Consider the following 71,350-nt stretch of genomic DNA (forward strand, 5'->3'; position numbering starts at 1 on the left):
TTCATGTATTTTGTTGTTTTTACAAAAAAAAAATTTATTAACATATGGTTTATTGAGTAAAAATAAATATAATTAAAATAAATATTTAAAAAAATGCAGCAGATTTAAAATATGAAGGAAAATGTATTTCTTTAATCAAAATTCTCTCTCTTTTCATGTGTTTCTTTTTTTATGATAGAAATATATATTTTTTTATCAAAAGCATTATTTTAAAATAAAAAAATTATAATAATCTTAAAAGCAAGTTTCAATAGAAAGTCAAGAGTAAATAATTTTTATATGAATGTGTTGAAAAATATAAGAATAGTAAAATTAAGAAAAAAAAAATAAAATAAAAATAAATAACCCAGTAGATATTTTATTTGCAATTAGGGGCTAGATTGAAATAAATTATAAGAAAAAGGTTGAAGTTGGCCATAAATAAAAGAAATAAAAATTCAAGGACCACATTTGAAAAGGCATCAAACTTAAGGGGCCAGGTTAATGAAACAATGCGTTTGAAAACAAAAAAGAACGCCAACATGGGGGATAGTGCTTTCTTCCCCCTCACGCATGGCAGCCTTTTCTTTCTTTTTTTATTTATATGATTTTTAGCCGACTTTGGCCTTTGTTTTGTCTCCCACGGCACCTAAAAATACAAAACAACAAGTTATTCTTCTCTTCTGTATAGTTACTTCATGTTTAACCAAGAAATACATTCTCTGTCCCTCTAAAATCACTGAAAAATGCTTGGACAAAGTATACATGCTCTAACCCTAAAAAATAAATGAAGGATTATGTTTGACATAAGGAACCAACACTATTAAAAAAATATAGCAAATAGCAATGAAAAAATGATGAAAAAATCAGTAATTTTTAGCATAAATAATGATAGAAAATTTTCATCTGTAATTACTAATTGACGGAATGTTTTTTATCGGTAATTTTTTATGAAAATTTGACACATTATTATTTTTCCATTGAATAGTTTACTTTTATATAAAAAAAAAAATTACGTCGACTAATCTTTTTTTTTTAAAGATAAGCATCAAATTTTCCATGAATAACCTAGTTGACAAGTCTCATATCTTAAAGGATGGACATCAAGTTTTTTTCATTAATGGCTTAAGCAACTAGTCACCTATTTTTAGAAATGAATTTTGATTTTTTTTTTTTTCATGAATGGACTAGTAAAAAAAAAAGTCATATTTTTAGGGATGCACATCAATTGTTTGAATGAATGGCCTAGTCGATGAGTTTTCTATCTTTAAGGGCCGGTGTCAAATTTATTGAAAATAAAGCTTGAAAAATAATTAGGATAACCAATGGAATGAAAATAAATTTTGAAAAAAGCACATAGAAAATATAACATTTTGTTCAAAAAGATGTTGTGAGAGTGATGTTTATATTCTCTTTAAGTATAACTAATTCTTTAACCTAATCTCAAGAACTAATGCATAATTTAGGATTATTAGTTTTCTTTAATTATTAAGTGGTGACTTTTGTTGTTACCCACTTTTGACACCATAAAAAAACAGGAAAAAAATATCCAAAATACAAGAGGATATATATATAGAAAAAGCATAAAAGATTGTCCAAGTTGGTGGTGAAAGACTAAAATGACAAGTGAAAAAGAGAGGAATAAGATTGGAAAAATTGACAACTTAATTGTGATAAGCAAAAGACCTATTTTGTGAAAATATTTTTATTTAGAAAAAAAAAATTGAATAAGTAAAGACTCAATGAGAATTTTGAAGCTTTAATTAATTTTATTGAAGGCTTAAGTGCAAGAAAGATTGATTTTTGAAGTCAATTTAAGTTTTAATTAGAAGAAATTAGAGTCTAAAAGTCAATTTAAAATTTTAAAGAGTTAATTTGCTCAAATAAGGGGTTTAATTGTCTAAATGTTGAAGTTTAATAGGCAATTAAATATTTGATTGAAGAAATCCAAAACCAAGAACTAAACTGAAAAAAGTGTGATTATAGGGGCTTAAATTGACCAAATCAAGAGTCAAATTAAAAAAAAAAAGTTTGATAGTTAATTAAGGGTTCAAGTGCACAAATTAGAGAACAAGGACCAAGATGAAAATGGTGCTAAACGTTGGGGTTGATGATTGAGTTTGGTGGGGTTGAAATTGCATGAAATTAAAAGTTTAAGAGGCAATTACAAGTGAAATTAAAAGCAATTGAAAGAATAAAATCTAAAATAAAATATGTCAGATCTCAAATTAAAAACCCTAATTTCTAGGTTTTGACCTAGATAACGTGTGCTCAATCCTTATTTAGCTTTTTCTTCGATAGTTTTAGCTAAATGAATAGGCACTTTTCAAGCAAATAAATATGATATTTTCGATCATCTTTATAGTTGTAACCACTATTATTCAACTGAGAAACACTTCATCTACCAATATTATATATTCTCATCACATGTTTACATTTTATTTTTTTTTAACGAACTCAACAACATCTTGTCTTTAATTAGCCATGACTATATTTCCAGATTCTATATTAATCAGCTTGGCACTTTTATATGAATGAATGTGGAGTTATTGACAAAAGGTATGCACCCCATCAAAGAAAAACAGGTGGTCTTCAACGATGATGATGTCGGAGTTGCTCCAATGAAGTCTTGAAAGTGGTCAACTCAGTCATCGAAAGTTATGATACACATTTCACAAAATCACTAATCTTTTTCTAATGTTCCCATTTCAAGCCTTATTAGTGGGTTCTTATCAAAGGTTGGTCACATTTATCTCAAGATCAAAAAGTTAGAAATAAATTATTTGGTCTCCAAGTTTTGAAAACCACCAAAATCTCCAAAAACCAAGTTTATTGTAAAATCACCATTGAAAAACCAACATAGTTATAGAGTTCATAGCTATAAAATGTACTTCAAAACCATCTTATTTTGTTCAACATTTTATTTTAAAATCAACCAATTAAACATTTTGTTTTAAAATTGTTTAATTGGTTGATATGATAGATAATGAAACATGATTGATATTTTGAAGGAGCAGTGCTCAATTTGCCATGTTTTTCATGGTTGATTTTTAGATCAATTTAAAAATAAAATGTCAGTTAATATTTATTCATCTATCTTAAATAAATGAATATGAGAGACATTTTTTATACCAAAAAAATACATCCATATGTCATGTGATTAAGAAAAACAATTTTTTTAACCATCTAGGTGGTAGCCCAGTGGTAAGAGCTTGGGACCAAGAGGTTTGCTCTCTCTGTGGTCTCAGGTTTGAGCTCTAGGTTGCTCATATGATGGCCACTGGAGACTTACATGGTCGTTAACTTCAGGGCCCGTGGGATTAGTCGAGGTGCGCGCAAGCTGGCCCGGACACCTACGTTAAACTAAAAAAAAAAAAAACAATTTTTTTGTTGTTAGTTTTAAAGCAAACTAGCAAAGAAAACTAAAATTGATAATTAACCAAGTAACGAGCGATGAAATCGACCATCAACCAAAATATTAAAATTCATATTGGAGATTAATAATCAAGTCCTATGCTGGGGAAAAAACAGAGAGCATTTAATAGGTTAACTAGTGTTTATTATTGATTGACATGAACACATACATTGCCAAAGGAATGTGTGAATAAAAAGAGAATAAAATATATTAAGATTGAGATTATATAGTTTTTATATACCCTAACAGCTGGTATAGAATTAGACTTTTATGCTTACATGAGATTTTATCTTTATAACATTATATAAGCCATCTGATAGTTGAAGACAATGACTAATCTCATATCCGTTAGCTTTCTACTCTCTATTTCTTTCCTTTTCTTTATCTTATTGAAATCTTTTTATTTTCTTTACCGTTTTTTCTTATAATTTTATTTATATGCTAAACATTTTTTTTTTCTAGTTATGTTTTTTACATTAATTTTTGTTTATTCTGAACATATTTAAGTTAGGTTTAGAACTTTACATTCTTTTTTAATTTGCGAAATTGTTACTTATATTAACTAGAAATTAAGTTACTAGTTATAACTTCTTTTTATATAAAAGAAGAAGTGAAGAACATGTAGCTTATTGAATCAATGATCGGATTGATTATGGAAGATGATCACTTAACAAATTATCTTATCCACACCAGCTTACCGTTAATTAATGGCAACATGTTATAAAAAGTGAACATCCATCCAGGAGATGTTAGGTGACGTACTAACACTACTTTGGGACGTAAACTGGATGGAGAGATCACATTTTTCTTGAATAGATATCAAGCGTAGAGACTAGAGAGGTCACGTTAATAAAATATAAAAATTCGATCCACCAAGTCTATACATGATTGTTATTTTCTCTTATAAAATAGATTATTCCCGCAAGTTCTTCATATTTCCGAAGATATTCTGGACAGCTCATCCATCTACTACCCCGTCACTTTGTGTGTATGTCGTGTCCGAGTCAAAGTGATTCAGTCAATCAAGCATCCTCTCTGTTTTGGTTACAGAACCAAAAGATCATAAGATTGATAGAAAAGTATTTTGTTTGATTACATTAGATTAATGGGAAAGAAGATTACTTGTTGCTTTGTATCGTTTCTATTAGGTTCAAGTTTATCATGGGTACTTAAGGTGGCATTTGCAGGGAGCATAGCTCCTCTTTTGGAGGGATACGAGGAAGGGAGTTATGGGTATAGCAGATCATTCAATAACGTTTTTTCTACTTCAAATTATGGGATTTTCCAGCTCAATAATGGATTGGCTAGAACTCCTCAGATGGGGTCTCTCTCTAACGCCTTTTTCCTTCATTTTGTTTTTTAGTATTTTGGCAGTTGGATTTTATTGGATATCTAGTTTTCTGGGGATGTACAGGTCTTGGGTTTTGCTTATAATCGGGAGGGACTTTTTCTCTGTAATTTACTTCACTGATGCGAGCGGGAAAACTGTCATTTTGTGAAATTTTATTTTGTGTTTGATTTTGCATGGTTGTGTGATGTGGGTGTTTTTGCAGATGGAATAGCTGGAATTTCTTTGCCTGCAATATCAATGAAACCGTCATCAAGGAAACAGGTGCTTTTGTTTTCCCGTTATTATCCTTTTGTTTTCCATTTTGTCGATACTGATGCTTGCTCATAGACATTACTTGCATTTATGGTTCTTTCTTTGTTAAGATTATTAATGAGAATTGACTTGAATCAGAAGTTGGGACTAAAATTGCAGTTGAGTGCTGATAATTGCTAGCAAATTCCAAGGAAGTTGGAACATAGTATTTCCGTGTGCTGCATAACTGGTGAAAAATAGAAAACTGTTCCTCTGGCTGGGTTGGTGTGTTAAAAATTAGAAATCTGTGTTAATACTGTTACCCTGCATTTTATAAAATAGATTAGACCAATCATGCATTAAAACTCCTTTTGCTTTCTTGAATTAGCGAAAGTTTGCTTGTGTAAACTGATGCCTACATTTACAAAAGATATTTGAACGTGTTATCCATTACAGCTCCATGGGGTTTCAAAATCAGTTTTTTAAGGATCCCAAAGATTGTGCACATCTCTTTCTTCTTTGGTCGAAAACTACACTAAAAATACTGACGTTCACTTCCATGCTTAACAGCTGATGCACTTATTTCAACCGGCTTGGCTGAGTTGGGTTATGTGTATGTCAACATAGGTATTCATCCAGCAGATTCACTTATTTTCCTGAACTTATTTTATTCTGTTATATACTTATCTCAATTCATTCAATGCAGATGATTGCTGGTCTTCCACAAAACGAGATTCAAAGGTCAGTTGTTTTTTTCCTTTCTTTCTGTTTGCGATCTTGATTGGTCTAATTTGTCTATGAGCTATCTTATGGTCACGGGAACAAATCTCTATCTTCTTAGAAGATAAAACACATGCTGTGCAGAATAGACCCACAACAAAAGGAAAGCTATAGTTCTATCTGTGTAGCTTAATAAAGTAGATATAAAGAAATATCTCTGCGGCGATTAATGTGAAATCTTATGCAACTGCTACAAGATCAACAATTCCATGAGATCCCTATGAGCTATCTTATGTTTCATGGGAAGAAATGTATGTTTTCTTAGAAGATACATTCACTACTGTTTGCTAGTTTTATTGACCTTTTGCTTTTACCTTCATTTTTCTGTGAGATTTTGAATTTCTGCTTTCAATGGTACCAGAAATTAATAATTAAAAGAAGACCCTGGTCCCAGTCTAATATCAGTACTTTCTTCTTTCTAGGAATGTGTTTACTGTCAATATGATCCTCCTTTGTGCACCAGAAAGGAATGAACTGATGAAGTTTTGATGTTGCTAATAATGCCAAGTTTCTTATTATGACTTCTTTTCTTTCATAGGGTCAACTGATCCCTGATCCAAAAACCTTTCCATCAGGAATTAAAGCTCTTGCTGATTATGTTCATGAGAAGGGCCTCAAGCTTGGCATTTATTCTGATGCTGGGTAGGATGAACTCTCTTCAGCACTTGCTTGGAGGCCTTGAAATTAGATCATAATAAATGGGCACTTATTCTATAACCAAAAGTGTGTTACTGCTATTTCAGTCTCCATTCACTCCTAGACTCACCAAACTCATTTTTATAGGGCTTTTACATGTGAAGTTCGACCGGGATCGCTTTTCCATGAAAAAGATGATGCAGAACTTTTTGCTTCTTGGGTGAGTTTCTGTGTCCCTTGTGATCAAATACTTCTTAATTTTCTTGGGGGTGTTTGTTTGTGCATTGGAGTTGAACTGCTTTTTGCTATTGTATGTAAATGAGGAGTCAAACCATCATTAAAAATAATTATTTCAAGAATAATAAATGGTGGAATCGGCTAACATCTTGACTCATGAGTCATTGTTTAAAATGTTTAATTGATCTTCTACTTGCTCTAAAATTCATCAAGAATCATAGGAACAAATGGGCTTTAAAACTAGTTGGACATTAATTTCATTGCCCCTATCCTGCTGAAGTATACATATTCTGTGTCTAGTCACTTACGACATGTGAGGTTTTATTAGTTATTACATGGTTTTTCTTTTCTTTTTTTTGATAGGGGAATGTTATTTTAAGTTAATGATTTATTTTATGTCCTCAGGGTATAGATTATTTGAAGTATGACAACTGTTTCAATTTGGGCATCAATCCAAAAGAAAGGTTTTATCTCCTTCTCGGGGTCATCTATCTGCTAAATAATCATCATCATTTACCTATAGGTTGATCTTATGTGATCTGATCTTTTCCAGATATCCACCGATGCGTGATGCCCTAAACTCAACTGGACGCACAATGTTTTATTCACTTTGTGAATGGTAAACCTTGTACTTTCTTTACTTGTGTGATGGTCCTAGTTCGCTGTCACATTGAGTGATTTTAGCCCTCTTGTTTTGGTTTTGACAGGGGAGTGGATGACCCTGCATTATGGGCTGGTAAAGTTGGAAATAGTTGGCGTACAACAGATGACATCAATGATTCATGGGCAAGGTTAAACTTCTGACTCCAATGCTTGGTATATTATTCGTACAGCACATATCATGCTAAGCGTACTTCATATATATATAACTAAACTTTTTGGTTATTTAAGCTTTCTTAGCACAGGTCCCTTTGTCATTCCTAACTGAAAAAAGGAATGGTCCTTTCTTATTGAAATCTTAGAATTACTCTGGAAAAATGCTTGATTTCCACTAAATGAAGGGAAAAAAAATAAACCTAACTTTACAGTCACATGCTCATCTACCAGCAGCCCTGTCATTACAACGTGGAATAAAGCAAAATCATATTGCTAAAGGATGAATTGTAAAGGCTTACCAGGATCATCAGTTCTTTGGCACTAAATCATGTCAAATATACCCTTTTAAAAGAGTGAGCCCTGGTTTAGAAACTTGGTTGAGAATTCTTCAATAGTAAACCATTTCAGATCAGAAGATCTTTTGGGTAAAATATGACATTTAGTTATATTGTTCACTCCCATAGCTATAATATAAACCATTTAAGACCAGAAGATTTTTGGAGCAGGGTCTACTGCAGATGTTCAATGCTGAAATAAATACTTGAGGTTCCTGTAGCAATCTACTATTGCAAATTAAAAAAAGTTAAAAAAACATGGTTAGACATTGATATCATTTTCAATTTTGTATTGTCTTCAGTTACATGAATTCACAAAATGCATACCTTTAAAGGTTTCTTTTTTCTGTGGACTAATGCAGAGTTTAAATGCCTGCGCGCATCATATCCTGCTGTTACTAAATTCCCATGTCATCCTAAGATCTTGAACATATTTTGTTAATGACTGTCTAAGACTGTTTTAGAATAGAAGTGCTGGAAATATATGAATTTCTTATCTATATATTGTTTGTCAGACTGATTGAGTTATGTTCCTTGTTGTTAAGCATGACTACCACAGCCGATCTGAATGATAAATGGGCATCCTATGCTGGACCTGGTGGATGGAATGGTAAAAATGAGATCTTTGTGAATATGATTACATGAAAGCTTTGGCATAGTGCTTCAGTAGATTTGACATATTTGCCATCTTATTTTTTTCTGGTCAGATCCTGATATGTTGGAGGTTGGCAATGGCGGTATGACTTACCATGAGTATCGTGCTCATTTTAGCATCTGGGCCTTAATGAAGGTCTCTCCTCCAAATTATGTTTCTTTATCCTAATCTGGCTTCAAATATATGTTCCCCTTTGCAAGCCAGAAAGATAATGTCCACAATTATTAAGTTGTTTGATTTTCATCAAGTGTTACATGAAATTTATCATGATAGCACTTCATATGGAAAATATCATCAACAGAGCTCGCCAACTGGAAAAGTCATCTAATTCATCCCATGTTGTTCATGTTAATGTTTTTTTGAGTCGGATGTGAGTTGTGTGGTTATTTATAATATGCTTAACTTTCCTTTTGACCCTTGTGTCGTATTCCTTTGACCCTTGTTTACATGTTAATGTTTTTGTCATAAATGCATTTATCAGCTGTGCTGCTCTGGGAACTTCCTTCACATTCCATGTCAAGGAATTTTGCTTCATTTTGAGTTTGCATGAACATAGTGTCATATTTGTATGCTGGGTCTGACTTTGTGTCCTTTATAAACTTATTGTGAGCTTGGTTGTGCAGGCCCCCCTTTTGATTGGTTGTGATGTAAGAAATATGACTGCAGAAACTATTGAAATTCTAACCAACAAGGAGATCATTGCTGTAAATCAAGGTGAAGTCCATCCTCTCTCTGTTAGTTTGTTGGGGGCTAGGGGGTGTGTTCCAGTTTGTTGTTGGTGGTAATGGTATTATTTTCCTATCATTTCTCTTCAAATTATTCTGTCTGGAAAATTAAGCAAGGATTTCTTTTACAGATCCGCTAGGGATTCAGGGAAGGAAGGTTTATTCTACCGGAACTGATGGTTGCCTACAGGTCCTGCTCTCTCGCACCAATTTATAGTCTATTCAACCAATATTTTACATGAATTATGGACAAGTAATTGAACGTTTCTGGGTCAAATTTACATTTCATTCTGTATATTTTTTCCAATTGAAGAGGAATTGTATCCACTCTTGCTTGGGGCATCAATGGAAAAGAATCTTCACCCACTCATGCTATCTATAAAAGTACTAAAGATTGTTTGCTGCAAAAATAAGCAGAAACAACATCATAGTTTGTAACGTTTTTGGTTGACAAAAATTTATATGGTAAAATTTAATGTCATACTGAGTGAGTTTGTTGACAATATTTCTACTTAACAAGCCTGTTTTTAACCATAATTGTGATTGTGTTTTACAGGTCTGGGCAGGTCCTTTGTCCGGCCATCGCATAGTTGTTGCTCTCTGGAATCGATGTTCAAAAGCTGCAACTATCACTGCTGGATGGGATGCACTTGGGCTCGAATCCAGCACTAGTGTCAGTGTAAGAGACCTGTGGCAGGTGAGGAAATTGAATCTGGAACAGGTTTTCGATATTAGAAGACCTAAACAATAGCTTTAGTGATGTTTTAGAAACTAAAAAGTTTTCAATATTGCCTAATCAGGTAGCAACTGCCACTTTGCTGCATGATCACCCTCAATCATGTTTAGGAATCTGAGTTTATTTGCTTGACTTTAACCCATGCCAAGACTTTTGCAATTCTTCAAGGTTTTTAAGTTTTAACATTTCACATGGGACATTAATCTTTATTGGGTTTATTAGCTACTGTTTATTGAGTATTGACTTTTGGTGTTGTTCTGTTTTATAGTTAAACACCAACTGTCGCCTGTCGCTCTGGCTTCGTGTCCATTTTGTTCGTACATTTCCTGTAGTTTAACTTGGTGCGCTTTAGGCAATATGCATCAGTGTGACTGTGAATTCTAACATTTCCATATGAACATGTCCCGCTATAAGAATTGCTATAAAATAAATAATTAATTAATTAAAAAAAACCAGTTTCAGGCATTCGACAGTCCATTTTTCTCAGTTATTTGTTTCTGGGGTCTCAGATTGTTCTTATTGAGTTCTTAAGACTTGCCTGAGCTAGTATTCCTTCAAACTTCTAATTTTATGCTCACTTGGCATCCCTTTTCGCTTGCAGCGCAAAGATATCATGGGAGATGCAGTGGCGTCATTTGGCGCCCGAGTCGATGCTCATGATTGCCTAATATTTATCTTTACTCCTCAGTCAGTGTACCGCTCTGAGATTTAGTTTCTATATGGACAACAGTGGTTGAAGATCGTGGGGTGATTTTGCTCTCCCGTGCATGGCAAGGAATGTAAGTTGATCACATAGAAGAAAGTCCTTTTATACCCATATGTAAAGCATTTGTGGATTGTGAGTAATCAAGTGCGAGACCCTGTACAAGCTCGGGCTGCAACTTTGTAAAGATATTGTGTTGACAAAAATAAATAACTGCTGTCCTGCCCTACAGTATTGTTTCGATAACAATTCTGCTGGGAATATTTTTCATTTCACTGGTTCAAATAGGTTCATATTTGATTGAGAGCTCTGAAAGTTGAGCTTATTTGACCAATGGTTTGTTGTGTTCTGCTGTTTTGATCTTTTGATCTAAAATGACAAATTATTAAGGGAATCAGAGGTTGCAAGGTTTTTTTTTTAAAAAAATAATAATATAGGGATTTATTGTTATTCAATAGTAAAGAAATGGTAAGAATACATGTCTTTGCAAATAGAACATCATCATTAATGTTAATTCAAAAGAAAAAAAGAGAAATGATCACATTAATATTAGTTGAGCATAAATAAAAATATTACAGAACTTATTAGGATTTTAGTGACTAAATTCTTTTGTGCTGCTAAAAGGCAATTTTTGAGATTTATTTGTATTTAATTTGCGATAATCAAAATAAATGTTTTTAAGAATTCTAACTATTAGATAGAAAATAAACTGATACGTTTTAGTTGTTGGAACATGGTCGCACAAAATCTCTCTTTTCTTACCTTTTTTGTTTTGTAGGTTTAGGGACTGAAACATGAAGAAAATGAGTTTTCATAACTAAATCATAAAGTATGCAAACTATAGGGATCAAAGTGTAAAGAATTGATAAAAAACAGGCAGAAAAATATGAAGAAAATATTGTTAGATTATCCCTTTTTGTTATATATAAAAATTACATTTGCAAATGCAAATGATACACTGGGGCAAGTCATCGATTTTGGTTTTTTTGTCAATCCATAAATTCATAACGATATAAGCTTTAAAAACTCCTCGCCGAATGCTCACTAAACAGTAGAAAAAGCTTTAGCGAGGATGAGAGAGGATAGAAAAGTAACCATTTTTTCCTGACAAAAGTTCCTATAGAGTACCTTAGGTTTTTCAAAAGAGGTGGAAAGGATTAGAAACCCATCCAAGGACCCTCCTCAACAAAAATGCTTCCATTATTGGGGTTTGACAGAAGGAAAACAAAAACAAAAACAATATTGTATTTCAAGCCTTCCCAGGGCAGCGTTATTTCTGTGTAAGCAAGGATTCATGTCAGGTTAGGTATCAGCATTTCTGTTGAGCTGTGGTTCCACTCTTTTACATAAATCTCCGCATATGAGTGCCCTGGTGGTCAGAGAGGGGGGAAGTCTGTATCATTCTTCACTTGAAAATGTTGTCTGTGAACCCTGTAGTGCAATCAAGCAGTAAAAATGAAATGCAGAGAGAATTTATATCATCATCGAAACCTTAATGTGATAGAGAATACCATACATTTTCTCAGGACTCTCCACGAACCCTTGTTCCTTCTGCATTTTTTTTCTCTGGACAGCTGGCATTCTATCCATAGATGTTAAAACTCCTGAATCTGCTTGCTTCTTCGCCACTGATGAAGGCATTCCTGGCAGTAATGGTAAGGATCCAAACTGAATATTCCCTAAGGTGGCAGAACAATTCTCGGCCTGGCGAGCCTTTGTGGTGGTTTGATACGAATGATGGATTTCTGATGACATGGAATTCGCACTGCAAGGAAGAAGTGGGAATTGATCTAGTGAAAGATCAAGGCAGCTGCTATTCTCACTCTTCTCCGTCTCTGGTGAGATTTGATCTGGTGCAATATTAAGGCAGTTGCTATTCCTACTCTTCACTGTCGTTGGGGAATCTTCAGCATAGTCACTCTTTCTAGGTGATTTCAACAATGGTCTATGACTAGAATCTGGATTGCTCATTGACATCCATAATAGCAAATCTTTGTAACGATTATGGCACTGCAAAATTCAAGCATCTTCATTCAGTGACTGATCATTCATTTTGTTTTTATTGCAGCAAAACTAAGTCATTTGGTCATATTAGCAAGAAAAAAAGCAGAGTACAGATATACCATGTCAGGGATGTAGGTGCCTGTTCCTCTTGACTTCCTCATTGTATCAATACCAGAAATAGCCACATGGACTTGTGAAGCATAAGGGTGACCTTTTTGCCTTGGGAAGAACACCTCTGTGCCTCTTTGAGAAAAAATATTCTGCTTGCTTTGCAGCAACTGAGGCAGCACATCCCTAGCACTTTTCTGCTTGATTTGTGAAGGTGATGATGGAGAACTGGGCTGAGGAGGTACAGGCAATGCATAACTGTGATACCACTGGCCATGTAGGAGACCACTGTAATACTTGTCATAGTCTCCATTGAGATCAGACGCCTCCGATCTTCCAGTACCAAATGCAGGGACAGGAACATCAGCATCAGGCCTTTGACCCCTACCATTTCTGTCCAAAGTGTTCATAAAGAACTTTTCAAGTCTACCACCCATTGCTTCTCCTGGTAACGCAATTATTTCTCCAAGCCTTTGAGCTCCATAAGAAAGGGCACCTCTTATTCGATGAAAATTTCCTAGTAAGAAATAGATGGGTCATCATCAGCTAAGTATTTACAGTAAGTACTTAACAGACAAAGTGTCTACACTCTCCAAACATGTAAACAAACCTAGAAATTAATTCCACCTTTTAGGTGCATATAAATATAGCAAACAATATAATCCAAAGAATATACATGAACATACTATTACTATGTAAATATATTATTTAAGATGGAAAAATGTAATAGAACATCAAACTTTCTTACTTCCACTAGCAGGGACATTAATATTCCAACATTTATTGTGAAACGAAATTATTTTTATTCCATGACTGCATGGTGTGAACTAGTTGCTATTTTCAGAATTTAATGTGTAAAATGCTATCCCATTCATGGTACCAATTACTCCATGTCACCATGGAAAGTACCCACAGAATAGAGAAAAAATTCCCAAAAATCAGAGTCTCCAAATTTTACAGATACCATATTCAATCCCTTAAGCTCTAGATTTATAGAACAATATCCAAAAACAGCTGCTTCTATACTGCTAAACATACCTTTGTTAACACTACGTCCTAAGTTGTTGCTGCTCTTAAGAGGATCCACTATGTTGAGATGCTTAATGGGAAATTCACGGGGACCATTCTCAAGTTCTTTCATCGGAAATGCGAACTTGTCTCTAAAGTTCCTCAGAAACTCCTGACTGATAAGTGACTCGTTCCCATTGTTATGTGTTGAATCTGTTAAAGAAAAAGGGGGAAACTCAAGTAATCAAGTGAACAAATAGGATGCTATCAAACACAATTAGATGCTCACCAGTTTGTGGGAAGGATGATATGGGAATGGGGCCGTTTATACTGACACAATAATTGTCCCAATCAAAGGCGCTATAATAATCCAAAAATTTGTAGAGGACCTGCAAACATAACATAAAGTTAGCTAACTTGTGAATTTGCTGATGCAAAAAGGAAATGCTGAGATGAAAAGTACTCACCGCTAAAGGATCAGGTAGAGATGAATGGAAAACATTAATGATATTCAAAACCAAGATTTGTAATGCATATGTCGAGATCAAGCCATGGTGTGCACCAAGAATTCGGCTCTCATAGAAACACCATGCTTTGATCAAGATAATGCTGCGTTTGAAAATATGATCTTGCCCAATAAGTTGATCAACCTGAGAAACAATTAGCATCAGAGAAGTCAAGCATGTACTGGATTCTGTTACAATTGAAGACTAATTTCATATGTGCAGAGAGAGAGAGAGAGAGACAGAGAACTCACTTAATGGATGAAGCAAGGATTTGGAAGAACCCACACACAGAAAAAGGGGGGGGAGAATTACTTAATTTTAAAAGCTCAACCATCAGATTGTTAATAAAAGCCGAGAAACAAAAATTAGGAAGAATGAAATGGTAATTTTTACAGAAATGTTGAAGAGTTCTTATGCAAATACAGAAAAAAAATAAAGTAGAGAAACAAAAAGGAATGTTGATAATGAAAAAGGAAAGATCCCAATCTACCAACCAGATGATAATAATAAGAACTGAAAAGTGCAAAGAACAACAAAAGGAAACAAGAATCAAAAGACAACTATTGTGAGGAGGAGAATCCAACACAAAAGAAAAAGGTTTAAGTCTTGATCTTACTTATAGTAAGACCACTTTGGTAAGCAAAATAAGATTATATTACGTAGGCATGATTGCTTACAAGACAAAACAATGGATAGAAGGGATAGGTCAACGGTACAGGACCTTAGCTATTTGATTTGAGATAGAATCAGAATAAAGAGTACTATTCTAAGATGCTGGATAGAAGATAAAAAATAAAAAATAAAATTAAATAAAATAAAATAAAGGAATCCTTTACGAGCAGAGATAGGAGTTTCAACACCATCAAAATAAAGCAGAATTATGATATAACTGTGGTATGCTCAGTAGAATGGACTCACGTTTATGTTACATGTGAAAGGCTCAATACAATGACAGATTGTTTATATGTGGGCCACATGGCTAGTATATTTATAGAAGAAAGCAAGTTTCTGAGCGATTCTGTGAGTGAGGGACAATGTAGGATCATACCTGCTCTAAAAAACATAGAGCAGAGGGCCCTGCCATTTGATTGAAAGAGATGTCAACGGAGATATTCTTCACAGAACATTTTACAAGCTTAACCTGCAATCCAAATTCACAACATTGAAGCAACATACACAAGAAAAGAGCTCCATTTTGATTCAGGAAATCATTAAACATTAATTCATTTATGATTAAGGGAGGACAATAGAGAAGGTCGTTATCGGAACAAAAGGATAATGATTTACTTTTTTATTCACAGAAAAAAATAGGAAAAAAATTATAAACAGTTTCTACTTGTATAAATCGAATGGAGCATGGTAATTGTAGATAATTGAATTCACAAAGGAAGCATTGCAAGGTTGGTTTTAGAGACTTAACCAATTGAAAAAAAGCTACAATTCCATGCACAAAATTCCAAAACAAGAAAACATATTATGCTTGGTTGATATGATATTGGAGAAAATTAAATATGTTTCTTGTTTGTAAGTTTTCCAAGAGTTTTTGGACATTATTACACAGATTTTTTCAATAATGATGAATAAGATTGCAACGCAGTATTTGGTGTGGAGAAGCATACTATAAGTTCCATATTCTTGGAGTACCTAGAAGTAATTGGAAACTAAGTATTGTGAAGAGAGGATTTATTGACCACCTAAATTCATACCGTCATAATCAACATTATCAGCTTGCAAGTACACAATCAAGCTCTTGTTATACACGATAGTTAGATAAGGCAGGATAAGTAATAATCTTTTTCAGCTTTCGGACACAAGCACATTACAGCAACAGCAACAACAACATAATCATAATCATAAATACATAAACAAATAGCTCACTGTGGAGTAACTGAAAGAATAGGCAATGAAAGACAGCTAATGTGCTGAGGGATATGTTTATGGGTCTAAGAATCATCTCAATATTTGATTAGAGCACAAAGTCATCACTTTTAAAGTATCGGAGTTGAAAAGGTTAACCTGAGCGTGAATATATTGGACATCATTTACTTGGAATTCAGGGTCGAGTTCTTCACGTTGGAGGAGAGTGCAGACACCCCTGGCTAATTCTTCCTCCATGTTTTGGTGACTGAGGACCATCAGATCAATATCTCCATCTGGAAGATAGGTTTTCAGAGGGACCGAACCAAATGCAAAGACCTGTAAAAATGGCAAGCCAATGCAAGATAAGCTGATGTTAATTTAACTTCAGGGAAAGATTGCTGCCAAGAGTCCAAATCAAGAAAAAGCAGTCATAAACATGAATTTTGTATATCTGCACAAGTTGATGCATTAAAATTCCAGATCCACATGAAGAATCAAGCAAGTGTACATGAAAGCATCAACTTTCAGATCCAAAGAATAAGCATCCAACTAGGTGGCATTGCCGAGAAGATTAAGCAATTCTACATGTAACACTACTGCAAGCTAGTTAAACTGAATATTAAAAGGCGGACTCATATAAGTAACTCTGAGATTTTCAGGCTAAACATTCATTACAACATCCTGACAGGCTACAGCAGCATGCTATATGATGATATGTGTAGACATTGCTAGTTTTTCCATGAAGAAGAGTAGTCCCTGATGAGGATGCCCATGTCATAAATTAGTTTATTTCCCATTCCGAAAGGAAAACATCAAAAGAAACTTCTGACAGGCACATGACTGTGCATAGTAACCAGAAAAGGAACCACAAATTTATACTTCTATGCTTTTACAATAAATGTTGGGATAAAAGGAAAAAAAAAAAAAAAAGCAGACTGCTTTGTTCAATGTTTCTTCCAAAAAGAGAAACATCTAGAAAAGGTAGTGGACGATTCTCACCTCAACTGTAAAATAATATTTAATTAAACCCTGAATATAATCGATAACTTCCATCCTTTTATGCTCAGAAGCAAAAGTAGGTTGAATGGTATATAGTATCTCTTGGGTCCTTTTTTCAGCCATTAGCCAGAGTTCTGGATCAATTTGTAACGGGTGTGGACCAAGTGATGAGGAGGAAGAGGTGGAAAGGGAGGAAGGTGATAAACTCCTTTGAAGATTTCCCATATCCAGATTGTGAAATAGACGCTTCAGTTCCAGGAAAAGCAGCCTAAGAACACTCACCAAAGCAATGCCCTATTGAAAATTTCAAATCTGACTACAGATAAATCAGTACTGCAAAACACTGAAAGCAAAAAAAAATTGAAAATTTTCAAATACAAGGAGGAGAAAAGTTTCGAGCAGAAAATAAATGGAGTAATAGAAGCCAGTATCAATAACAGATTAGGGAACCCCTGGTGAGTAGTGATAGAGAAAACCAGAAAAGCATTAAAAATAAACCAACTAAACAAGAAATTGGCACCAAGCAGAGAAGAAAATCAACAATTTCAACACTTCAGGACAAGTTGAAGCTACTTTCATATCAGCTTCGGACTGTGGCACTGCATACCATTTTCTGAAAACTTTTCTCAAGCCTTCTTATATGAACAAAGAAGAGAAGTTCCTCACTAAAGAAAAAATCAAGAGCAACCATAAAAAATGCTTTATCTAAAATATGAAGCATGTTCTGGTAAAATGAGAAAAGGTGCCAGGATTTGAGAAAGGAACTCTAACATAAATGAGATAGCACTATCAAGGAAAATAATTTCTCTCTCCAAATATGGATTGAAGTGATGAGCACAGAAGTGATAATAACAGAAAAAAAAATGTTCCTGCTCCCACCTCTCTCTGTTCCTTTTCAACTTGAAGGGTAACTCGGCAAGTGGATTCGTAAATGAGCATAAGTAAATTTAAAATGTCAAAGAGATTAAATAAGTAAAAGATCAAATAAATCCTCTTGTTGATGGGATTTCCTGCTATCCAAATGTAAAATACATGAGTCAGGCTTCACAGCCAAAAAAAGAGTCTTGCCCGTCATAAATTTCCCGAGATTCTCTTGACAAAGTGGCTTTTTCTTCATTAATAGGCCAACATAGAAAGTAAGAATGTTATGTTACTAAAGTTGTAGTTTCCATGTTTGCACATAGCGCATTTAGTGTTGACCAAAAATCAATTTTTATACACTTCTAATTATATCTCACCTAATACCTATTTTTCTAGTTCAAACTATCCAGTGCTAAATGTTTTCACATCTTCCAAGATATCACCTATTAATTACATTCATTGCATAGAGATGCAATACTAATCAACTGAATTAATTTTCTAGCCTTTTTTGGTAAAATTACCAGATACCTAGAATAAAGAAAATTATACAAGTCTATGAGATGTTTGAGAATGTTATTGTTTTGGGTTCACGGAATTTAAATAATTTCCGTGACCAAAACAAGAGGCTATTAGAAATCAGAGTTGCATCTGTAGAGCTCAAGGCCCCAAATGTCTCAGGATGACCTACAAGTACGTAGCTAGGACCTTATTCATGAAGTCAATACAGACAAATTTTGGATGTTTTGAGTACAATAACCATATAACCAGAATATATCCACAAAAGTATCACAGGAAACAAACATAAAAGAGCATTTCCTTTCAAAGCGATTATGTCCATTTCCAATTACAGCACCTAGTTTGAGTGAGAGACCATCCTGAGTATAGATGATAAATTGGTGAACCACAATAATTTGGCCATTATTCAGACCTAGCAGTATAAGGATGCCCAACTTTGAGATCCAGACACATTGATAGTCGAGAACATTCCATAGTATTAAACAGACCTAAATTAGATTTTGCGCCTGTATGTGGCCTTTTAAGTTACAAGGCAAATCCTCTCTCTCTCTCTCTGTGCAATGAAGAGCGCTTTGTAATTGAACCAAGAAGCCTGACACAAATCCCCATCCTCAATGACATGTGTTAGACACAAGTGGTTGAGTCATGCAACAGATGTTACTTTATCTAAAAACTAGGTTGACCTTGTGAATCCAAGAACTAGAGTGCCCTGGCGCAACCAGTCACAAGCTATGGAGGACTTGTTGCGGTGCTCCGAAAGGACAAAGATACCCAAAAAAACAGAGAGAGAGCGGTGTTACTTTAACTAAATGAAGACATGATAAAAACTGCATGGTGAAGATTTTAATGGGAAGATAACCTCCTCATTGACTAGCAAGCAACCCAAGTTCTACAATTCAAATTTTTGTCAATCCAAAGGTCTGCACAAATGGTTGGCATAGTTTCGAGCTCTAGTAGCAGAATTTGCTAAGCTCAACTACGTGTCATTCCTATATCAAAAATTGATATAATAGCTCACAGCGTTCATAACCAAATTGAGCAAATATCCCACTGTACCTTTTCAGAAGTAAGCAAGCAAACATGATGCTGCAACCATAGCTATGTTGAGGCATCTTCTGCAGTTCTACTGAACAACCATTATGTTTTTTATTCCTTAGGTTATGAAAATCACAAATTATCATGCTGGAATGATTCTTGCACACAATAATCATGGGAACTGTTTGATGATATATCCCAGCTTTAAGAACCAACCCACCAGGCCAAATTCTTCCATGCCAGGGTAAAGTCCAGCAGTCACAGTAACAATGTGGGTATTGACCATGTGGGACTTACTGATTCGGGAAAAGACAAGCAAATTGGTGAGGAAAGGAGAGGAGAGAAGAATGGTAAAACGGAAGGAGGAGGCGAAATAACTGCTCTTATACTATCACCATATTTTAATGAACCCTAAAACCGTATTAGGAATAAATTTCTAAAATAGGAAAACTAGAGAAAATTGCTCCAAATAGTAAACATAAATAGGAAATAGGAAAAGCAACAAAAATCCTAAATTCTCTAATAAACCCAATTCGTTGGATAGACAAATAACAAAACCCAGCAGTTTTTATTCCCTCTCTATCTGTTAGAACATACTAAAACTGAAAGCAGCAGCAGAAAGACTCTTCAAACTTGGGAAGAAGTTCACCTTGATAAGAAGAACCAAAATGGTTTCTTTCTTCTCTTTCGCTTTGCCTTATTGCTTCGATTAACTTCCAAATCTTTCTTGTCCTCACTGCTGCTGCTGCTGCAGCACTCATGCATGCAGTACAAAAGGCAAATCATCTCCGTTCAAAGTCTCAAACACAGAAAGAGCTTTTACACAACCACAGGGCAAGCCCCAGCCCCTGACCTTTCAGTTCCCTGACTGAAAGCAAGACTTAGACAGCCCCTAAACCACTAACTATATTATAGCACTACTCCACTACCCAGGGCCAGAGGTTCCAAAAGGAGAGGGGTGATGATGACGTGGCAACATCTTGGTGGGGCTAGCTTCATTAGTTCAAAAGAGATCTGGACCGTTCATCTGTACAGTTAATTAACTGATCCATCTCACAATGTGGAAACTCCACTAACCCAAACCCGTTCCCCACTTCTCCATAGACCCCAAAACTGTCCCTAAAACCAAAATTCAACACTATAAACCACGGATTAATGGAATTTACTGCCAATCGGAGCTCCAAGGCGGAGGGGGCCTCAATCTTAGAGACCGGAGAGACCTTCTTTCGCCATGAAAGTGCTAAAGGTAGAGACTCCCGTCTTGGCAGCATCCCTGTACAAGCAATCCTACGGAAAATTATCGTCGATAATTTGTAAATGTTTAGTACAATTCAATGTGATCAAGATTTTAACGTAAACATAAAATTACCCATTAACTTTAAAACACATGAAAGAGAACAAGCATACGAAAAGAATAAAAATTTACAGGTTTAACAAAGCATGCTATAACCGAATTACATATAATATTTTAAGAATAAAATAAGCACTAAAGTTTTGAATAAAATGTGTGCAGAAAAAGCTTCCTCCGATGCTCCCCTCCAACCTTCAATTATACAAGATTATTTATTTTAATTTCAAAACTTTTTTACAAAAGCCAAAATTCTCAAAAAATAAAATTGTTCAAACATATTAGTGTATGTGTTGATTAAAAATAATTTTTTAAAATCAAAAAATATTTTATAATCAATTTGAATCCGGGTATATGGATGTGGTTTAAGCTCAATGATCACATAACTTAGAATAAATAATTCTTTTTAGTCTAATTTTAACTTTTCACCAATATATAAGTAAGTCATTTGATACAATCTTTTAATGTAGAAATACAATGTTTTTTGGATTTTAAATTTTACCAATCAAGAATTATTTAAGATAAATTTTATCTTTCACTAACAATTAGTTTTATGTGTGTTAATATTTCATATTAAATATTTATAATGGAGAATATTTTTGAACAAAGTCTTAACCTTTTTAATTTTTTTATAGATAAAAATATTCTACAAACTAGTTAAGGATTTTAATGATCAAATCATTACGTAGCTCCAAACTTTTAAACCTTATTCTTTCCATACTAAAATTTAATTTGGAAGGATTATTATTGTAATATTATACACATGCGACAACATGCTTGAAAAGGTATGGTTTAAAAACAAAAATGATGCTTTAACATCCTTTAGGCCCCTACTTCTTAGAAAAACCTTTATACGGTGTTGAAAGTAACTGAATTGTTTTCAGCAATTGCTAAAATAGGATATTATGAGATTATGGTTTATTTGTCTAAAGAAATAGGATTTCTAGGAATCAAATATGATATACATGGTTTTAAGTTTTGGTTCAGTCTGGTTTTTACCTAAAAAATAACCAAACCAATTTATTTATTTATTTTAAATCAAAAACAAAACTAAAACCGAATCGAAACTGGTTCAAACCGATCAATTTTGATTCGGTTTAGTTAATTAAAAGGAAACCCTGGAAAAAACTGATTTTATCTTGGCCAAGCATATTGAGCAGGTTTTTCTGAAATTAAAAATAAAAAAGCCAGAAAGAACAAGTGTCAGATGAAGATTTGGAAAGAATGATTCTCACAACATCTATGACAGTAGTCGTAGCATGAGCATACTATGACAAACTAGCAACCTTGTAAATAAATATGGGAAATGAATATATAATAGATCTATAGAAATTAGAAAAAAAGTTAGTAATTGCTTTGGGCAATCTGATAAATCTCTCTCTTGTTAAGATGAATCTCTAAGAACTCATGCATCTAATAGTGAGTGACTACATATGTCAATTTGATTTTAAAAAAGTGACAAAAAGATTGAGAAATGAGAGATGAAAATTAAACAAAGGAGGGCTCCAGAGTTGTTGTTGGTTGTTTAATCCATGGGCTCAATCAATTGTACTTAAAGGACAAAAAGATTGAGAGATGAGGATTGAATGAGAGGGTCAGCTCCAAATTGAGAGATGAAGATTGAGAAACGCAGTATTTTTAGAATGAGGGTGACAGCTAGGGTTTAAAAAGTAGATAGGGGAAAGGTAAGTATTTATAGCATCATCGATTTTTTTATTTATATTTGAACCAATTCAATTCGGTCCGGTTTATTCGATTTCAGTCTTTTGAATCCAAACCGAACCAAATTGTTTTTATTTAACAAGGGGTCCTGGTGAGCCAAAATTGGCTTAATGCTTGATAAGATGAATAGATGTAATTAGTTATCCAAAAATGGTATAATATAATTGTGAAAAAAAAATTGAATGCTAATGATGAGCCAAAGATGGCATAACAATTGTTTTGAATTGACGAATTGTATTAATGAGCTAAGGTAAACATAATATTTGTTTTGAAATGATTAATGGTATTAATGAGTTAAAAGACGACAAAACACTTGTATTGAATAGATAAATGATGTTAATAAGACAAAAATAACATAATATCTACTTGAGATTGTTAAATGACCTTAATGAACACTAATTGATATAATGCACGTTGAGAATTGAAAAATGATATTGATGAGCCATTAATGAAACAGTGGATATTGAAATGAACTAACAAAATTGGTTAGTCAAAAATGACATAATGATTTTTGAAATAAATGTTTTAAAAGGAACCAAAAAAAATTAGTTTTGATTTGAGATGTGAGATTCCGGTGGGACATCAAAAGTAAGACTTAAAGTGGAGGATCACCAAGTCGCTGCTCGTCACCTTCCTTTTTTTTTTTTTTTTTTCCTTACAGAAAAAGTATTTTATCTAAATGTCTATTTATGTGGATGAAATATATGAAAGTGCATTCGGTGAAAGTTATGAATGAAAATTATATTATTGTGGAATTGTTTTGAAGTATACAAGTATAGAAATATACGAACATTTATTCGGTGAAGATTATGTTAATATGGATTTGTTATAAAGAATGCGAACATGAGTTTATTCAAAAGTATGCAAGCATAAATTTGTTATGAGCTACGGGAAAATTGATATAGAACACATATATAAATTCAAAATATAAATTGTATATAAACAATTCTTTGGTAATTATTTTGATTCGTCCTAATCAATTTATCAATTGAGCTACTTATAATGGTGCCTGATGAAGGATAGCTTGAAGCCTTGAACATGGGATTGTTATATAAAACAAGAATATAAATTCATTATGAAGCATATAATAATAACTTGATAAAATTAAGTCGGTCATATAAGTGAGGATTATCATGTGTTAAACTGACTGCAACGACATGATCATTATGTAAAATTCAAAATGGTTTCAATGGTGAAATTTGATAACATCTGTTAAGTTGACTGCAAGGATAAAGATTGGTTAATTACATGTCTAAGTCAACTATTTGGATGAAAACTTATCTATTTTATATGTTAGTCGACCACTTATCTATGTTATATATTAGTCGATCGTTTGGATGAAGACTAATTAATTATATGTTAAAGTTAGATGTTTGGATAAAGACTTGTCTGTTATATATCCTAGTTGGCTATTTGAACATGGACTAGTTAATTATATGTTAAAGTTGCTCGTTTGAACAAAGACTTATCTCCTGTATATCCTAATTGGTCGTTTGGACAAGACTAGTTAATTATACGTTAAAGTTAAATATTTATATGGAGACTTACATGATTTTATGTATACTATGCTTATGAGCAGGAAAATAAATCATGTGAATATTGCCTACTAGACATGAAAAATATTATTATATGAATATTGTCTATGAGGCAGGCAAAAAAATGTGAATATTGTATAGGTTAGGAAAATTTTATTATGTGAATATTGCTTGTAGGGCATGAAAAATACTATCATGTGAATATGGTTTATGGAGCATGAAAAATACTATTAAGTAAAAATACACCAACAAAGAGAAAAAAAAATGATATAAAAAGAAATAAGTTTATGTGGCAAGAGTTATTATTATGTGAAATTAGAATCAACGCAATGACAAAATTAATATGTGAGATTAGAATCAACATCAACAATGAAATTTAATATGTGAAAAATTGAATTGACCGCAATAGTGGGATAAATTGACTTTGACAATGAAATTTAATATGTAAAATATAAATCGATCACAATAGCAGGCCTAGTATACTAAATGTTAATCTGATCGTAATGACTAGGGATATTATGTTTTAAAGTATGAGTTACGAGAAATTAAAAAGAATTGGAGATCATGGATGATGTAGAGTACAAGTTCGAGTACAAAAATGGATTGAATGAATCCAAAAAAAAGGTTGATTTAAGTATTAATTAAATGTATGGATGAAATTAATAAATCTAGAATTGTGACGAACGAGTTTAGTGAATGAACAAGGATAAATAAATCCATAAAGTTGATTTAAGTATCAAGATGAATGTATGGATGAAGTTAAGGAATCCAAAAAAAAAAAAAATTGATGAATTCAATCATATGATTGAGGTCCAATATGAAGTTTGTATAATAAGGTGGATAGTTGATACTAGTTATTCTTGAGTGTAAAACATGATCATTGAAAGAAATAAATAAATATGATCATTTTTAAATAATAAATCATGATCATTGAAGCGGATCCATGGCATAAAAATTTGTAATAATGGAAGGTGGAAAAGAAAATTGTGCATGCATTAAAAAAGATGGATGATATTGATTGGTGACTACGGTGTATTAATAGATATTAGTATGGTAAAGAGATGAATGTGATATTACATGTTTTGAATAGTGAGATAAGGGTCACGGACATATAGTTATAATTGTAAATTGAAGGAATTTTGGTTGATACATTTAACAATAAAACTCATGTGATGTGATAAAATTTTAAAGGCCCTACAAAAGGATAATGTGATGGAAAAGATGAAGACATAGAAGGGGTATCATTTATGTGAAAAGAAAAAAGATGTATCTTTGGATAAAAAGGAAGGAATTCGTTTGTAAATATTGTAATGTAAAAATACCCTAAAAAAAAAATCACCAGTAATGGGTTGCCCTTTAATTTGTTAAAGATATTATAGTGATAAATATGTATATGCAAAAACTAATACCAATATGTGTTATAAAAACTGAGAAAATAGCTATTGAAAATTAATGAATATTGACATGTTTAATGTATATGTTATCTCTTGTGGATTTTTACAAGTATAGTTTAATTAACACCTCGTACACGATGCTCAACTTTATTCAGTTTATTTAGTTTGTAATAGATAGGTTTTTATATAAGTTTAGTGATGATTTAATATACATCTAAAAAATTCTTTTTAAGTGATGTTTTTCTTTTCCTTACAAACTTATAATGAAAATGATTTTTTTTAGTTGTCTTGGTACTATAAATTTTGTATAGAAAGGATAGTTCTCATAATCCATCTGTTTACTCCCATTTTTTTAAAAAAAAATAAAAATTTCTACAAAATATCTTTTAGATGCAATCAATCACTTTATGGCTAGTTCATAATTGTTTCCACAATTATTTATTTTTATTTTGTATGAAAAGTTAAGATAAAAAAAAAACCATAAAATATGAAAAAACATTAGGAGGTGAAATGATGAGCAAGAGAAAAAGAGACTGTAATGATGAAGAAACAAATAATATAATAGAATATTATAAAATGAAGAAAAAAATTAATAAATAGAGATTATTTTCTATAAAGTAGAGATTTAAATAAAACTAGAAATATTGTAGGAAGAGATATTGCATAGTCAACAAAAGGAAAATTTTAAGTAATATATGACCACAAAGTTTCCTAATTAGAGATTTCCAGGAAGGAAAGATTATGAAATCTTTCAATTTTTCAAGCTTTATTTTTTCTAGTTTTAATAGGAAACCAACGTTATAAATTAAAGCTTGATGAAAAGAAACAAACAAAAATATCCTATATATATAAAAAAAAGGACTAATAAAAACTTGTTTTACAAAAAGAAATTACTCCCACGTAAAAAATAAAAGTTGAAAGAAGAAAAAAAAAATATTTCATCTCTCTGCTAAAATTTTATACTTTTCCCTCAGCCACCACATTCAATTCACCTCTAATCAATTTAACCTATCCATTTTCCTTCATATCCACCATCAATTTGACAAATATCACCACTGTCCAATCTAAAATCATTGTTTAAAATAGTACATACAACTTTATTTCCTTGCAATTTTACCTTTTCAAATTATATTAGCATGATTTTATGTGTTAAAATCTTTTTTTCATTTGGGAGCATAAAACTTCATTTTGGTCCGTAAAGTTTCATCTTATATGTTATTTAGTCCTTATTATTTTAGCATTTTATGTTTCAACCATAAAATTCTTATTTCCCATACTTTAGTACTTGGGTGTTGAGAGTAGAGGGAAGTCCGTCAAAAAAAAATTGAGGAGAGAGAAAGTCACATAATCTAATCACTAAAAAAGGTTAATTTTAGTTGCAATATATTTTTATTTATGAGAGAAATTCAATAAAGGTGATGTTTTTTTTAACCATGATGAAAAACATGGATTGGAGTTCATAATTTTTTTATTTTTTTAATCTTTATTTTTTAGAGTGATTAGAGGGTAATATGAGATTGGAAATGAATTTATTAAAGTTTGTATTGTGTTTTTTAGACCTGTAAAAACAAGTTAAAATTTGAATTTTTAGAGCTCAAAAACTTAAACCCTTAATTTTAAAGTCATCAAAGATGATTGAAAAATTATCTGATGCATGATGAACTGTATGCGTTATCTAACATGCTCAAACCTTTTCATTCTTGGCTAGGCAAGCATCCTTGCCTTTGTAGGCCTAACCCACACTTTTTATTTTACTTTTCATTAATTTTTTTTTCCTCTTATTTTTTAAAATTATTTAATTTAACTATTTTTAAATTGTAATTAATCTTTATAATTATTTTTTAATTTTATAATGTTTCAATAAGATTATTGTAATTTATATTTAAATATGTTTCCTCTTATATTTTATGTAGATAAGTTATATTTGCATTATGTATTTGTAAAAGAAAAACTATATGTTAATCGCAAGTAGAATTAACCTCCAAAATAAAATAAATAAAAACGTGTAAAAGAAGTAAATTATTTACAATGTGCATTTATCATTTATTTTTCCTAGGAAGGTTAACTTTTCACTTTAGTAGACACTGATTATATATAATCAGTGTTGTTTGCTAAGAAAGGTCGAGTTCAAGGCTTCAAGCTATGCTTCATAAGGCATCACTGTGAATAGCTCGATTGATAAATTGACTCAGACTCGGATCAAAATAACTGCCAATGAATTTGGTTCAAGCTGTGTCCTCATCATCCAAAACGACATCATTTTCAAATGGAATATGTATTATGTAAAATATAAAAAGAGCCCTTCATCTTACATTAATATCTCGACCCTACAGCTTGCAGGTAGTTTTAGAGTGAAGAAGACAAAGGAAAGAGGAATTAAACAATAAACATTTCGAGTAAATATTATTTTTTTCTTTTTTATTGATAGTTAGAGATACTATTATAACAAAGCAAAACAAGTAATATCGAGATCAGGTTATCATGTCATTCCGGATTTTTTCAACGCCAGATTTCAATAATGATGTTCCGGATTTATTTCTAATTTTATTATCTAAAAAAGTAAAGCGACATAAAAAATTTAAAAATTAACCAAAAAGATTAAAATATTAATATTATCATATTCATATGATAAAATTGACTTATTGAATGAGTAAATTTCATCAAAAAACAAACTTTTTTTATGGATTAAATTGAAAAACTATGGGAGGATGAATAAATCAAGTTTGATGGCAAGAATAAGCTTCATGAAAACATCAATCTATTTAAATATATATAGTTAATAACTCCCCCTACATACACCACACCATACAGAAAATATTTGATTTAAATTAAAAACTTATTTTTTTATTTTTTTTTATTTTTTTTGAATTACCTTTAAGTTAAAACCCCATTTAAATAAATCTAGTTTTGACCGCATGCCATGGATAACTTCGATATATTACCATTATCTTAGCTGTAGCAAAACAGACTGATAGGATTTAAATGAAACTCAGAAACAAGGGATTCAGAAAGCATTCTCATCCGTCAAAACTTTGACAACCTAAAAATAATTCACAAGTCTTAACAGTAAATACCGAAACAAATTCATCTAGTTCAAACAGCTTGGAGCAGAATAGCCAGTAGAAGAGTTTGATTTGATTCTCTAGGCACGAGCAGGAGCTGCACCAGCAGGACGAGGTGCTTGCCCGGGTTGACCAGGCTGCCCTGGCTTTGGCATGTCATCCTGAGATATGAAACACAAAAAAAAAGTTCATAACCTGTTATGGGGTATATAAGAATGGCGGTTGCAATAACTTTTAAAAATGTTTTAAGCTTGTAAATTCATCAAAATATTATTTTTCTAAAATTTATTTTTGACGCAAGACTATCGGAAATCATAAAAAATATTATTTTTAAGCAATCCCAAACAGGGGCTAAATTAACAACATAATTTGCTCGGTTTGGCTTACGATCCCAGAAGACCAAGAAGGCAGCCTAAAGAAAGTTGTAAATACAGATACACAAACAGCCACATTCACATGAGAAAAGCTAAAATACTATACAAAGGAAAATAACATGGAGAAAATGACTTTAATTTCATGACTCAGTTCCCCACATCCACTGCTCACAAATCAATAACTAAAGCCTAGAATCAAGAATACAAACTACAATGACCACGCAAAGAACAATCATCTTGTAAATTAAGAATGTTTGCAAATGCATCTAAATGGAATCATCTACACAATGGATATCCAATACTTGGCAATGCACTATTGTAAATAACAAGCAGAACAATAACATATTGAAAAAGGATCTGTTTGGATTCAGGACGAACAAGATACAGACCTAAATAAGGGATTACAACCATTAAAATTATAAGGCACAAAATGATCTACCATCATCAAGTAAACCATCAATTTCTAAACATTTAAAAAAGAAAAAGAAAAGAAAACCAAATCCATAAAAAAAACAAATTAAATATGCATTTGTAACAGCATTGCAAATTAATGATGACAATGATAATTAATTAAGCAAAGAGATAAGAAAAAAGTACCCTGCGTCTAATGAAGCGCTGTGGGGGCTCCCTGTTCCTGCGCTCAGAGCGAGAGCGAACCCTCACAACACGGGAGTGAATAGCACAAGAGACACAGTACTGCATCTTGACGTACAGTTTGGGCAAGACATACCCTAATACCACAACAAAGAAAAAATGAAGTCCATGACCAAATCGAGCATCATAAACATGATTAAAAACTAGTTTAGCTAGTGATTTACCATCATAAACACAAGACTCTTGAACATCCCTGACAGCAGCTTGCTCCACTATGTTCCTCACGAGAAACCTCTTAATTGCCTTGTCCTTTTATTTATTTATTATTCATTAAAATCCAAAATAAACAGACAAATCAATCAGGGTCTTTCTGAAAATAACGATTCACAGAGCGAATAGACAAGACGAGATAGAAATTTCGTGATGTACCTTTGGGCAGCATTTGCCGCAGTTGGAGCATCGGATGAACTTGGTGTGTCCACGGCCGTGCTTGTTGCGGCCTCCATTCCTTCGCTTGAACGTCTGCACCAATTCAAAAAATAAAAAATAAACAGATCGTTAGAGCAACAAAGAGGAAAGAGCTTGTTTGTTGCTGTAGGTGGCGGTGGAAATGAGATCCGTCGAACTCACCATGGTTGCTGGCGGTTGTTAGCGAAGAAGGCAGCTTAGGGATTTAGAGAGCTGGCTCTTCAGCACGGCTGCTAGGGTTTTTTTGTTGACAGGAGATGATGCTAGTTGCAAAGGGGGCCTTTTATAGGTGTGAATGGTTATACCCTCGCTATGCACTGGCCGGGCCGGTCTTAATGTGGGCCTAGAGGCCTTAGATTCTTAGGTAATTTACATGCCCTTCTTTGGACACCCGCCCAATCTCTCTGTCCTCATATTCTGTTTATTTTAGAATGTTTAATAAACCATTTATCTATTATTAATCATAAATATCGATTTTAATTCCATTGATATATATATATATATATATATATATTATTTTTTTTATTTAAATTATTATTGGTATTTATTTTTGAATTAAATATTAAAAAAGTATCATATAATTTAATTTTTTATTAGTAAAAGGCTACATTGAATAAAAATAAAAATAAGGATGTAAACGTTATATAATTTGTTTTTGTACTATCATATATTTTTTTAAAATAAATAAAGGATCCTATGATAAAAGTTGACTTAGAATCAGAAATCTTTTTTTCTTTTTTCTGACCTTGGTGTTAAAAGAAAAAATAAATATATTATGATTTAAACTTTCAATTGATTGGAGTAGAAACAATTAAAAAAAAACATATTGCAAGAAATTCTGATTTAAAGTTTCATAAAAAAAAAATCTTACTTTCTATCTTCTAAATAATTATTCATTTCTTAAAATTTTATTTTTTATATTTACACATATGGCAAAAAAAAAAAAACCCAGTTTATATTATTAATCTTTAACATGTGACGCATTAATGCTGGTTAAATTTTAGATGTTTTGCTAGGGCTATGGGTTAGATTAATTTTTTAACATAAAAAAAGTATAAGCGATGTCAATGTTTTTTTAATAAACAAGTTCAAAATATGATGCATATGAATGACATTTTTTAAAAATATTGATGCGATGACATATTATATGATTTAAAAAATATATTAAAACAATGACATATATAATCGATATGGATTAATCTTTAAAATTTACAACCTGAGTTATCATGAAACCATGATAACTCAATATTAAAGGATAAAAATAAAATTAATTAAAAAAAACAAAAAAAAAAAAACCAACTCAAATCAACCCAAACTAACCTCTCAAACAAACAATCTGACTTATGAGATTGAGATAACTTCATAAAAAAATTAAAAAAAAATTACGAAGCTTCATTTTCGAAACATTCAACATTTAAGGTAGAAATCAATTAAAAATAAATAAAATCATGATATCGGGGTAATTCCACAAAGAGCAAATTAAAAAAAGTTATGAAAATTATCTCCTAAACAACCTTATATTGTAGGCAATCGGTTAATTATACTTGACATTGACTTTATTCATGTAAATATATTTAATTTATTAATAAAGACTTGTTTATTTTTAATATTAATCAAATATTTTATTGATGAATTTAGAGTAAAGATAAAGTCTTTAAGATATATATATATATATATATATATATATATATATATATATATATATATATATATATATTTTGTAATGAGAATTATGAAGTTGTTATAATTATAAAATCATTATTGCATCAAATCATTGTTTTAAAATGTTCCTGATCAATGCTCTATTAAGATTGGATATTAATTAGAGTTGTTGAGACCAATACATATTATGTTCTTTTTTTATATATAAAAAAATAAAACAGTTGTTTTTATAAACTAAGATACGAGTGATGCTTAAAATTAATATATAGGTGTTTGTCAAAAAACATGTACACTAAATTGACTCGTATGAGAATTCTATATAAAAAAATTACTTGTGTCTATGAAAAGGCTTACGCGATAGTTGTTTAAATGATTCTTAAACTTGGGATCGCTAAGTTATCTTCTATAAGACTATTATGTTTTTATTCTACTACACATTGTCCTAATCAATGGTAATAAATGAGCAGATATTGAGTATAACATAAACTATATGAAGGTATTTAAATAATCAAGAGAGGATTAGTTACCCTAGATGAATTAGAAAAATATTTCATATGTTCTCAAATAGTATAGATTGTAAATCCTTGTGTAAGGTTGAATGAGATTTGAAAAGAATTTCAAATATTATTCAAATAATCAATGACTATGGTGTTGAGAATAAACATGATTTAACATAGTAAACACACTTCATATTATAATGTCTAAATCAAGACATTGTTGATAAAAAAATAATAATTATACCGAGAAATTAGTCACTAAAATGTTAAGTCAAATCAGTACTTATGTGGCTTTTCTATTATTTTAGGAATCATGACATGTTGATAGATATTGTATTTTATCTTCAAATATAAATCAATCAATTATTGAATTAATAATAAATTTATTTATTTAATTTATCTAATCATATTTTATTTAGGATTGTGGTTTATATTTGAAGCAACTTATTAGAAACTTAATGGGTTACACATATAAAAATTATTGATCAGAAATTAAAATGGAATGATTAATAAAGTGTTACTTAATTTTAAATAAGTTTTAGAAATTGAGTAGTATAATGTAATTTATATAAGGAATTATAAATATTCTAAATCTAGAAAAATCAAGTAGGGAATTGATTGAATAAATCTTTAAAATTATCTTGAAATAATATATGTAATGTTATCCAGGGGCAAATTGATATTTGATCATTTATATGATTTTCATGTTTTTCTATAAATAAAAAGTCATGTCTTTTTATTTTTTTTATATAATATAGTATAATATATAAATATCTAAAATACAAAAAAAAAAAAAATAACATTCCAAGTATAACAATTCTTCTATCCTTAAAAGATTTAAAACATTTTTCATTGGAATTGTCTAAATAAACAAAAGAGGTAAGGATACAATCACCATAAATCATCAAACAAGGGGTTAATTTATATAGATGATAAATGAAATCAATCCACCAATAGCTTCTTTAACAACACTTGGTAAAACATGCAATTCTAAGGTGTTTGAAATTGAAGTTATTTAACTTGCTTTCATTAAAAATATTTAAAAAAATTGCTTCTGAATAATTGTTTTATAATTTTTGGATCGTTTTGATGTGTTGGTAACAAAAATAAATTTTAAAATATAAAAAATATATTATTTTAATATATTTCTAAACAAAAAACTATTTTGAAAAAAAAAAATTATCATACCATTAAACACCCTTTTCATGATGAATTTGGACCCTTCATCTTATTCAACTTATTCATAAACAATCTTACAACCCAATTGAAATAAACATGGATCCCCCTAAATTTAAAAATGACACCCAGGAAATCTGGAATCAACATCACCATATACATGTAAATTAAAATATATCCTTCTTTCCAAGGTGATGCATGACATTCACTGTAAAATGCAACTGTAACAGAACCATATATCATGTGCATAATCACATAAATCTAGTGTGAATAAATCCATGAAAACAGTAAACGAGTTAAATCCTTTACTGATGCATGTTTCGATGAACACTTTATGTTCTTCTAATAAAAATTAAGAAAATAAAATCGTTTTCTCTTGCATTCAACTTGTATAGTTTTTACATAATTTGACATGAAAACAAAAGCTGCGAAGTTATGTGAAATACATCAAATTACTACAAGCAGCAACCGAGGTCACTCATGGCTCTGGTCTCTAGGATCGAGGGCAGCTATTTCTTTCATGACTTGAGCTTTGTCTGCCTCGAAACATTCATCCTCTTTATCTGTCTTGAAATCAGCAAGGAAACGAAGAAGCTTGCTCCTGTTTGCCACAAGCACGGTGATGACGTCGGAAGACCTATTTTGATTTGCAGCGAAGAGCTTGAAAACACCAAATGCCTTTATCCGGATGCACTTACTTGAATCCCTGAGGAGATTCATAACAATCCTCAGATTGTTCCTCGAGCTCGCGTATCGTGCCATCACATCTGAATTCGAGTGATCCAGCAGCATGTGTCCCAGCAGCTTGGTAGCTTGCATTCTTGTGAAATAATCAGAGGATTCCAGCAGCTTCGAATTAAAATCCGCAAAGAACCATTCATAGTTCTTAGAAAGAAATTCAGGAACTAGAGAATATGTGTGCCTTGTCAATAGTTCCTTGAGAGTTAAGGCGGCATCTGAGGCAATGTCGAAATACCGAAGCTGTATATAATCAAAAAACTTCTTCAGGTGTGCCGGTGATTCAAGAACATATCTCGCAGCGCTCTGGTGACGCAGACACGCCCTTAGCATTTCACCGTATTGGATAGCCATGTCCATGTTTCCACAACCTGCAACCAAAAGATCAAGAACATCTGTATTTTTCTCCAGGTATTCTGATGCAATCAACCGGGACTGAACTTTATGCCGTAGTAGATTTGCAACGACTTGAGTGGCATCTCTCTGGACCTCCGAGGTCATTTTCGGAAGACAGACGATGAGGAGAAGAAGTGTGTTCTCTCTGAAGAACTCCTCTGTCAATTGTGCACAGGCTCTTGAGACTGCAGAAGACTCATCATTGCCATAAGCAATGGACTTCATAGCCCTGATATTATTAGCCAGCGCCGCCGCCGCCTTCTTTTCTTGTTTTAAATCTGCCTCCGTCTTCTTCTTCTCTTCTTGTTTTAAACGATGATCAGAACTAATACACAACAAGAGCCTCTGAGTTTCTCGTACTATTTCGACAGGAGTAGCCTCCTTAGTTTTGTTCCTGAGAAATATACGAGAAAATCCCATTTTGATGTCAAACGGGGTGAGGAAAATAAACTCACAATCGAGCCTTTAACAATGATGGTCAAGACCGAACTCCATGTGGATTGCTTCACCGATTTTCTTATATCTTGAAAATAAAGACCGAATTGGACACGGATTACTTTTTCTTGAAAACCTATGTGGAACCTCCCTTAATCAAGATTGAGTTCTTTACATCCATATCCGACCCAAGAACACTAACAAACTAATTTTACAACATATTAATTTTATATATTCTTAATTAATCATTATTGCATTCATGATTATAAATTAAAATTTCACTAAGATTGGTTTTTCCAATATAATATTTTAATAACAATTATTATATATGTTAAAAGTTAAAAATAAAACTCACAATCGAGCCTTTAACAATGGCGGACAAGAGAGACCAAACTCCATGTGGATTGCTTCACCAACTCTCTTATATCTTGGAAATAGAGACCGAATTGGACGCGGATTACTTTTTCTTGGGAACCTACGTGGAACCTCCCTTAATCAAGATTGATTTCGTTACATCCACATCCGACCCAAGAACACTGACATACTAATTTTAATAGCATATTAATTTTATATGTTTTTAATTAATCATCATTTCTTATCATGCATTCATGATTATAAATTAAAATTTAATTTCACTAAGATTGGTTTTCCCAATATAATATTTTAATAACAATTATTATATATGTTAAAGGTTGAAAATAAAATTTGTGATCTATCTATTAATATAATGAATAATTGCATGAACATGGTGTTCGATTCTTGATTTCTTATCAATATATTATATATTCTTTCTAATTTTTTTAAATTATAATAATAATTGTGGTTTAAAATATTTTTAAAAACAAATATATTCAAATAATATTTTTTATTTTTTAAAAAAATAAATTTTAACATTAATATATCAAAACAATTTTTAAAATATAAAAAAATTAATTTTAAACAAAAATAATTTAAAGAAAAAACACAATTTCAACCAAACACTACGTAACTGAGCAAAGCTTTATCCCCAATAAAACTTATCCATCCCTTTCAGATTGCTCTTTAACCATTTTCCTCTTAATTTCTGAAACCCTACAGTCAGCCACCAGAAGGTTTCTCAAATAGACAGACCTGGTAAAATCTCCCATTCTCATTGTCATTTTAGGTTTTATCTCATATCGGCACCTGTAACCCAAAACCTCGGCAAGGGCCATCTGATGATCTGCCATTGCCAGTTTCTCAATATGACTACAGTGTCAGAGAACAGTGTTGTGTATAAAAACTGTCAACTGCCAACTAAATTTTAAAAAATTTCACAAATAAACTTCAAATGACATAATACTATATGAATGCAGGAGTTTGGCACAATCATGCAAATTTCAACCGAAACAAAATTTGAACTGCATCATTATACAACACAATAACCATTCATTCGATATTCTAACACCGTTGAGATTAAAGGAGGAAAGAAAAAGTTTCTCAAAAATCAGAAGAATGCTAAAACATCAACCGAAGCATTAGCTGCAGCGTGTTTATAACTCGAGTTTTAAAACAAGGTCCTGCCATCTTGGTGTCACTTCCTCGAAAATGTATGTTAAAGGAGAAATTAAAACTCCGCTGCCTCCAATCTGCATCAAAATAGATCAAGCTGTAAAATTAACCAGGTCTTGCCTGTACATCAATTGCTGAGAGCATTTGAAAGGAGCTTCACATGAGTTGTTCTATTAGTCACTTCAAAGTCTATCAGTTGAACATGGAATCATATGCTTTACCTTGGGAAATACTAGACTGGAGATAAATCCGTGGTTTAAATGGACACCATCAATGCAAAAATTTGAAATTCACAGCATGCGATAATTGGTATAGAGAGAGATACATTCAAACATGCATGATGGTAAGAGTTGGTTTTACTTTTGTATCTACTGGCAAGCCGAGTAATGGGCCCAAGAGCAAGCGCTCCCTTTTAACACTAAAAACAGAGACAGGATCCCACTTTATGTGTAGGGCTTACCTCTCTAAGTTGCTGTACGGACTCATATAATGCCTTTTTGGGAACACATATGACTATGGCATAGAAATCTGATACAACCTCTCCATCACGTTTGCAGAAAACTGGACTTACAGTAGGTCCCTGTAATTGAGAAGGTTACATCTGAGCTAACAATTTAAAAAACCATGAGTTAGATAAAAGGCATGCATCTTAGGATTATTGCCTTGAAGCCTTGGTTCTGGGTCTGAGTGCTACTGCATCCCTTTCAGTTGAGCCCCCCACGGGTTAGATGGGGTGCAGGACCAACCCCTACCCCACCTCCCAAAGAAAAGCTTTAGAATGAAAGCAGTGAAAAACATGGTAGCGAAAATTTTTGGATATGCTAATAAAACATGTTGTGGTTGTTTTGTCTGAAAACTAGAGATAGGAACAATAATAATAACAATAATAAACATGGTTTCTGTCTCAAACCTCACCTGCAACCCGGACAAAGATGGTTGGGTCAGTACTCGAGCAGCCACTTCTTCTGAGCTACTTCCTCTCATGTTTGCAGTCACCTGCCATGAAAGTGTCAAAACAAAAATAGGCTCTATTTGTGTGTGTGGTGGGGGAACAGGAATAGAGACATTATATCCGCACCGTGAACTGACCACCTGCCCTCAAATGCGCCTCAAACCTTTCAAGAATCTCTTTCGTTATGCCCCTCACATCTTCCCGTTGGATCAATGATTTTCTCGTAGCAACAAGAACAGCCTGTAGAACAAGTGAATTTTTTAAGGCAAGACATCATGTGGCAAAGGCACGATGTAAAACCAACAGCATGATCACCCGCTTCTAACCTACAAGATCACATGCTTGGTAAGGTCCACATGGACTTGTTAACTTACCTGGCTCTCCAACACAACCCCGCCTTCTATTTCTTTCAAGTTGTTCTCTTTCAGAGTTGTTCCACTGCTCACAAGGTCCAAAATAGCATCAGCTATCCCCATCTAATATACAATATACAAGAAAAATAAAAAACCTATGTAAATACATGGAGATCCAGCATGAGCATGATTGCTCAAGTAGCAAAAGATACAAGCAAGAAGCAAGTACACATCAGTGCAACTCAATAGGATTATTGTTTATGTTATTAAAATAACTTTCGTAGATTAAGAACTGAACCATGACTACGGTACACTCCATTGGGCCACAAGTTCTTTATCCAAGAGTATGTCAAAACAGGAAAAGTGAAGTGAGGATTTCCATTAATTTACACACTAGGACTGCTAGTCAAATGGCCAAGTTTCCTAATATACATTTTTTATTAGTTTTCTAATAATAAGACAGGATGACTGCTTGACGTTACGTTAGAAGATAAAGAGGAGGAAGGTAAAGGAAGAAAGAAGTTGGAATGGATAAAAGGACAACGTATTACAAAGTCCCATGTATGAACAGTGGCTACAGCAGCCTGCTGTATTATTGTCCATCAAATTACATCCCAGACAGCTCACTTGAGGGAGTGAAAATTTTGGTTGGCCTAGAAAAAAAAAAAAACAAAGCATTCCTTTTCTTTCATTTTTTTTCTTTTATTGTCAAATGCACCACACCAAAACGAAGACAGGACTTCTGAAAGTCTTTTTATTATATAAACATCAATCGAAATAATAAATAAATTCAAATATCCAAGTCCCAAAAAATCATAAAAGTGACAAGGTACAAAACCTCATGCAAAAGAAACGAAAACCTAAAAAAGGAGGGACTTTTTTTTTTTTTTTTTTTATCTTACTCAATTTAGAAATCATAATGTTGGTAAAATTCTATATTGACTTTTAAATTATTTATTAGGATTTTTTTTCTCTTTTAAGTATTAGAGTTTAAGCCCAAAACTAATATAAATTGGTTTGTTTAGTTTATTTTTCAGAAGATTATAAAATTGTTATTAATTAATAAAGAGATTGTTCTCTATCTCTTCTTTTGTAGATTACATACAGCATATAGAGTTTTTCTCAAGCCCTTTTTATTCAACCCTTTCCTGATTTCCTTTTCAATCCTAATTAATCTACTTTTCGGCTATGTTAGTTGGCATCAGAACCCAAGCTTTTCTAATTAAATTGTCATAATTGAATGTTGTAAAGGATGTTCTCATGATTGAGGATGATTTTCAACTAATTATGGTCAAAGAGATTGGACACATCCAAACCTATGTTATTGATTTTTATTTTGTTATTGGGCTTAATTTATGTTTTTTTATCTTATTTAGTGTGCTATAAACCCAATTGTTGGTTGTGATTAGGTTTTCATTGTGACCATTTATACAAAAATTTTCTATATTATGGACAACTTCTGATGAATTAAGAAAAATCTGTAGACTTTTGTTCTTCCTCTATTTCCCTTCTCCTCTTCCTGCCTTCTTCTTTCTCTCTTTCCCTTTTTTACTTCTCTTCAAATATTTATTGTCCCGCATCAATTTTGATATCAAAGTAAAGTTTTCTTTGTTTTCACAACTGAATGATTCAATATGAAATTAAATAAATAAAAAAAAGGTAGCCACCACCTTACTTCCCAATAGTATCACCAACACCACCACTATCTAAAAGCTCCATGCCATCTCCACCGAACCAGACCAAATATTCCACCGTCCAACAAACCAATCTCCAGGTCGAGAACCCCTTCACCAAACCAACATGATGCGAGACAATAAAAGAGATGAAAAGAAGAGAGAGAGAAGAGAAAAAGAAGATGAAATTGCTAGGAAGATGAGTAGAAGTGAGAAGAGAAAAGGAGGAAGAGGAGCATGCAAGTTTTTCTTAATTCATCAAAAGTTGTCTATATTGTACAAAAATTACATCTATATATTATAACAACCAACAATTAGACGTATAATCCCCTAAATAACATAACATGTTTAAAAAAAGTAACATAAATTATATCTAATCATGAAACCAAATAAAATCCAATAGCATAGGCGTGGATGTCCTAATCTTCCAATCAAAGAGTGATGGGTTGAGCTATCCTCCATCATCTTCAACCATAAACATGTGTGAATTGTGTTAGGTTTGGTGTCCCCACCAACTATTTCAAGGTTGAAAAACTTGACTCCATCAAGTATAACTCCAGGTGGCTCCAATATTACTTCTAGAGATCAGGATCAATTTGTTGCAATATATCTCTGGTGAGGATCAACGAATCCTAGCTCTTGGATATAACAATCCACTTCGGACTAAACTTAGATTACTAGAGAGATAACAGCAACGAGTTTTTCCAATCTTAAGAGAGTTGGTGAGGGATACTAGACCTAAGACAGTTCACACACATATATGGTCATAATCAATTAAGAACAACCCAACCTATTACTCTATGCTTGGGAAATTGAGCACATCCAAACCTATGTTATTGGATTTTATTTGGTTTTATTATTAGACTTAATTTATGATATGTTTTGACTATAATCTTAATTATTAGTTGTGATTAGGATTTTAATTGACTCTTTATACATAATTTTCTATATTATGGAGTAACTTTTGATGAATTAAGAAAAATCTTCAGACTTCCCCTATTCTTGTCTTTCTCTTCTCTTCTTCTACTCCTTTTCTTTCTCTTTCCCTTCTTTCCTTCTCATCAAATTTTTATTATCATGCATCAGTTTGGCCTTAAAAGACATTATGTTCAAGAACTGACAATTAAGGAACTAAAAGGCCAAGTTGGGGATCTAACTCATTGCTTGGTGGATAGGGATTTGGAAGATTGCAAGACAGATAATCGCAACTCCACCTCCAGATTCGAGAAACTATATCATGCGCGCAATCGAAGAAGAAAATCTCGTGTTGAAGATGATTACCACAAATGATGTAGGACAACACTAAATTAAAGAAAAGAAAAGGACAAGAAAAGGTGCAAAAATAAGAAGGGAAAGGAAGGAGGAGGAGAAGTCAACAATTTTTTTTTAATATCAAAGATGTCCATAATATAAAAAAATACATATAAATAGTCACAACAAAAACCTAACCAAAACCAACAATAGGGCTTACAACCCATTAAATAAAATATCCAAAAAATAATGAAAAAATAAATCTAATAATAAATTAAATGAAAGTCCAATAAAGTAGGCTTAAATGTGCTTAATCTCCTAACAAAAAAATAACAGGTTAGGCCATCCTCTTTCATCTTCGACCATATATGTGCAAATTGTCCCTAGTCTATTGTTCCCACCAACTCTATTGGGGTTGAAAAAACTTGACCGGTCAATTATAGATGTAGGCAGCAATATTACTCCTAGTCATCAAGATCAATTTGTTGCAATGTATCTCTAATGATACAAGTGTAGTTTAAAGCAGGTCATGAACTAGGATTCACTAAAGCTCGCCATCCCTAATGATATTTTTCAAGTCTAATATGTTTTATGAAATAATCTCAACATTACATGCATCAAGACACCTATATCAATCAACTTGAAGTTTGTATTGTTCATTACTTGAATTTATTTTGTGATTTCAACGTGCAAAAGACTCAACAGGATAAGACATCTTAGCATGAGAAGACATGGAAAAAAGACCTCTAGGCTTTCTATGTTTGGAACCATAAACACTATATGACTAAAGATAATGCTTTGATACAACTACTATATATAATGATCTTGCAACTTTTATCTCCACTGTTAATGGAGGTGTGAAAAATAGCATTCACTCTTCAATCTTCGATTCCAGGTTATGTTGAGATACATCTAATTCTACCTAACCTAGTTGTCCCAAACTCTATGATGTGTCGTTGAACCTGAGAAGATTTGAATCAGACAAAACCTAGTAAATTGGGATAATCCTCCTCTTCCTTGTCAAGAATCAAGAAGCTCAGCATGACGTTCAAAATCTATGACGTGCTAGATGTCATGCATAAGAGGTAAGGAATCATGGAGCTCAATAGAACAAATATCTTAAAACTCTTCCAACACCACCCTCACCTTTTCAGTAGTTCCACTATAGAGTTTCTTAAATCTTCTCTTACAACTAAAGCAAGCACAACTCTTCCAGAATCTCCTTCTCAAACTCATGTGGACTTAATATGGCATGTCCCTTTTCTTTTACATTCTCTTCATTTAGGTTATGAAAATCCTCAGGGAGGGGTTTACAGAGATGATCACCATAAGCGTTTTCCAAATTTCATTGTCATGAGAGGAAAGGTTGAAGCATTCAAAGGCTAACCTTTTTAAGACAATAATAACAACAGCCAAAATGGCTCAAGCAATAAAGCACAATGCACTTGCTAATGAAAATCAAAATAGATTCATAAGAAAGGATGGTGCAAGAATAGATTCTTGAGAGAGGGTTGTGCATGTTGTTGAGCTTTTCCAAACTCAGATAGAATTGATGAAAAGCAATGATTTTAAACATCTTCTATCCTATGGCTTTGCTAATATAGTAAATTGATCGTGAACTTGTTAAGGACCACTTTAGGGATGGCCACGGGCAAATATTTGTTTTTACTGCAACTCCAACTCAAAGTGTTAATTTGCCTGCTCACATTGTGATTATCAATGGGACTTAAATTTACAATCCAAAAAGGGAGATTGGCTAAACTAAGTTTGTTGGATGTTATGCAAACGTTGGGACTTACAAGCAACCTTAGTGTGATTCATATGGGAAAGGGATTGCCATCACAAGCCATATAGTACTATATTTCCTTAATGAATCAACAGCTTCCCATTGAAAGTCAATTCATATCCTATCAGAGTGAACAAGTTTGGTCTTGCAACTGGAAAACAGTTCAAGGCAAGTGCAAGCACATGGTCTTACATAACATGTTTTGCAAAGGGTTTAATTTTGATAGCAAAGGCAGACAAAGATTTTGCAATTCATGATGTAAAGGGCGGGACAAGCTTAAATCTCTTCCTTCACCATTTTCCAACAAAATGTGCAATTTAGGCTATGATCAAGTGGTACATGATGTGGAATTGCAGAAACTTATAATAAGATGGGAGCAGACGGTCCCACACTTTGTGAAGCTTTTGATGTAACTTATATGACATGCCTCACTAACATGGTTGTTATGGCTCTTTTTACAAGGCATAGCTTTTCCACATTGTTGCTATTGATGCTATAGCTGATCATCCTAGTTGTTTCCGCTACCCAAGAGGTAATGGTGTTATTGTTCAACTACCACTAAAACACAAAGGCATTCCCCTTGAGATTGGAAAAGGTAGGATATTAATTGAGGGGGAAAGAGTGACAGTCTTAGGTTATGGTGTTGTCAAGATCACTCTTGCACACAATTCAAATGATTTTGATGTTAGAAAGCGTCACAATTTGAGATTTATTAATATTTTCACAGTTGATGGAAAGATTAATAGTCTTGGAGTAGAATTTGCAAGGATGCCTAGGTGAGGTAGTGATGGAAGCATTGCAAAAGGAGGATTGTAAAAGGTGCAACAAACAATGAGATGCAACTTGGCCACTATTTCAGAAGTCGTGACATTATGGAGTCAATGATAAAGCCCAAGTGGTTTGCTAACTACCAGGGAATGGCAAAGCAGGCTCTTGAAATGGACTGGGACTGGATCATTCATCTAAATTGAAGGATGGCACTCTTTTGGTTGTTTTTGCTGTTGTAGGTAGTGTAGGTAGCATGAAGGTGAAGAAAATTGAAGGCGAGCCACTTTTGGATGCCAATGCATTGAAAGCTTTGATCCACCTCCTAAGGTTGGTGTAGCTCCTTGGTGGGCATGATTTTGATGAATTTGGAAGAGTTTTGATTGGACATCCTTGAAATTGAGGTAAGAACAACTTGAACTCTAAGACGAGTTCCTTCCAGCCCAAAACAATTGATTCAAAAGCGTTTTTGAAAAATAAATATTTTTCTTAGTTTTTTTTTCTTCATTTTAGGAACCCCAATGTTGGTGAGATAATATATTAACTCTTTAATTATTTATTAGGATTTGTTTTCTCTTATAGGTTTAAGCCATTAACCAACATGAATAGGGTTGTTTAATTCATTTTTAGATTGATATTTTGATGAATTAATAAAGAGAATTTCTCTCTCTTATTGGAGATTATCTATGAAGTTTAGGATTTTTCTCAAGACCTTTTTATTTAACCCCAACTTAATTCCTAATTAATCTAGTTTCCAACTACGTCAATAATAAATCTTTGAACATAGCAATCTAGGGTAAAAATAAGGTAGCAGTGACTAACATATTATAAATTCTCATATAAATTTGAAGTTCCTTTGCATTGGACCAAGACATGCATTATAGGATGACTTTCCACTGAAGAACTAATTAAATTTCCAAATGCAATAACGGTATTTAGTGTGCTCGCAATCAACCATTCTTATAAAAATCAGTTTTTTTGCTCTAGATGAGGATATGCATCATATGGTCATTTTTTCTTTATGAACTAATTATAACTTACACAAATGGATGAAACAAAATTAGACAAGGAAAAAAATAAAGTCTCACCGCAGGAGCAGCTTCCAATGCTCCGTCAGCAGTTGAAAATGTCACATGCGTGAATCCATTATCCTTCATAAATTTAGGACCCAGCTGTATATAGAGGCAAAAGGAAACAAAACCAAATGGGACCTCTTAATTAGAAGCTAATGAAAAGGAATAATTCCTAGAATGTGTTAGTCATGATATGTCTAAAATGAACCCACGTACATGACTGAAGCCGGTAGCAACACGAAGAGGTTTTTCAGTTGTCCATTGAGGCATTTGTGCTAGTTCCCTTAGTGAATTTATATTTTCAAAAATCCCATATTTGGGAATCTATAAGAAAGAAAAGCCACACAATAAGAATAAACAATGGCAACTATGAGCAGAATCAGCATTTAGACGTTGAAGTTTGTTGGCTTATATTGAGAACATGATAAAATCTTACTGCAATGGATAAACGGCATTCCCCATATCCAAGAGCATCATGAACAATGATAAGATCTTCATTTCCCTGACAAAAAGTTCAAAACTGAATAATGCATTCTTACACAATCATAGCAAGAATAAAGAAACAAGAGATCAGTGCCAGAATGATTCAAGGTAAGAGAGAAAAAAAAAGTGTTACTACACCGTACTCTCTTCTTAAAGGTAGAGATTACAGCATTTGAGTTCACTAGTTAAAAGAAAAACACAATAACAACTGAATTTTGTAACAGATGCCATGCATTTGAGAAATGGATAATACCGAGCTCTAAACTTCCAACTAAACTTGGTGATGTCCAGCACTGCAGAAGCAGTCTATAGGCTCATGGTAATGTCTAAAGCCTGTGTGGTACCATTTTGCAAAGTATAAACTTGATCTTCTTTTTCTCTGTTTTTGGGATAGTGATTAAGTAGACAAAAGGAGAGTTCTGAACCAAAAGGCATATCAGAATGCAGTAGGTTTTGAATACATTTCAAAAACCATATTTTTGGAATTCCAAGATATTTATAACCATTGTTTTTTAAAGGCAACAACAGTAACAACAAACTCAATATCCTTCATGAATAGTTACAGATCTGTTGACTTTAAGAAATCATAAAAAGCATATACCATGTTTCCGATATTCACAATTTAATTTGTGGAATGAACTATGTATCTGGGTTAGCATATGATATCGCTAACATGAGCAAAATGACGAACAAATCTCTCAAATTAGTAATCATTTAATGGTGATGTCAGCAAGTTACTGCTTACCAGTCCGAATTCGCTGAAAGTATCAAAACCCACAATTCCAAGGTCCAAATCTCCTGATAGCAACTTTCGTACAATGTCTTTGGGTCTTTGGAACCAAACTTCCAAGTTGGTAAGCTTCACAACAGTCAATAGTAAGCAAAAATAATTGATAAAAAAAAAAGTCATTTTCAATCCAATCCAATGATTATAGATGATAAACCTGAGGAATTTCTGCAACGTACTGTCGAGGATTCACATGCTTCACAGATAGTTGACAATCCTAATCCAAAAACAAAACCAAGAAAGCTCAAAATAAAGTGACGGATGGATCGGTCATTATCATAAATAATTAAGCAAATAAGTAGATAATACCTTGAGAAGATCAAGAGTGTCAGCAGCCATGCGTCCTTTGCTAGGCAAACCTAAACGAATCTCTTTCCTGTCAGAGACTGTACTTCCATTAGTAACCGACGATAAGATTTGAGATTGCTGCTGCTGAGACAAGCTACAACAAACAGCAACACTACTAGTGTGGCCGCCGAAACGGAGTCGTCTTTGTCTCTGAGAATAGGGGGAGACGCGAAAAGAGAAGGAACAAGGAAGAGGGATGGAGGGGGAGAGAGGGGAGGGGCATTGTTGCAAATAACAAGGCTGCTGGAGTCTAGACAAAGACATGACTGGTTGGTATTTCGCTTGTGTAAAGGGGAAAATAAAGCTGAGGCTGAGGCCGCTGCTATGGCTGATATGATTGAATTTCAACTGAGCAACAGGCAACAAAACTGAGTATGCTATTAGCAGGGTTTAGGTTTAGACTGTGGAGCGGCCTCCAGTTTGGACTAGCATGGTTGGTTGAGGTTATCTCGGGCAAATTATTTTTTATTTAAAAATATATTAAAATAATATTTTTATTATTATTTTAAAATTATTTTTAACACCAACATAAAATAATAATTTTAAAATATAAAATTATTAACCTACGTGCTATTTACCTTTTTTATTTTTTATTTTTTTTAAATTTAAGAATTGCTCTAAAAAATGCATACAGGTAATCTTAAAATATTATAAACCATTTAATATAATTATTAAGACATTTTTAGAGTATGAGAGCATTTACGCTCATACGAGCCAAGCTAAATCCGTAGCTATAATTGTCAGCAACGAGTGAACAGAAAGCATGGCATCGTTGTTCCTCAGGTGGGTAGCTATGCCGGCAAAATGAACAGTGGCTGGTGGTGCCAGAGAAGGTTTGGCAAACATTTTCTTCTCTCTGATTCAAAAATTCTAACCCTTAATTTCTCGTATCGAAACCCTAACCACAATGAGCTACGCAGCCTACAGGATGATGCACTGGCCAACCACCATAAAAACGTGTCTCTGGTTTCCTAATTCATTCTCGCTCTCAATCCATTTTCAGACTCTTTTTTTTTTAATATTTTTAAAAATTTTAATTTTTTTTATTTTTTATTTACTTTAAATTAATATTTTTATAGTGTTTTTAAATTATTTTGATGTATTAGTATTAAAAATAATTTTTTAAAAATAAAAAAATAATTAACATGTATTTTAACACAAAAAATTATTTATAAAAACTAACCATAATCACATTACCAAATAACTTCATCCTACTAATCTTGATCCGTACTTAATTGTTGCTTCCGGTGATGTTGTTAACCTAGCATGATAATATATATTTTTTTATTTTATTTTGGAATCAATTAAAAATTAAAATTTATTTATTGAATTATTCCAATTTCAATCCAATCATAAGTTTTTAATAAATTATTTATATCAACTCAATTATTTTTTAAAATTATTTTAATTAAATTTTATAATTTATTTTTTTAAAAGTTATGATAATTTGATAGGTTAATTTAAATTAATTTAATATTTATTAAAAATATTTATTTTAAATCAAATTATATATTTTTTAATTATTTAAATTCATAAAAATAACCTATTTATATCAAATAACATATTTTGATTGATAAACAGTTTAATATGGCCAAGATCTAGTTGTTGCTAAACTTCCGAATGACTTAATTTTTTCTAGAACATCTCCCAGCAGCCCTGTCCAGGTTCAAATGGTTTCAGGATCAGTACCAAATATACTCATGGTCTTCTATTGGAACACGGATCAGCACAATACTCTATGGAGAGAATTTCCAACGTACAGCCACCGTGGCACTCTGTTTAGAGCATGCTTAGCCAGCTAATAATAATTCTTTTTTAAAATAATTTTTTTATTAAAATACATGTTAATAATATTTTTTATTTTTAAAAAATTACTTTTAATATTAATATATCAAAATATTCAAATCATATTAAATTTACTGTTTTTTTGAAGTATTTTTTTATTTAAAAAATATATTAAATTATTTTAATTTAAAAAAAAACCTTAAAAACTATCAATTTAATTTTTTTTATTTAAAAACCCTTTTAAATAACACTCGGTGAAAAAAAAAACATTCGAATAATCGTAAAAAAATTAAAGAACTCTAAAACGTGTGGGGAAAGTACTGTAGCTTTCCCCACGGTTTTCTCCGCAAAACATATATTGTCTCCGCAGTTGAATGTTTTGCTCGCTTTCCCACAGAATATATTACCACTGAATAAGTTTGGAAGAAATGACATCATGATTACAGCGTCTTAAATGCTTTTAAAAATCAGGTTGTCATTGTTTTTTTTCCCACTGTTTTTCAATCTTTGTGTTTCTTCTGTGGAGTTTATAAGATTCAAGGAATTATTGAATTGTCAGACATCTTATCACCTTTGAAATAATTAAAAGGAAGAGGCAATAAACTTATATGTTACACGTCTGCAGGTTCTTTAATTTAGAGAGTGTCAAGTCAACCAGTCTTTTTAATGCTGCATTAAATGCGTTAAGGTTTTATTTAGATAAAGTAAAGCTGGCCAATCTTTTTAGTGATGCCTTAGATAAATGTGGCGTATACATGCTGTTCGGTTTTGATTGTTTCCTGTTCAGTTTTGGTTGGGATTTCTGTTCTGGTTAGTGTACGTGCTTGGCAGAGAATTCTAATTCTTTTATTTCATGGGATGGTGCTGTTTTGGAGTGCTATTTTTAGCTGGCCGATTATCTCAGCTCTCACCTCTCTACTCCCACCTCTCTTATAATATTTGAACACATTGTCAGCTCTCCTCTTCCCCAGCCAAAAGCCACACCAGCAATCACCATCCACCGTTGTTTTTCTGCCTTCTCCAGTGGCTGCAGTGGATCGCCAGCAGCTCCACCGTGCACCACCATCCTCACGACAGACCAGCAACAGCAGCAAGCACCTCCCCCAGGCCAGGTAGCTTCTTCTCTTCTTGCTTATCCAGGCGAATCATGCATCTCTCAGCTCGGACCTCTATAGCAGAGTCGAAGTATACTAAGTGACGGGCGAGAACAAAAGCATCACAGCTAGTATATATATATAGAGCGAGACACTCATCAAGCCACCATACTGAGCGGCCCCATGTACCGCAAACAAAAGCAAATAACGAGCATAAAACTGTATAAATGCCCTTCTGCCGTCTCATAAATAAAGAAGGTTCAACGTTCGACAGCGGAACAAACAGGAGTAAAAGGTTCAGAATTATTCTGGTTTTCCATAGTTTCGATACACCAGTAAACAACTCAGCAACTCATTTTATGGGGAGAAAGAAAAGGATCCTTAATATAAAAATAAAATACATTCTGCATCAATTTTTATTCCTTCTAACCAGACAGGCTATGAAGCCACACCTGTGTCCAAAACCAGTGCAGAGCAGGTGTGCTTGGACTTAAGAATGTTCTTTATCATAAACCTCACCAGCATACTTCCAATTCATTACCTTCCATATGTTCTTCAGATAATCAGGTCTGGCATTCTTGTACTGCAGCATGGAAAATAAACTTCCAGGTCATGTAAGTGAGAATTGCAAGCAAACAAAAGGGCGTTTAAATTTGCAGGTAGCCTAAACAGGAAAAATAGTTATGGCGATGCACAAGGAGGCAGGCTTTCACTCGCATTATTATGAAGGTGAATCTAATTGATCACATGAAACGTTCTTCTATCAACATAATAAATTGAGGGAGGAGATGATTGCTTGCCCTTTTTTCCCTTTTCTTTTCCAACATCAAGAACCACAAACTGGCTGCAATTTGATTGACTAGTGAGCTCAACATTAATGTAAGATTGTAAGGTAAATCTTCATCATGGATGATGGGTGTGGCTGTGGGTAATGCTAAAATATTGTTTAGGTATAATAAATCAAGTCCTGGTTTCATGTTTTGATTGCAATAAAAAAAACATCAAAATAACTGCTGCTTTAAGTATGATGAGAACACAAAATGCAAATTGGTCACAAATCTAAGGGTTTGGAAAAAAGAATACTAAACACTCATTTCGTCACCAACATGCCCTTATCCCATGAAAATAGCATAGCCAGAGGAAAATTAGAAACTTTCACCTTTTCTATTGTAAGCAGATAGCAAGTTGAGTTCATTTCTACACTCTACCCCTCATGCACACTTCCAACAAATTCATGATGCTCGCTAACCAACAAGTTTATTTAAGCTGAACTCTCCAACAAATTCTATGGCAGCCAAAGCTATATAACACATTAAGCTCCAAGGTGGGTGATAAAGATTAAATCCAACCATAATCGAAAACTACTGGTACAGGGTCCTCTCATTGCAAAGAAATAAGAAGTAAGCATCACAAAGTGACCAGAATGCATAATTTGGACAAAAGTTTTACCTGTAAGTAGTATGCATGCTCCCAAACATCAATTCCAAGTAATGGAACTAAGGGTCCTTTAGTTACCAATGGATCCTGTGACAAGAATCATAAGCATAATTAGATCAACTAACACTACCAAACAATAACAAGGATCTGCAGACTAAACAGGTTTGGGGGCATCTATCTCTTCTAGAATCTAAATCAGATATGTAAAACAACCAAGTTCAGTACTTGCACCGGGAAGTCCTTTCTAACTTGTAAAAGTTTGATAATTACAGAACTCACAAATAAGCAGGAAATAAGATGAATGTTTAATCATTAGTCCAGCGCAAAATTTATTCTCCTATCTAGAAGGACAACGATCTTATCCAAGAAGAATCATAGGAAAAAATTTACAGCATATGGAAAAAAAATTAGATACATGTTTAATCATTGTTGTATTGGAGAATCATATAAATTAGAGTTCTTTTTCTATCTAGGGTTCTCATAAGGAGCCTATGCTTTTGACTTAGTATGATCAATGGATAACAGTTTCGATACAGCAGCAATTTATGAAAATTAATATTCATTATGAGATGACTTTATAACAAAATTTGTAAATTTTACTTGATTTGCTGTCGTCTCAACCACAAGCTTCTTTGATTCTTTGTCCAGGCCAAACCACTGCAACAAAAGAGAAGTGTGTAAGTCGCAAACAAGCATATTATAATTATAAGGAATACTAAAATTGAAAACCATTAAAAATTGAACACACTGAACTACTTACCACCCATCCAGAGCCCTGTAGGGAAGCACCCTCTGTGCTCATTTTTTGAATCAATGCATCCAAAGAACCAAAATGTTCATCAATAGCCCAGCCCAGGTTACCATGTGGTGATTCGCCACCTCTTTCCTGCCATATAAAAGCATTACTGTTAGGTACGGAATCAATAGCAAGAGCCAAATATATGTAAATAAACAATAAAACTTACAGAGACAGGAGAGAGATTTTTCCAGAATATTGAATGGTTGACATGACCTGCATGAGAATAATTAAGTCAAGGATGCTGATAGAGCAAAATTAGCATGGATGTCAACAAACAAAAGTTTCAGTTTTAAGCTATTCTTGTTTAAGTTTTGAAAATCATATTAAGTTGAACAACCTAAAGATGAAGCAATAACCACAATAAAAGGCAATACATAAAAAGAAATAATCTTTTTCTACAAATTGACAAGCAAGAACAACTTCCGGCAATATTAAAGGTTATATTTGTTTCCTTTCATAACAAAAATTCTACTACTAGAGGTGGATCTTTCCTAAGAAAAAGCAGAAGAAAATATATTAGCAATCTTTTCCTTTCCAATCAAACTGAAACTATTAGGCAATCTTTGAAGATGGTGATTCTTAGAATCATGCATTTAAAGGCATCTCAACAGTGTTCTCTGCTTAGGCATAACAAGAAATTTTTAGAACCATGCCCAAATACCAAGTTATCAATACTTTCCCAAGATCCGCCTAATTGAGTGCAAAAGGCTGAAACTTGTAGCATCAATTTTGCGCAGAATTAATGAAAAGCTGCAAAATGAGACGGAGTCATTATCAAGTAAAACAAGCAAAATTCTTTATCCCTCTCTTTCCAGATTTCAATTTTCTCGCATAACAACATAGCGGCAAGCTGACCCAAGAATACTCTCACCCTTAAAATCCAGTAAACACTTTGAATAACTTCAAATTGTACCCTAATTAACAAAAAAATATTATTTACATTATATGGCCATTCAAGCAGCTCTCCTTCTCTTTACCAAACAAATTAAATTATTAACGAATAAACGCATCAAATTTAATAAGTCACAAGTCTAATTTATCAAAAAGAAAAAAAGTTGAACCTCCGCCATTGAATTTGATAGCGCTCTGCAATTTGACAACGGCAGAAGAATCGCCCTTTTCCATGGCATGATGAAGTTGTTCGACCGCCTTATTGTAGTTGGTGACGTAAGTCTGGTGGTGTTTCTGGTGATGGAGCTGCATAATCTCCCCGCTAATTGCAGGCTCCAAAGCTCCATAATCGTAGGGAAGATCGGGCAATGAGAAGGTCTGCAATCCACGGAAATGAAGCTTGAAGCTTGAGGAGGAGGCTAGGCCTAGGGATTTCCGACAAACGAGAGAGCGGAGAGCCATTGAAGTAAGTTTGTTGACAATATGATATTGTACTCCTACAAGTAACTCGTAAAGTGAGAGGAAATGGGAGGAGTGGAGCAGATTGGAGTCACTCTTGTGTGTGTGTGTGTATATATATTGGGTGGCGGAATCTGGGTGCGCATCCAGCGGCGAGCATGGCTTTAATAGCTGGTAACGCGGCCGGATTTCTTAATTTTTCTACAAGAAATTTTTATATATATTTTTTAAAATATTAATATTAATAATAAATTTTAAACAATAAAAAATATTATTTAAATATATTTTAAAAAATAATCACTAATATCTTATTAAATTAGCTTTATAACTGATAGAGAATAATCGCAAGCTACATCAAATTATGAATTTTTTTATCTATTTAATTTTGATTGTTTCATTTATTAATTTTTGTTTTTGTTTTTGTTTTTGTTTTCAAGTATTAATTTTATTATTTAATTTCAAATTAGTATTATTATATATATATACACACACTTCCATAAATCCCATAAAAAATATTTTATATATATAAAAAGTATTAATCACTTAGAAAAATAAAGTAAATGATCAATGTTTGATTTTTCTAAAAAATAAATCAAAAACATTAATAAACATAACAAGAAATTGCTTTTACGTGGAAATGAAGGAGACCGGTATTTTTGTAATTGTAGACAGGTGTAGGGGTGGGTTTAAGATAAAATTATGCTTATTCATTGTATTTGGAGCGAGAAACGGCTACAGCGAGACAAATGAAGGTGTAGAATTCCACTTCTTTTTAGTCTTTGCATTTGAAATTGTATCTCAATGACTTTTAAAAATATATCTAGTTTTAAAAAATATTAAATTATTTATTTTTTTTTCATTATTTTTTATGATTTTATGTATTAATATAAAAAATTAAAGCAATAATTTTGTTGCTACCTAATTTTTGACCCATGTTTTGATAAATTTTCAGAAAAATTCAAAAATAGATAAAAACAACAAAAATCCAAAAATATGTTTTTTTAATATATTTTCGTCATTTTAGCATTTTCAACGTCGTCTAAAAAAGAATTAAAATTTTTAAGGGTCTTTCGAACGCGTTCGACTTTTCACGCGTCATTTTTAAAATCATTGATTTTCCTCATCGAGTCGATGTTGATATTGCTCGTTTTCAAAAAAATACAAACAAATCAAGAAAAATCAAATTTACAAAAAGAAAGAAGTTGAGGGACTAAGTTTGAAAACTTAGCAACATTTTGCCTATAAATAGTAGTCTTCAACACACACACAAAAGAGGGGGGGCAATTTCGAAAGAAAAATACAAAAAAAAAAAAAGGAAAACCTAACCCTAAACCTATCTCTAACAAGAGAGAGTGACCGACAGCCCACGTTGAATTTTTTTCTCCCCCATTTCCAAACCATCCCCATATTCAACCTTCAACCGCTCACCCTCCTTCCCAAAAATAAAAACCAGAAACCAGCCACTCAAGCCAACTTTCCCCTCGACCAAGACTTTCCTCCCATTTCCACAGACTAGCCACCCATCTCCCCTCAGCCAAATCCAAACCCGCAAATCCCTCTCCATCGTCCACCTTCTTTCTCTGTTTTCCCTCAACCCTTCCACCGCCAATGACAGAGAAGTAACACTAGAACCACAGACCGGCCTTCCCCGCGATATCTCCGCCTCAGCACCGCCACCAACCTTCATCATAACTGACCGATAGCAGCCCAGCACAGTGGCGCCTATAGATCCCAAATCGGTTCACTTTCTTCCTCCAGCAACAGCGGTCAAACACAACAGCCACAACAGCGCTGCCATCACTAGAGATCCAGTAGCTTGCAGATCTGCCATCCGTCCATTCCCTCACCGCCGATCACTTCAGCAGTCGCAAACTGCAGCTGAGACACACGGCGCCTACAGACCCACCACCAGAACTGCCCAGCAGCGGCCACCGAAGCCGGCCATTGCCAGATCTGCAACCAGCAAAGAAGAAACGAACCAAAAAGAAGACATAAAACAGAAGTGAAACAAAAGGAAATAAAAACTAAAATCAACTATTGTGTGTGTTTCTCTTCTTGTTCCACATGTCACAGACGATTTAGGAAGACAGAAGGAGAAGTCGTTTGTGATCCACTGCATCCAAGTTCTTTCCCCGTGGCGGCGCGTGAATTCACGTGCCGCTGCAGGGAAAGACACATTAAAATTCATGCGCTGCCAGTGGCGGTGGCGCATGGAACAACGCGTTGCCACTGCTCATACTGTTCCAGAAGGACTTCCCAACATTGTTATGGATTTTTGAGGGGTTATTTTGTAATTTTAATGTGTTTAATGTAATATTTGTTTAGTTTTGAGTTTTTTGTAATTTATATTTTGTAAATGTGGAAACAAAACAAAGAAAGGAAAGGAAAGGAAAGGAAACAAAAATAGTGAAAGTGTATGTGTGTGTTTGTATTTGTTTTATGAATGTTTTATTTATTTTTTTTATGATAAAATTGTAAAGATTAAAGAAGAATTTAATATTTTGATTGGATCACGGTCAAGAATTATTAGCTTATACGTAAGTTGTATTTCTAATATCCGATGAAAAGATAAAATTTTAAAACTTCTTTAACACGTTAAAATACGAAGCAGCTTACCTCAGGTAGGGTGTGTTAGGAGTGCTAATACCTTCGCTAACCACAACCAGTCCTTTACCCGTGAATCTCTGACAAGACCAGTATGTCCGGTTTCCTAGTAGCCTGCAATCAATTACTAGGTGGCGACTCCAACGAACCAATTCAAGCAACACACAACGAGAAAAAAATCATCAGCCGATGCCGCGTGGATATTCTGACGTGCGACAGAATGGCGACTCCGCTGGGGAAGGTACTATTTCTGACAATATTGGACTAAGCTTTATGTATTTGATGTGTTTAAGTTTTTGCAATTTTATCTCTCTTTTTTATTATTTGTTTCCATGCATTTTATAGAATTGTTTCATGCATCACTTGTTTTAATTTTGAAAGCACACACAAGCTTCTAGGTTAAGTGAGGAACTAGCGATCTGCCCTAAGACTATTGGTTAGGGTTCAGATGCGTGAAACACTCAACTCATATCTGAGTGTCTGCTTGGTAATGGTGGGTATACATGCCTTAACTATTCCTTGTAACGCCCCCATACTGTCTTTATGAAGAACGTCACTGGGTAGATATAAGACCATTTTGAGATCAGATAGAAAACCTACCCATGTTCACATAATGAATAGAATCTATCCTTAGGTTGTATGTGTTATTGTTATTTGCATCAAGGCAAACCCTTATTGAAGCATCTTGAACTCAAGACTTGTGGGTGACATAATGGCCGTCACTCAGAAAATTTTCATTGTAGAGTTTGGGCAAAAATCACGATTCTTGTTCCATCATACAAGAGTTACGACCATATTTTCACCCCTCGAAGGGCGAGTTCATCATATAGATTACATGTTCATACATTTGTCATGCATGCACCGAAATGAAAAGTAGGTCCCCTACGAGTCTACAACACCCAAATTTGAACAAAAAAAACATAAAAGATGAAGAGTGTGCTCGTTGTAACGTCCATTTTTAAAAAGAGTTGGAGTTTCTGAAGACATGTGTGACTCACCTCTAGCTTACTCGAGCAAATATTGAAAAATAACTTTGGGGAAGTTCCTTCGAGCTGACCGTTCATCTTTGTTCAAAACCCAACAACAACTTAGCCTGAAAAAATTAGGGGCAAACATGGTCAAGAACCTCGACACAATCATGTATTTCTGCAAAAGCTTAGGTGGGAAGGCTGACCGAAGGGGAATTGCCCCACCGGTGCATAATGGAGCCTATTCTTGTTCTGCAAAAAAAAAAAAAAAAAACTACCTTAGTTTGATCATACCTGCAAAACTTCTTGATTTTTGTTTCAACCTGTTCCAGTTTTTGTTGTTAATTTGGCTCAAAATTTCATAAAACTTTCCCTATCAAATGAGCCTTTTTTGTTAATAAGATCACGTGTTTTCCTGTGTTTATAACATACCTTCATTTTTTGTTGTTGTTTCATACAAAGAACATATTGAGCATAACTGTTAAGCATGAAACCATCACACCAAGAATCTTTGGGTGTGTTTCCCTTTTCTTCCAAAACTATGCATAATCGCACATGTTCACAAGGATTTTTGGGAATTCAAAGTTTAGTACAAAAATAGAAATCATGTTGATGTTTGTCCAAAACAAACGAGTTCTGGAAATTCAGGTGATTCCTTAAAAAGGTAACCATACTAGAAAACCTAAAAAAAAAAAAAAACAAAAACAAAAAGAACCCATGAAGCGACTCCAAAAACTGAGTTTTATTTGAATGAATAATGAGAAATCACGTTGTATACTCGCATGAAAGCAAGGCTTATCGATCCTAAATGCATGAGTTTGAAATTAAGAAAGACAATCTTTGATAATCTTTTCACGAGGCTAAAATATATAATTTGCAATCCCTTTTTGAGCCTAATGCTTTTATTGAGATAAATAACCTTGGCTAGGATCACACCCCACACTAGGGGCAAGTGCGATGACATAGAGAAAACCTCAATGATCAAAAGTGCCCAAGCAATACTTGGGGGCATAAAAGAAAATTCTCAATCATCAAAGGTGCCCAAACAAAGCTAGGGGTCATAAAGAAAAATCCAAAGGATCCAAAAATTTTGAGCAAAAAAAAAAAAAAACCAAGTGAAGAAAACAAATGATGATACTCAAAACCAAGTGAAGAAAACAAAAAGGAAAGAGCCTAAGCCCAAACACTTGGGGCACGATAGATCAATTTTGGAAAGACATTCAAATGACTAAAGGTCAAGAAACAAGCACAAGTGATCCTTAGTCTTCAAATCCCTTAAACACTTTTTGAGCTTGTAAATATTCTTTTTCTTCATAACCAATAGCCCAAGCCTACATTACGTGCCTAATCAAGCCTTTTCTGATTGAAGGCAAGCAATCTGGATCGATAGGCAATGCTTTCTCATGCGAACCAAATCATTATTCATGCAAATAAAATAAATGCTTTGAAAATTGGTTCTCTAACCCTCAAATTGAAATTTGAACCATATTTGACCAACCAAATGTCACTTCATATTTTTCACCAAAAGCCAAAACAAAAGGTTTTCATCATTTCTGATAACCTCTCCATAGGAAGCACTTGAATTTTTTCAGAATGAATTTGCTTTGAATCGATGTCAAAATAATTTTTGTGTCTGGAATAGCTTTGGAATTCCAAAAATTCTGCATGAAAACAACTTCTTGTTAAACCTTCCTTCACATAGCCTCATCCCCAAACCCGAATTGAACACTTGGGGGCATGATCAAGCTAGGGAGCAATAAAAAAAACATATGATAGGGCTGGCTCCATGATTCCCATTCTAAGAAAATGTCGAGCAAAATTGGCAACCCTTGAGATAAAGGGGCGGAGGAAAAAGAAGTATTATGATATCGAGTCTTTCCTAGAGGTCAAAATCACAAGAGATGACTCGAGCAAGTAAGAGCGAAAAAAGCCATCGAAGTTCACTACCAACACTCCAACTTTTGAGAAAAGGAAGACACTATAAAGAAATGGGAACCTATATTTCTCAGGTAAGTATACATGCATATTGACCATAATGCATTGCTTTCAACATTGTTAGATCAGTGTTTCATCACCACCATTTGTGTAGTGTGTTTTCTAACCCTACCTCATTCCGAGTGCGCCTTTGAGCCCCCACATCTTGGGTAATGCGTTTTCTAACCCTAACTCATTTCGAGTGCGCCATTGAGCCCTTATTCCGAGTGCGCCTTTGAGCCATCACCATTCGAGTAGTGCGTTTTCTAACCCTACCTCATCTGGAGTGTGCCTTTGAGCCCTCACATCTCGGATATGGCGTTTTCTAACCCTACCTCATTTCGAGTGCGCCTTTGAGCCCTCACTTCTCGGGTAGTGCATTTTCTAACCCTACCTCATTTTGAGTGCACCGTTGAGCCCTCATTTCGAATGCGCCTTTTAGCCCTCACTTCTCGGGTAATGCGTTTTCTAACCCTACCTCCTTTTGAGTGCGCCTTTGAGCCCTCACCAACATTTTTCTAGATAGGTCACCCATTACAATGCGACCAATTCTCCATGTTTTTTACCTGGGTAGGTCACCCATTACAATGAGGTCATTCTTCCACTTAGGTAGGTCACCCATTACAATGAGACCACTCTTTTCTTTTTCTCTGGGTAGGTCACCCATCATAATGAGACCCTTTTCATATTTTTTTCATCTGGGTAGGTCACCCATTACAATGAGACCACACTTCACATTCTTTTCATCTGGGTAGGTCACCCATCATAATGAGACCGTTTTTCACATTCTTTCTATCTGGGTAGGTCACCCATTACAATGAGATCACTTTTTACACATTCTTTTATTTTGGTTAAATGAGGTCGCCAGATGGGATCTCAGGTGGCTTTGGTTAAAGGGAATTCCCAGATGGGATTTCAGGTTGACCGAGCTACGCATATTTTTTTGTTTTGGTTTAATGAGGTCGCCAGATGGGATCTCAGGTGGCTTTGGTTAAAGGGAATTCCCAGATGGGATTTCAGGTTGACCGAGCTACGCATATTTTTTTGTTTTGGTTTAATGAGGTCGCCAGATGGGATCTCAGGTGGCTTTGGTTAAAGGGAATTCCCAGATGGGATTTCAGGTTGACCGAGCTACACATATTTTTTAGTTCCAGTTGAATGAGGTCGCTAGATGGGATTTCAGGTTGACCGAGCTACGCATATTTTTTGGTTTTGGTTTAATGAGGTCGCCAGATGGGATCTCATATAGCTTTAGTTAAAGGGAATCGCTAGATGGGATTTCAGGTTGACCGAGATACACATATTTTTTAGTTTCAGTTGAATGAGGTCGCCAGATGGGATCTCAGGTGGCTTTGGTTAAAGGGAATCGCCAGATGGGATTTCAAGTTGACCGAGCTCCACATATTTTTTAGTTCTCGTTGAATGAGGTTGCCAAATGGGATGTCAGATGACTTTGGTTAAAGGGAATCGCCAGATGGGATTTCAGGTTGACCGAGCTGCACATATTTTTTTATTCTAGTTGAATGAGGTCGCTAGATCGGATCTCATGTAGCTTTGGTTAAAGGGAATCGCCAGATGGGATTTCAAATTGACCGAGCTCCACATATTTTTTAGTTCTAATTGAATGAGGTTGTCAAATGGGATGTCAGATGGCTTTGGTTAAAGGGAATCGCCAGATGGGATTTCAGGTTGACCGAGCTACACATATTTTTTTATTCTAGTTGAATGAGGTCGCCAGATCGAATCTCATGTAGCTTTGGTTAAAGGAAATCTCCATATGGGATTTCAGGTTGACTAAGCTACAATATTCTTTGATTTTGGTAAAGGAGGTCGCCAGATGGGATCTTAGGTTAACAAAAAAAAAAAAACAAAGAGAGAGAGAGAGAAAGAGAGAGAGAAAGACAAGAAAAAGAAAAAAAAAAGTAAGGTCTTTAAATGAGTGGATATTGAGCAAGTTATGAAGATAAGAAGACAAGTTTTTCTTTACAAAGCTTACTATGCAAAACATTGAGGATTTTTGCTTCGTAAGCATTGTAAAGAGGGGGCATCTGTTGCTACCTAATTTTTTACCCATGTTTTGATAAATTTTCAAAAAAATCCAAAAATAGAGAAAAACAACAAAAATCCAAAAAATATGTTTTTTAATATATTTTCGTCATTTTAACATTTTCAACGTCGTCTAAAAAAGAATTAAAATTTTTAAGGGTCTTTCGAACGCGTTCGACTTTTCACATATTATTTTTAAAATCATTGATTTTTCTCATCGAGTCGATGTTGATATTGCTCGTTTTCAAAAAAATACAAACAAATCAAGAAAAATCAAATTTACAAAAAGAAAGAAGTTGAGGGACTAAGTTTGAAAACTTAGCAACATTTTGCATATAAATAGTAGCCTTCAACACACACAAAAAAGAGGGGGGGCAATTTTGAAAGAAAAATACCAAAAAAGAAAGGAAAACCTAACCCTAAACCTATCTCTAACAAGAGAGAGCGGCCGACTGCCCACGTTGAATTTTTTTCTCCCCCATTTCCAGATCATCCCCATCTTCAGCCTTCAACCGCTCACCCTCCTTCCCAAAAAAAAAACCCAGAAACCAGCCGCTCAAGCCCCCTTTCCCCCCGACCAAGACTTTCCTCCCATTTCCACAGACTAGCCACCCATCTCCCCTCAGCCAAATCCAAACCCGCAAATCCCTCTCCATCGTCCACCTTCTCTCTCTGTTTTCCCTCAACCCTTCCACCGTCGATGACAGAGAAGTAACACTAGAACCACAGACCGGCCTTCGTCGCGATATCTCCGCCTCAGCACCGCCACCGACCTTCATCATAACTGACCAATAGCAGCCCAGCACAGTGGCGCCTACAGATCCCAAATCGGTTCGCTTTCTTCCTCTAGCAACAGCGGCCAAAACAACAGCCACAACAGCGCTGCCATCACTAGAGATCCAGTAGCTTGCAGATCTGCCATCCGTCCATTCCCTCACCGCCGATCACTTCAGCAGTCGCAAACTGCAGCTGAGACACACGGCGCCTACAGACCCACCGCCAGAACTGCCCAGCAGCGGCCACCAAAGCCGACCATCGCCAGATCTGCAACCAGCAAAGAAGAAACGAACAAAAAAGAAGACAAAAAACAGAAGTGAAACAAAAGGAAATAAAAACTAAAATCAACTATTGTGTGTGTTTCTCTTCTTGTTCCACAGGTCACAGACGATTTAGGAAGACAGAAGGATAAGCCGCTTGTGATCCACTGCATCCAAGTTCTTTCCCCGCGGCGGCGCGTGAATTCACGCCCCGCCAGTGGCGGTGGTGCATGGAACAACGCGCTGCCACTGTTCATGCTGTTCCAGAAGGACTTCCCAACATTGTTATGGATTTTTTAGGGGTTATTTTGTAATATTAATCTGTTTAATGTAATATTTGTTTAGTTTTGAGTTTTTTGTAATTTATATTTTGTAAATGTGGAAACAAAACAAGGAAAGGAAAGGAAACAAAAATAGTGAAAGTGTGTGTGTGTTTGTATTTGTTTTATGAATCTTTTATTTATTTTTTATGATAAAATTGTAAAAATTAAAGAAGAATTTAATATTTTGATTGGATCACGGTCAAGAATTATTAGCTTATATGTAAGTTTTATTTCTAATATCCGATGAAAAGACAAAATTTTAAAACTTCTTTAACACGTTAAAATCACGAAGCAGCTTACCTCAGGTAGAGTGTGTTAGGGGTGCTAATACCTTCGCTAACCACAACCAGTTTTTACCCGCGAATCTTTGACAAGACCAGTATGTCCGGTTTGCTAGTAGCATGCAATCAATTACTAGGTGGCGACTCCAACAAACCAATTCAAGCAACACACAACGAGAAAAAAATCGCTAGTCGATGCAGCACGAATATTCTGACGTGCGACAATTTTAATTAATCTTCAAGTAAAAAACACTTTTTAAAAAAAAAAAATTACAACCAACACTTAGAATATAATATGTAAGAAAACAACAATTATCTCATGATCAAGTAAAATATAGATTCTATAATAATTTAAAATCACAATGAGTTCATAAAAGTATGGATGAGCATAAAATAACTACAATTATATCAAACTATAAAATTAGTTTAGATAATTAATTATTATTTAAAATAATATCAAAGATGTGAATGATTGATGATACTAATAATAAGAAATTATAAATAATTTATTATTTATTGGTATTAAATAATACCAATAAATAATAAATTATTTATAATTTCTTATTATTAGTATCATCAATCATTCACATCTTTTAATATCAATAAATAATCAGTAATGAAACATATATCAATCATAAAGTAAAAGGTTATATTAAGTTTTTAAACAATCAGATCCCAATCTATCACTAAACCTTTTAATTTTATACTAATCAAAAGACCAATGGTGTTTATACCAGCAATAAATCATATTATGATTTTTAAAAGTCACTTAACTGTAAACATATAAAAAATATTATTCTAAAACATAACTCTTAAATAATCTATAAGGAACTAAATGTAACATTAAGAAATTATGTCATATAATAATATATTTATACACATACTGTTAACGAATCTCGTATCAATGAAGAACAATCAGTTAAAATTATATCAAATAATTGTTCATTGGACGTCATGCCTGTGCGATGCCACAGGCTTGTGTGTTATTCTGAATTTATGTAAAAAATTATAAAAAAATTATATGGAGAAAAACTGTTGCAATCCATAATATTTTTAAGAAAAAAACTACAAAGCTAAATTCTCAACCAGCTCATTATTAAAAAAATAAATCAACAAAGATAATTTAAAAAAAAAAAACAGGAAAAAAAAACAAAAGGAAAAAAAACCAAGTAGAGAAACACTGCAGCAATCTAGATGGTTTCATAAGGGATTATAAAGTTATAATTCTCAACCAACTCAATATTAAAAAAAAATAAAATCAATAAAGATAATTTTAAAAAAAAATCATAATAAAAAAAAATTATATAGGAAAATGTTGTTGTAGCAATCCACAATGTTTTTAAAAAGAAAACTACAAAGGTAAATTCTAAACTAGCTCAATATGAGAAAAATAAAATCGACAAAGATAATTATAGAAAACAATCATTAAAAAAAATAATGTGTGGAAATATTGTAGTAATCCACAGTGTTTTAAAGGAAAAAAACTACAAAGCTAAATTATCAACCAGCTCAATATTAAAAAAATAAAATCAACAAAAACAATTCTGAAAAAAAAAATGAATACAATTTTGGAAAAAAAAATGAAAAAAAAAAACATGTGGGGAAAGTTAAAGTTAAATTCTCAACCAACTCAATATCAAAATCATTCAGGAAAAATATTGTAGCAATCTATAGTGTCTTGTGAGGAAATATATAATTGTAATTCTCAACCAGTTCAATATTAAAAAAATAAGATCAACAAAGATAATTTTAGAAAATATCAAAAAAAAAAAAGGAAAAAAAACCATGCAGGGAAACACTGTAGCAATCTATAGTATTTCATGAGGAAATTTACAGTTGTAATTTTCAATAAGCTAATATTAAAAATAATAAAATTGAGAAAGACAATTTTAAAAAAAATCATAACAAAAAAAATCACGTGGAGAAAAATTGTAGCAATCAATGGTGTTTTAAATAAAAAAAAAAAACTACGAAACTAAATTTTCAACCAGCTCAGTATGAAAAAAATAAATTCGATGAAGACAATTTTGAAAACAAATCGATTAAAAAAAAAACATGTAGGGAAACACTATAGCAAGAAAAAAAATTATGTGGGGAAACATTGTAGCAATCTATAGTGTTTTAAGGATCTACAAAGTTAAAATCTCAATCAGCTCAATATGAAAAAAAAAATTAACAAAAAAATTATGATAAAAAACAAAATTAAAAAAACATGTGGGGAAACATTGTAGCAATCTATAGTGTTTTAAAAAAAAAAAAAAAAACTAAATTCTCAACCAGCTTAATAGTAAAAAAAATAAAATCGACAAAAACAATTTAAAAAAAATAATAAAAAAAACATATAGGAAAAGTTAAAGTTTAATTCTCAACCAACTTAATATTGAAAAATTAAATTCGACAAAGATAATTTAAAAAAACAAACATGTGGGGAAACACTGCAATAAAATAAAAACCATGTGGGGAAAATACTGTAGCAATCCACAATGTTATTTTTGAAAAAACTACGAAGCTAAATTCTCAACTATCTTAATATGAAAAAAAATAAAATCGACAAAGATCGATCAATTTGAAAAACAAAAAGAAATAAATCATAAAAAAAAAAAAAACAAATTATATAGAAAAATATTATAGCAATCCACAATGTTTTAAAGAAAAAAATTATATAGTTAAATTTTCAATCAGTTCTATATTTAAAAAAATTAGTAAAAATAATTTTGAAAAAAAAATAAAAAACAAAAAAAAAACATGTGGGGAAATAATGCTTGCTCCACACATTTTAGAGTTGCTGAATGCAAAAACTTAAAATTGAAAATAGTAGTGAGATTTGTTTCCCATTGTGATAAGTTTACAAAATCAAGTACTACAATGGAATTGTTCAAAGAAAAAAGGACTACACAGAAAAGGCTAGTAAAAATAAAAGATGGCTGGAAACTTTGAATTCATGCAAGTCAGGTCAGTGGTTTTTTTTTCACATTAATGTTTAAACTAGTTTTTATATATTTTTAATTAATTTTACAGATTTTAAATTTAATGTTTAATTTTAAACAAGAATAACAAGGTTATAAAATTAGAGTTATTTATTATAGTAAAAAAAATTAAAAATATAACACTTGACTTTCTTAACTTGTTAAAATGAACAAGAAAAAATTAAAAAAAAAATAAAAGAGAGAGAAAAAAAAAAATTAGTTTATTTTATGAAACATGTTTTTCCTTCTAAATTTGAGCAAATTTATAATCATGCTTAATATGCCAACCTCAACTAAGCTTAAATTCAGTTTTTATATAATGAATTTTAAAATAAGTTTGTTTGTAGTTTTAGGTCATGTTTGTTTTTGTGTTTTAAAAATATTTTTGAAAAAATTTAAAATTTTTTTAATTTTTTTCTTTGATTCAAATTAATATTTTTTTGGTATTTTCAGATCATTTTGATGTGCTAATGTTAAAAATAATATTATTTTAATGTATTTTTAAATAAAAAAATATTTTAAAAAATAATCACAAACCATACTTTCAAATACAATAATTTAAAAACAATAGAATAAGTCATGGTTTCTATAGAAAGAAAAAAAGAAGGCAATAAATTATTATTTATTCTTTTCTTTTGTAGGAACCCGAAACCTCCAAGTTCTCAAGTTTTGGAGCCTCGGATTCGCAATCAAGAATATGGAATCACTTGTGGGAACCAGCTAGCTTAGGCACCATAACGTTAAAAATGGTACAGAAATAATTTAAACTAAGATGATGACCCAACGGTATTATCATAAACATCTTGATGAGATATGATATTAAAAAAAAATCATAATCAATGGTTAAAGTGAAATACACAAGCCACCTGAATATAAATGAGACACTAGCTCCTATTGCTTTTTTATTTATAATATATGTAAAAAATATTACTTAAAATAATTTATTTTAATGACACTAGACTTCTTACTTCTTATAAATATCAAGAATTAATGAAAAAAAATAAAAAAAATTCAATTTTATATTTTAGCTGAAATGAGTGAATTAAAATCAACAAGATTTGTTATTTTTTAATCGCTGTGTGACATATTTAGATTATTAATGATTTTTTTGATATTATTAAATTTATTTCATTAATTTCTTTTAATGTTATCAGTATTGTAATAACTTTGGGGTCTTTTTATTTTCTTCTCCTATCACTTCATAAATCACAATGATGCTTAAATCAAATAACTCCTAAATAAAGGTTTTATAAGACTAAGTTAAACCTGATTTATTCAAGTTTCTTAAATGTATGTTTTTAAATAACTAATAGTAATAGAATAAATTTTAATTTAGTCTTAAAATGCAATCAATAATTTAGTCTCCATAATTTAAAAAATAATTGATTATTCTCTGCACTTTCATACCCATCAATGCCTTCCCTCCATTTATTTCCACTAGAAAAATACTGAGCTAGCACGCCTTTTCCATTAGTTTTTGTTCTTGCTTGGTGGTCAAAATATGCTAATAAAAAATACAAGGATTCAGTTATGATTCAAGAAGAACTCAATTTAGCAGTTAACCTATTACCTATTATCAATCGAGACTTTATTATTATTATTATTATTTGTGGATGAAATTTACTAGATTTTGTGCTAAAATCATCTTTTATAGCTAATTGGAGTATATTTTTACATATTGGATTGTGAGTGTTTGGAAATGTGATTGAAATCGTGTTTTTTAAAAAATTATTTTCTTATTAAAAATTATTATTTTTGTATGTTTTAAATCTTTTTAATGCGTTGATTTCAAAAAATAATTTTTTAAAAATAAAAAAAATATTATTATGATGCATTTTGGTATGAAAAATACTTTGAAAAACAACAACAACCATACTTTTAAACAAATTCGAGGCATTTAAAAATCATGAACAAATTAATTTAATATTGATTGAATCAAGGAAAAAAATTCTTGTACTATCTCTAATGAATTGAATCAAGGAAAAAATTATTTAATATTGATTCTGTATTGTATAAAATTGATAAAATAAAAAGATTTAAAACTTAATTTATAATAAAGTAATATGCTAAGGCTAAATTAAGGTTGTTATAGGATATTTGAGAGTGCTGTAATAATTATTTTTTAAAGTGATTTTTATTTTTTAAAAATATATTTTTTCTTTTTTAAAATTTATTTTTGATATTAATACATCAAAAAAATTAAAAATACTAATTATTATTGATAATATCCACTAGAAAAGAAGTAAATTTGAAGAAAATAATTTGTAAAATAAGTAACTTTTTAAAAAATAAAATTTTTAAATAATTTTTATTGTAAATTTTTTGAAAGTTTAGTTTAAAAAATATTAAGTTGTTTTTTTTATTTATTTCTTAAGCATTTCCAATTTTCTTAAGCTAGTTTTTTTCTTAATATTGATAAAAGTTTAATTTCCAAACATCCTACGATTTTGTACAATTTAACTAAATTTTATAAATAAAAATTAAATTTTGATCAATTTATTTTTACAGGAGCTAATTCCACATTTTGAAGGTTTCTCCGGAAAGAGACCTAAAATATATGCATTTTAGAGAAAGAAAAGAAAAAAAGAATAATATATCTCCACCTGCTTTGACTTTCATACAAATCCAATGTCGTCTGCCTGCTTCAATCCCATAAACAATTTTCAAAACATAAAGTACCAAAAGAAACAAAAGTTAAAACAAAAAGGACAATAATGAAATGAGGGAAGGAACAAGGAAGGAGGTTTCTTCCTTGTAATAAAGGACCCTTTTTCTTTCCTTCTACTGACAGACAGTGTCAGATCCATCCAGGTCCAGGGACGAGGGGACGGACCTCTTTTCTTTAATAACAAAGGTAAGCCCTTTTTGGGTTCTTAAAAATTTTGTTGCAGAAGCTCTTTGATCACTACCAATTGGAATGGGGATTTCATTTGACCTATTTTTTCTTCAGAGATTGAAACAATGGATAATTCAAGTGACGTTATAGACACGGTCAGTGGTAATGGAGGAGGAGACTCAAGAAATGACGCCACAGCTTCAACTTCGTCCGATGCTTCTTCTCCGATAGCAATATCTTGTGGGTATCGATTGTTTGATCGCCAAGACTCGCTTCACCAGCTTATGGGTGGTGGCAAAGGTTTTTTACTCGACTTTGATCCTTTCTTTGATTGCAAGATTTCAATTGGGTTTTCTTGAATGGATGGATGTACTGGGAGGGATACTAAAAATGAAGAAAACTAAAGTTTTTTTTTTTTTTTTTTTGGGTTTTGGTCTTTGGTTAACAAGATAATGGTTTTACCTTAATTGTTTTATTCTTATTGTTGGCCGGTGAGGTTTAGATAGAAGAATCTGACAGACGAAAACTAGAACGGTGGTGAATGGGATTTAGGTTTTAGCATTTATAGAATGTATAATGACAAAATTTATGCTGTTTAGATTTCTGAAGATTGAGAAAATTGATGATAACTAGCTCAAGAAATTATCAGGGAAATGAATGAGTGGGACTTGAATTGAAGAAAAATAATGAGTAAATTTTAGTTTGCATGCTTTTCTTGAATTAAATGACTAAGCTGTGGATATACCTTGGAGAATTGTTATTATCGAAATGTAGACTGAAGACCATTTATTTTGTTACGAATTATTATAAACAATTTTTGTTTTGTTTTGTTTAAAGATTACCTCTAAATTATGATGTGGGACAGAAGAGATTTGAAGCCTAATAAGAAAGAAAATAAAAAGCTAAGAAGAAGAAGAAGTTGAAGAAAGAGAAGAAAATGCTGAAAAAAAATTAAGAATAGGTTTGAAAAAGTCTGTAACTTTGTAGATTTTATTCAATTCATTACAAACTAAAACGTAATGTCAAGAAAATTATATATAAATAATAAATTCCTATTCAAAATCAAATTTGGGTTTAAATCCCATTAACTAATAAAATTCTAATAAAATCACATAAACTGAAGTCCAATAATAAAGATAAATAAAATCTAATACTCAACCAAAGAACAATGAGTTAGGCTATCTTCCATCGTCTATGATCATATGAGTGCGTAAACAGTGTTTCGGGTCCAATATCCCCACCAACTCTCTAGGGGTTGGAAAAACTCGACCCCGTCGGGTGTAGTTCAAGGTGGCTTCAATAATACTCCCAAAGATCATGATCAAGCTGTTGCTGCTGTGATGTCTCTATGATAATCCAAGTATAGTCTGAATCTAGTCATTTAGCCGGGGTGGGATTTTCAAAAGGATCATCAGGGATAAACTATTGTGTTTTATATATAACAAGGTCTTTCATGTAAAAAATAGAGCTAATATCAAAGTTTAATGACAATAACTATTTGATTCAATCATTTGCAACACTTTAATTGGTGTAACAGTACTCACTTGCAATTTATGACTGGTTTTCAAAAGACACTGTTCAAGTTTAATCTTATCATGAAATAATCTTCAATATTAAATGCATCATGATACATATGTAAATCAACTTGAAATTTGTATTGTTCATTACTTGCTTGAATTTGCTTTATAATAATATGCAAATTATAAACTCTACATGTGAAAGACTCGGTTGAATCAGACATTCTAGAGTGAGGAGACATAGGAAGAAGATCTACAAGCTTTCCAGGCTCGTAACTCTAAACATTATATGACTGAGGGTGATGAGTGGAACAAACACTATTTGAAGCTGTAGTTGATATAGTTTGGACACAACCTAATAAATTATGATTATCTTCATCTTTCTCATCACGTATCAGGGGTAAGGATCAGAGAACTCAACACGTTGCTCTAAACCTATGATGCACTGGATGTCAAGCATGAGAGAGTGAGGAGCATGTTGCTCTAAACTTTTGATGCGCTGGACGTCAAGCATGGTGAGTGGGGAATCAGGTGGTTTAAGAGGACTGATATCATGCGACTTTTCTAAGACTATATTTACTTCTTCGGGCAATTCCACTAAATAGTTTTCTAAACCTTCTTCCTCTACCACTAAAACAGAATTATTATATTCTTTATTAACCTCATTATCAAACTCAATTGGACTCATAGTGTTAATTCCCTTGTCTTGTACATCCTCTTCATCCAGGTTACTAAAATCCGCAGGATTGATTTCATATACTTGCACACAATAATTTTTCTTTTCATTTGTATCCTTATGTTTTTGGATGACTAAGAGTTTAGAGGTGCAATTGATGAAGATATGACCGAAATCTTGATAGTTAACACGCTGAACCTTTGAACTCATCATGGACATTTCAGTAATGACTTTCCCCCCCTTATCTTCTCTATAAATTTGGGCACTATTAGGATTAAGTCTACGGGATGAAGCACCTAATAAAGAATCATCATTCATAAATTGAGATCTAAAAGGGGCACGATGAGGGTCTTGACATTTTATTCAATGACTCTTTGCAAGCAACTTATAATCTTGTACTACAATATAGGCTTGGTCAAGAGTGAAAGCACCTAGGAGCCTGATTTTTTTTATAAAATCTTCATTCAAACGTTAACAAAATCTACACAAAGTCATAGTTTTATTTCTCTTATTGCACATCTCATCATGTAATCATTAAATTGTGCTATATACTCATTAACATGTTCCTTTGCCTCATATTGTTCCACTGGGTAGGTATTTTTTCTATAGTTTTTGTTTCATTTTGGTCCAATCAATTATGGGAGGTTAACCTCTCCTCATAAAACAATCCTCAACATCTCCCAATAAAGTTGGATTTCACCAATGAGCAACATCATCTTAGAGAATTTGTGCCACTCAAATAATTGATCCATATCACGAATCCATATATCAAATATTCAAGGGTCATGATGTCTGTAAAAAGTAGGGGTTTCTATTTTGTTAGGGCTTATGACTCGCTCATCAAGGTTATCGTGTTTAGAGTAACCCAAATGATAGTCATATTGGTGGCACTCAAGGTGAATTTGCCTGCAATGACTATTCCTGTGATATTTATTGGTATTTGGGTGCTTTATCTTTAAACATGCTAGTTATCTGGGTTTGTAACTCCCTTCAAATGGTCCTAAGAGTATTACTAAGGGTTAGATCCACGATAAGTGTAGATTTAAGTTTAAGCACTAGATGATTATGACACAAGTGCACGCAACATTAACTTAAAAATAGAATTGAGATCTCAAATGATTTTTATAAGTGAAATTACAATAATAAAAAAAAACTAACTCCATTCTTTTTTTAATGTGGAGATTAATCAAGAACAGAAAACACTAGAAAATTTTAAGCATGCATTGCTAGACCCTTAAGTGTTAATGATTAATCAAATAAAAGTCACAACTTTTCAGTAGTTTCGATAAGCTTCACAATGAATTAAAAAGATTAATGACAAAATATAAAGTGAGCAATGACATAAGAGTGTTGATGCAATTAGAGTTTTTTTAGGCATAGAAGTTACTATCAATGATAATTTAAATAAAAAGTGCAATACTAGAACAATAAAATTCAATGTATCAAAAGGTAAAGTGATTTACTAACCAGATTGCTTGGTGATGATGATAGACCACTTAGATCACTACTGTCCATGTAGTGTAATGGACCTCCAAATGTATTATTTTTTTACTATTTTTTCCCCGACTTTTAACTTTTTTTCCCTTACAATGAACTACACATTAGCTTAAAGAAAGAAAAATAAAAAAAAAATAAAATAACATAAAAAAATGTTATGGAATTAGTTAGTAAATTAAAAACAGAATTTGATATTCTTTATCACGCCCTTTTCCCTTAAAATCTAGGCACCGAGTGTTCTTCTTCTTCTTCTTTTTTGCAT

At 32.7% G+C, this 71,350-nt stretch overlaps 7 protein-coding genes across 14 annotated transcripts in view; 2 read left to right on the forward strand and 5 right to left on the reverse strand.

The window, feature by feature from the left end:
* The first annotated feature begins 4,161 nt into the window (after positions 1-4,161).
* Positions 4,162-10,993, forward strand: LOC118028868 (alpha-galactosidase 3). The gene is made up of 15 exons (XM_035032597.2): positions 4,162-4,717; positions 4,948-5,006; positions 5,547-5,603; positions 5,683-5,717; positions 6,295-6,398; positions 6,540-6,612; positions 7,035-7,093; positions 7,183-7,248; positions 7,337-7,420; positions 8,326-8,390; positions 8,488-8,570; positions 9,059-9,149; positions 9,292-9,350; positions 9,717-9,857; positions 10,498-10,993. The coding sequence occupies exons 1-15, from the start codon at positions 4,500-4,502 to the stop codon at positions 10,606-10,608; spliced, it is 1,305 nt and encodes a 434-aa protein (XP_034888488.1). The 5' UTR covers positions 4,162-4,499; the 3' UTR covers positions 10,609-10,993.
* A 689-nt stretch (positions 10,994-11,682) lies between these two features.
* On the reverse strand, positions 11,683-21,040 carry LOC118028879 (uncharacterized). Of its 6 annotated transcripts, XM_035032618.2 has the most exons (11): positions 20,866-21,040; positions 20,146-20,769; positions 17,085-17,352; positions 16,242-16,421; positions 15,274-15,366; positions 14,187-14,369; positions 14,009-14,108; positions 13,750-13,932; positions 12,723-13,228; positions 12,116-12,609; positions 11,683-12,030 (listed from the first exon to the last, which is right to left on the reverse strand). In XM_035032618.2, exons 2-11 carry the CDS (start codon positions 20,280-20,282, stop codon positions 11,976-11,978), a joined length of 2,199 nt encoding a protein of 732 aa, XP_034888509.1. In that variant the 5' UTR covers positions 20,283-20,769; positions 20,866-21,040; the 3' UTR covers positions 11,683-11,975. The 6 variants fall into 6 exon arrangements, with proteins under 6 accessions (XP_034888509.1, XP_034888508.1, XP_034888510.1 ...); XM_035032617.2 differs by having other exon boundaries at positions 20,146-21,040; XM_035032619.2 differs by lacking the exon at positions 20,866-21,040 and having other exon boundaries at positions 17,085-17,396; positions 20,146-20,284.
* A 7,376-nt stretch (positions 21,041-28,416) lies between these two features.
* LOC118028887 (small ribosomal subunit protein eS26x) lies at positions 28,417-30,295 on the reverse strand. Its single transcript, XM_035032634.2, has 5 exons — positions 30,156-30,295; positions 29,955-30,047; positions 29,750-29,834; positions 29,529-29,662; positions 28,417-28,718 (listed from the first exon to the last, which is right to left on the reverse strand). The coding sequence occupies exons 1-5, from the start codon at positions 30,156-30,158 to the stop codon at positions 28,638-28,640; spliced, it is 396 nt and encodes a 131-aa protein (XP_034888525.1). The 5' UTR covers positions 30,159-30,295; the 3' UTR covers positions 28,417-28,637.
* Positions 30,296-33,802: 3,507 nt separating this feature from the next.
* On the reverse strand, positions 33,803-34,882 carry LOC118028929 (putative MO25-like protein At5g47540). The gene has a single exon (XM_035032682.1). The coding sequence runs from the start codon at positions 34,880-34,882 to the stop codon at positions 33,803-33,805; it is 1,080 nt and encodes a 359-aa protein (XP_034888573.1).
* A 1,314-nt stretch (positions 34,883-36,196) lies between these two features.
* LOC118028875 (ATP phosphoribosyltransferase 2, chloroplastic) lies at positions 36,197-46,348 on the reverse strand. Of its 2 annotated transcripts, XR_012168913.1 has the most exons (12): positions 45,860-46,348; positions 45,708-45,767; positions 45,509-45,622; positions 44,717-44,782; positions 44,497-44,604; positions 44,296-44,379; positions 37,754-37,855; positions 37,506-37,619; positions 37,343-37,423; positions 37,090-37,175; positions 36,888-37,007; positions 36,469-36,504 (listed from the first exon to the last, which is right to left on the reverse strand). XR_012168913.1 is itself a non-coding variant. In XM_035032612.1 (11 exons), exons 1-11 carry the CDS (start codon positions 46,160-46,162, stop codon positions 36,409-36,411), a joined length of 1,248 nt encoding a protein of 415 aa, XP_034888503.1. In that variant the 5' UTR covers positions 46,163-46,344; the 3' UTR covers positions 36,197-36,408. The 2 variants fall into 2 exon arrangements, 1 of the variants encoding a protein (XP_034888503.1); XM_035032612.1 differs by lacking the exon at positions 37,090-37,175 and having other exon boundaries at positions 36,197-36,504; positions 45,860-46,344.
* Positions 46,349-48,997: 2,649 nt separating this feature from the next.
* LOC118028882 (superoxide dismutase [Mn], mitochondrial) lies at positions 48,998-52,496 on the reverse strand. Its single transcript, XM_035032624.2, has 6 exons — positions 52,075-52,496; positions 51,180-51,226; positions 50,975-51,100; positions 50,815-50,871; positions 50,227-50,301; positions 48,998-49,360 (listed from the first exon to the last, which is right to left on the reverse strand). The coding sequence occupies exons 1-6, from the start codon at positions 52,364-52,366 to the stop codon at positions 49,268-49,270; spliced, it is 690 nt and encodes a 229-aa protein (XP_034888515.1). The 5' UTR covers positions 52,367-52,496; the 3' UTR covers positions 48,998-49,267.
* Positions 52,497-67,248: 14,752 nt separating this feature from the next.
* LOC118028876 (reticulon-like protein B16) overlaps positions 67,249-71,350 on the forward strand; it is an 8,487-nt gene continuing 4,385 nt past the window's right edge. The window contains exons 1-2 of one of the 2 annotated variants that reach the window (XM_035032613.2): positions 67,249-67,416; positions 67,513-67,698. In XM_035032613.2, coding sequence (XP_034888504.1) covers positions 67,524-67,698 — 175 coding nt within the window. In that variant the 5' untranslated portion in view covers positions 67,249-67,416; positions 67,513-67,523. The remainder of the gene's footprint in view (positions 67,417-67,512; positions 67,699-71,350) is intronic. The other variant, XM_035032614.2, reaches the window with a different exon arrangement.

The sequence above is a fragment of the Populus alba genome, chromosome 19 (genome assembly GCF_005239225.2).
Source record: "Populus alba chromosome 19, ASM523922v2, whole genome shotgun sequence".
NCBI lineage: Eukaryota > Viridiplantae > Streptophyta > Magnoliopsida > Malpighiales > Salicaceae > Populus > Populus alba.

Bases quoted from the DNA above. Each gene is read 5' to 3' on its own strand.
- LOC118028868 (XM_035032597.2), top strand. From the start codon at position 4,500: ATGGGAAAGAAGATTACTTGTTGCTTTGTATCGTTTCTATTAGGTTCA. The intron at 5,007-5,546 runs GTGCTTTTGTTT...CATGCTTAACAG, and splicing joins AACCGTCATCAAGGAAACAG to CTGATGCACTTATTTCAACC. The intron at 6,613-7,034 runs GTGAGTTTCTGT...TTATGTCCTCAG, and splicing joins CAGAACTTTTTGCTTCTTGG to GGTATAGATTATTTGAAGTA.
- LOC118028879 (XM_035032618.2), bottom strand. From the start codon at position 20,282: ATGATTTGCCTTTTGTACTGCATGCATGAGTGCTGCAGCAGCAGCAGC. The intron at 14,370-15,273 runs GTATGATCCTAC...ATTGTTTCTCAG, and splicing joins CTCTATGTTTTTTAGAGCAG to GTTGATCAACTTATTGGGCA. The intron at 14,109-14,186 runs GTGAGTACTTTT...TTATGTTTGCAG, and splicing joins CTCTACCTGATCCTTTAGCG to GTCCTCTACAAATTTTTGGA.
- LOC118028887 (XM_035032634.2), bottom strand. The intron at 29,835-29,954 runs GTACATCACGAA...AATAAATAAAAG, and splicing joins GCGGCAAATGCTGCCCAAAG to GACAAGGCAATTAAGAGGTT. The intron at 29,663-29,749 runs GTAAATCACTAG...TTGTGGTATTAG, and splicing joins AGAGTCTTGTGTTTATGATG to GGTATGTCTTGCCCAAACTG.
- LOC118028929 (XM_035032682.1), bottom strand. From the start codon at position 34,882: ATGGGATTTTCTCGTATATTTCTCAGGAACAAAACTAAGGAGGCTACT.
- LOC118028875 (XM_035032612.1), bottom strand. From the start codon at position 46,162: ATGTCTTTGTCTAGACTCCAGCAGCCTTGTTATTTGCAACAATGCCCC. The intron at 44,783-45,508 runs GTAAGCAGTAAC...ACTTTTTGTCAG, and splicing joins CTTTCAGCGAATTCGGACTG to GGAAATGAAGATCTTATCAT. The intron at 44,605-44,716 runs GTAAGATTTTAT...TCTTTCTTATAG, and splicing joins AATGCCGTTTATCCATTGCA to ATTCCCAAATATGGGATTTT.
- LOC118028882 (XM_035032624.2), bottom strand. From the start codon at position 52,366: ATGGCTCTCCGCTCTCTCGTTTGTCGGAAATCCCTAGGCCTAGCCTCC. The intron at 51,227-52,074 runs GTTCAACTTTTT...ATTCTCATGCAG, and splicing joins TATCAAATTCAATGGCGGAG to GTCATGTCAACCATTCAATA. The intron at 50,302-50,814 runs GTAAAATTTACA...TTCTTGTCACAG, and splicing joins TTGAGACGACAGCAAATCAA to GATCCATTGGTAACTAAAGG.